This window comes from Hemibagrus wyckioides, linkage group LG01 (assembly GCF_019097595.1).
Source record: "Hemibagrus wyckioides isolate EC202008001 linkage group LG01, SWU_Hwy_1.0, whole genome shotgun sequence".
Classification (NCBI taxonomy): Eukaryota; Metazoa; Chordata; class Actinopteri; order Siluriformes; family Bagridae; genus Hemibagrus; species Hemibagrus wyckioides.
Window position 1 is genome coordinate 14,916,332 of NC_080710.1, and position 72,089 is coordinate 14,988,420.

The 72,089-nt window shown below is 37.1% G+C and overlaps 5 protein-coding genes and 1 pseudogene across 9 annotated transcripts in view; 3 read left to right on the forward strand and 3 right to left on the reverse strand.

The window, feature by feature from the left end:
- Window positions 1-238: 238 nt before the first annotated feature.
- lingo4b (leucine rich repeat and Ig domain containing 4b) lies at window positions 239-11,862 on the reverse strand. 2 transcript variants are annotated; one of them, XM_058400193.1, is made up of 2 exons: window positions 11,400-11,862; window positions 239-4,396 (listed from the first exon to the last, which is right to left on the reverse strand). In XM_058400193.1, the coding sequence occupies exon 2, from the start codon at window positions 4,382-4,384 to the stop codon at window positions 2,561-2,563; it is 1,824 nt and encodes a 607-aa protein (XP_058256176.1). In that variant the 5' UTR covers window positions 4,385-4,396; window positions 11,400-11,862; the 3' UTR covers window positions 239-2,560. The 2 variants fall into 2 exon arrangements, with proteins under 2 accessions (XP_058256176.1, XP_058256184.1); XM_058400201.1 differs by lacking the exon at window positions 11,400-11,862 and adding an exon at window positions 5,206-6,035.
- A 9,504-nt stretch (window positions 11,863-21,366) lies between these two features.
- ctsk (cathepsin K) lies at window positions 21,367-25,955 on the forward strand. The gene is made up of 8 exons (XM_058399093.1): window positions 21,367-21,525; window positions 21,944-22,077; window positions 22,905-23,027; window positions 23,979-24,128; window positions 24,321-24,539; window positions 25,085-25,250; window positions 25,357-25,465; window positions 25,598-25,955. The coding sequence occupies exons 2-8, from the start codon at window positions 21,949-21,951 to the stop codon at window positions 25,695-25,697; spliced, it is 996 nt and encodes a 331-aa protein (XP_058255076.1). The 5' UTR covers window positions 21,367-21,525; window positions 21,944-21,948; the 3' UTR covers window positions 25,698-25,955.
- Window positions 25,956-30,091: 4,136 nt separating this feature from the next.
- Window positions 30,092-35,339, forward strand: ctss2.1 (cathepsin S, ortholog2, tandem duplicate 1). Its single transcript, XM_058397541.1, has 8 exons — window positions 30,092-30,245; window positions 31,538-31,663; window positions 32,347-32,469; window positions 33,323-33,475; window positions 33,997-34,218; window positions 34,328-34,493; window positions 34,730-34,832; window positions 35,060-35,339. Exons 2-8 carry the CDS (start codon window positions 31,544-31,546, stop codon window positions 35,157-35,159), a joined length of 987 nt encoding a protein of 328 aa, XP_058253524.1. The 5' UTR covers window positions 30,092-30,245; window positions 31,538-31,543; the 3' UTR covers window positions 35,160-35,339.
- A 2,398-nt stretch (window positions 35,340-37,737) lies between these two features.
- Window positions 37,738-42,153, forward strand: LOC131351703 (cathepsin S-like; annotated as a pseudogene).
- onecutl (one cut domain, family member, like) lies at window positions 39,365-48,869 on the reverse strand. Its single transcript, XM_058397531.1, has 3 exons — window positions 48,305-48,869; window positions 46,754-48,017; window positions 39,365-43,108 (listed from the first exon to the last, which is right to left on the reverse strand). Exons 2-3 carry the CDS (start codon window positions 47,811-47,813, stop codon window positions 42,798-42,800), a joined length of 1,371 nt encoding a protein of 456 aa, XP_058253514.1. The 5' UTR covers window positions 47,814-48,017; window positions 48,305-48,869; the 3' UTR covers window positions 39,365-42,797.
- A 17,650-nt stretch (window positions 48,870-66,519) lies between these two features.
- Window positions 66,520-72,089, reverse strand: part of hormad1 (HORMA domain containing 1) — a 9,658-nt gene continuing 4,088 nt past the window's right edge. For 3 of the 4 annotated variants that reach the window (XM_058411651.1, XM_058411747.1, XM_058411836.1), the window contains exons 9-16: window positions 70,653-70,804; window positions 70,316-70,473; window positions 70,108-70,191; window positions 69,962-70,013; window positions 69,724-69,764; window positions 68,809-68,889; window positions 68,084-68,128; window positions 66,520-67,830 (exon numbers count right to left, since the gene is read on the reverse strand). In XM_058411651.1, coding sequence (XP_058267634.1) covers window positions 67,741-67,830; window positions 68,084-68,128; window positions 68,809-68,889; window positions 69,724-69,764; window positions 69,962-70,013; window positions 70,108-70,191; window positions 70,316-70,473; window positions 70,653-70,804 — 703 coding nt within the window. In that variant the 3' untranslated portion in view covers window positions 66,520-67,740. The remainder of the gene's footprint in view (window positions 67,831-68,083; window positions 68,129-68,808; window positions 68,890-69,723; window positions 69,765-69,961; window positions 70,014-70,107; window positions 70,192-70,315; window positions 70,474-70,652; window positions 70,805-72,089) is intronic. The other variant, XM_058411557.1, reaches the window with a different exon arrangement.

The window sequence follows — 72,089 nt, forward strand, 5'->3', positions numbered from 1 at the left end:
TGGCCACCAAACAAACAATTAAACAGATTGCATCTAACAAAAACATCAAAACATGTATGTTTTTTTAGGTTTTAGGGATTGATTTCTTTTTCTTATTTAATACATCAATTTGTATATTTACTTGAATTTTGTGTTTAATTCTGTTCTTTATGGAAATAAAAATACATAAAAACAATTACAGAGAGAAACAGAGAACAAAGGAATAAATAAAACATACATATTTGACATTTTAAAATAACTTTGTTTATTCATTAATTTATTGACTCACATATACAAACTGACCGGAACAGCATCAGTGCACTAGATTCTACAAGCCTCTGTTGTACTGGAGCAATAAATGAACATTCTTCCAAAAGATATTCCTTACTTAGTGTTTAGATGAGGATGATGGAGTGCACATTTGTCCAAAATTTCACATAATGTATTTAAAAAGTCTTCACACTTCTATATACCATCACCCCTGTGTGATCTAAAAAATTAATCAAAGGTAAATCATGTCTGATCTTTTTCCATCTTCGATGTGATTTAGCAACCAACAATATTCAGATGGATAACAAATAGAAACATTTTAGAAGAAAAAAAGAAAAGAAATTAACCTGATTGCACCCACCTTGCAGTTTCTGTAGGATTTTCTTTATATCTTCTTAGATACGTCCAATTGCTGAAGTTATGGTCACAAAGAGTTTACCAATCATGTACAGAATCATGTACAGAATATACAGTGTTGAAAGCTATCAATCAGCAGAGGGAGACAAAAGAATTTGAATCATATGATGTGCCATAAAACTCCATCATCAGCTGGAGAAATTGAGGTACCATAGTGGCATTGCCAAGAACAGGATGTCCCTCTACAATAGCCAAATGGGCAAGAAGAGAATTTAAATAAACCTGCGGGTGCATGGGGGTTCCAAATAACCTGTAATTTGGCACAAATTCAGCAGACCTCTGAAAAATTTCACTTTCTAGCATAACATCGACCCAAAGCCTAAATACAGGTCAACAAAGGAATAGCTTAAGAAGAAGAAGATCAATCTTTTGTAATGGTCCAGTCAGATCCCTGGTCCAAATCCTATTGAAAATCTGCCCAATGGAGGTCACCTTGCAATTTAATATATCTGGAGCATTTTTGCAACTACAATTGCATAATCAAGAAGTTGGTAGACTCATACCTCAAAAGACAAGAGTGCTGTGTTACAAGCAAAATATGCTTTCTGTTTTTTTTTTTTTATCCCTAAAAAGTTTTATTTTCCACTTCTGCTAGTTGCTAACACAAATTAAAAGTGGAAAAAGAGATGACATGATCCTGCTTTCATTTTGCACTTTCTACAGGGGTGTTTTGACTTTTTATATCCACTGTAGGTGTTCAAAGACCATAGAATATGATTCACACCATTTCCATACTCATCAAATTATATTGTCAAAGGGGATATTGTCATCACTAAAGAGACCAATCCCATCAGTATAGAAGTGTGTGTGTGTGTGTATACAGGCATGTTTCTTTTCTTTCCCTAGAGCACATCTGGTCCTCATGCCATTCTGTCCTCAAGACTGTCACTCCATCAGTATCTCCATGTATCTTGGTAGAGTGTTATTCACATACAGAATCATAACAATTGTTACAAAGTCATATCATGTTTCATTTACATGACAGTACTGTTGTACCCTTAGGATTAAAATTAAGATGTGTAAGAAAATATTTGCAATTAGATATTTATAAGTTCAAGACTATAGCTAGATAATTACAATGCAATCATTAAAGTACATAAAAAATCAAAAATCAAATAAAAATCAGAATTTATTATAAAAAAAGGTCAACAAAAAGATTCATGCAAAACAACGCCTAACAGACAGATGTGCATAGTACACAAATAGTATTCATGACAAAACATTACTATTTGTAACTCAGCTGAATGTGTAGCAGAAGTGTATAGTATGTACATTACATACATTATATTGCAAAGCATCTTATGTCACCTGATCACATCATACTTGTCTTATTTTTATATTTATACATTGGTGAGTCACATCTAAATATATATAATTTTTTTTTTTTTTAAATCACCAAGTTCAAAAACACATGCTTTCAAAGAATTCATAACAGGTACTACTTTTACAGCCCAGGAAAATATACCACAGCTGTCAATTTAACTGAAGTTTATTATATTTTGATCTAGATTGATTAATCTAAAAACCACAATGCAAATATGAAGGAGCAAATAATTTGTATTCTACAACACTACATTTTAAAATATACACATTACCTGATCAAAATACACATATTTTCTCTGGTGATGCTTGTTTTGGAATCAATGTCTCAAATTATTTCATATAGTTTTTAAATAGTAACACAAATTTTACTTTCTATATTTTTTCAAGATAAATAAGTAACCCTATGTTGCATCTTTTGCAAGTGGTACTGCCCCACAGAAAGTCAGCTAATGGCATTGCTGAATTGAAGGCAGTAACTGAGCAATCCCGCAGAATTTGCAGTTTACAGGAGCCACAATTCGGGAAACTGTTGCATACATTAGCTACACATAAATACCATCTATAAAAGACTTCATATGAGCTTCATTGTAAACCTCCCTGTGTCAGCACCATCTCCACCTCCTCCCATAGACGTACGTGGCACAAAGTCAATGGTTGCTGTGTGCTTAATCTGGCCCTTGCTCTGACTCCAGAGGAACATGAACACAAAACAAATGACCACAGAGCTTAGAAAAGAAAGGAACCCCATAGTAGTAGCAATGACAAGGGTCTTGGCATCAAAGGGGTAAGGACTTGATACTTGTGCTGAAGAGTTGGTGGAAGGAGGCAATGAAGTTTCAACCCAGCTCTCATCAAAGAAATTGGGAGTTGTATAGTTTCGAGGGGAGTTCCTTACCTGAAGTCTGGCAGAGATACTATCATTCCCTGCAGCATTAGCTGCAATACATAGGTATGTTCCAGTGTCTTGCATTTGGACATAACGCACTTCCAGAGTACCATTTGCATGCACTCGTATTCTCCCCATAGAGCTAAATGGAGTCTGCTGGGGTGATAACCAAGTTATAGTGGGTGGGGGATACCCATCTGCTTTGCATTCAAACTGCACATTGTTACCCTCATCCACCTTTGCTTCTTGCAGCTTACGTTCCATTATACATGCCTGTCTGCAGATGAACACTTTTGAGACCTCTGCCTCTGAAAAGTCACGAAACTCCCGTTTGCGTCCACGGTCAGGTGCCGAACATGTTGGCTGGCGACCGTCAAAGTTTAACCTCAAACGACGTCGCACCACCCACAATAAACGACAGTCACAAGTTAGAGGGTTCCTGTCTAACCGCAAGGTCTGTAAGTTTCCGACTGCATGGAAGGCACTCTCTTCTAGGGTTGTAAGTCGGTTTGAGGATACATTGAGCAGCTGAAAGTGAACCAGACACCTAAAGGCCCCTGGCTCAATGCGGAGCAGTTTTCCACCGACCAAGTGGAATTCCTGAAGTCTGAGCAATTCTCCTAGCATATTGCCCTCTATACATGTAATAGGGTTGTAGGACAGATCTAAATAGATCAGGTGTGTTAAATGGCGCAATGCAGCATATGGTATGGCACTCAGATTGCAGTTACTGATAACCAAGGTGGTAAGGTTAAGACCTACAAGGCTGTTGCTGTTTAAAGTCTCTAGTGAGGGCCACTGAAGTATCTGCAGTGTACGCAGCTGGTGCAGCCGGCGAAAGGCATTGTTGGGCAATACATTAATATTAAGTCTTCGTAGGCGCAGTTTGGTCAGACTTTGGAGCTGTGAAAACGCATCAGTAGGGATAGAGGTAAGGTTACTGCGGTCTACATTCAGCTCTTGCAAGCTCTGCAGACCAACAAAGGCCCTCTGTGAGATAAAAACCAGGTCATTTTCCCCTGCATTCATGTCCTGTAGGTTCACCATCTCCTGAAATGTGTAGTCTAGAAATACAAGTATCTCATTCCTGCTAATGTCCAGGCTGAGAAGGTTTGACAAACCAGAGAATACACCAACTGGGATGATCTTAAGTCTGTTATTTTTTATTTTTAATATTCGTAGGTTTTTCAGACCCTGAAATGCTTCCACTTCAATCATAGATATAATGTTCTCACTAAGGTCCAGCTCCTCTAGTTGGGTTAATCCATAGAACTGTCGCCGACTCAGTGTCTTCAAGCGGTTGCCAGAAAGGTTCAGCCGTTTGGAACTGATGTGCAATCCTTCTGGAACAACCGTTAAGTGTTTGGAAGAGCAATTGACCTCAAGAGTGTCCTGCTTACAAATACACTTTTGAGGACATGGCCATAGGAAATCGGATGCTGATAAGCGCAAACAGTAGAGTAGCAGGAGTGCCGTGACCCACTTCTTATGACACAACTCCACAAACATCTTACTTCCTACCTGTTGGAACCACAAAAAAATCACAGAAATAGTCACAGAAATAGCAGTGATTAATTGAGCAAATTGACATAAAATGAATGACATTATAACAACATTGCTTAATATTGCTAGGAGTGCAGTGTGATATACTGTGAAGGTATAAACAACATATAAACCAGCAAACCTTTTTGTTTAATTTTGCTTCCTACTCAGTTTGATCTATTTGGTGTTTATCCATGTTACCAATAGAAATAAAGTAATCCATATATTTTTTAACATACTATAAAATGCTAAACTTCTTTTGAACGTTCAAACTTGGATAAATATTGGACAAATGTACTAGAGTAATTTTTAAATTTCAAAAATATTTAAAATTAATTTTATTTGCAAACAAGCAACACATTCATGGTATGCAGTTTCACTCATGTACTCTTAATATAGTGTGTTATTTTTTTAAAAGCTTCCTCAATTTCAGTTAGTCACACACTTAATAAGGTATAGCCCACGTATTAATAAACAGTCACAATTTAGGTTTTATTCCAAATTTAGATTTTATAATCTGATAGTTCACCTTTAACCACAGCATTCAAGATCATGTGTTGGTTGTAGAAGCTAATATTCACTTTAATTGTGCCTCAATTAAATAAAATAAATTAATGAAAAATTAAAAAAAATAAATAAAATTATTTATCAATTAAATAAATACATTTCCATAGTTACATGAACAATCTGAGTAACATTAAATTTGGTGCATGCCAAAAAAAGATATATGAAAGCATATAAATCCCTTAAATAAATAACTATTTTACAAGACAGAGACCAACTCAAACCTGTGCAGCTCAAAGTCACACGCTGTTCTCCAGGACTGTCAATTTTTCTTTTTAATATCACTAAGCAGCAGGCACATGACAGAAGATACCAATTCAATCTGGTTTCAAGCTTAGTATTCCCACAAAGGGTCTTCTCCTTGTTATGTGGGTCTGGCAGCAAGAACGCTGGGGTGGGCTGTCCTATTCTAACAGCTGTGGGGTGGAGAACCCAGATTACAAAAAATGAAAGTGTTGATCCCTCTGTTAGAATTAGACAGGTGCACAAATTTGGGTAGAGCTTAAAGAATGACTCATTTTGTCATGTCTTCTATTGTTTCATTAATTTACTTAATATGTTCAATCCCTTCAATAGCTATATAAATGTTCGGTATGTGCCTGATTGTATGCCTCTAATGGTCTAAGACACGTATAATACATCAGACCTTTTGAATCTCTTCGTTTCATAGTAACTTGTATACATAACAACAAACCTCCCCCACCTAGGCATTTTCAATCAAATGTAATCAACAATGACAAGCAACAAAAAAACATGTTATTGCCAACCTGATCCCACTTCCTCTTAGCACATGTGTAGTCGGTGTTCTCCAATTTTATCAACAGATAAAACTCATCATGACTGGACAGCTTCATTAAGTTGCATAGACCAAGGTCAGATATGACTTTCTCACAGCACACAGCAGAGAAATCATAGTAACAATAAGACAGGGTGAATAGTACTGCTTACAAATGTACCTTTGTCTGAAAAGGTCAAAAGCATTGTTTTGGGCAGTCTGTCATCAAATAAAATATACAACAACATTCAAGAATTTATTCACTTCTTTTTAACCTTCTTTAAAATTCCATCTGTGCTGATGAAGCATTAAAGATAGAAGTGTTTTAAAGGCCACAGCCCTCTGTATCTAGCCTGACAGTTGAACTTAATGTGCAAAGCAGAAATGGGTAATGCTGACTATCTTGTCCCTTTTTTTACACACTGTGCTGCTATTCCTACCTTGCCTGTGTGAGAACTAACCCCAGCTGCTCACTAATCCCCAATTAGCATTCCACAGATAAAACAACAAAAGGTTGTGCATGTGAGACCGAGCTGTTTATTGCTCCAGCAACTGGTACCATTTCCACATGCTGCAGAATTCAGCAGGTCTGCACTCGTGAGTATTAAAAGCTCCTCCAGCACATAACAGGTGAAGGACTGAACGACAGAAGATGAATGAACTGAATGCCTGAGTGTTGTCCCCTTGAGCAAGAGTATAGATTTATATTTGGTGATGATTTCTTTTGTTTTATTCATATGATGAATGAATGGTGTGATTCTTATTTATTTGATGAAAATTCCTAAAATTACTACATATAAATGTGTATAAAGATATTATCATTCTATAATGGGCCTTAAAAATGACATTTGTTCATACAGCATACCAGGACCAAGCCTGGGACAAAATGGGAAATAATAATCTAAAACAAATAAAATAATAAATAAAAATAAAATAATAGTTAAAGGATCATGTATGTATATATGATTTATAATTAGCCATAGTGGAAAGTGTAGTGTATTTTTTCTTCCTTTTTTGTTTTTTCAAAGAATAATGTCTTTTATAAATCTGATTATTGTTAAGTTTTAATAGATCATTTTCTTTGCTGCTGTTTTTTTGTTTATTTGTTTATAATCTGTACTTACTTTATGCATTGTATAAAAACGATTGTTCTTGTACCCAAATAAACAGTGACAAGGAATACCTGGTCATTTTTGTAACAAATACACTGACTAACGTACAAAAAATATGAGTTATAAAACATATATGAAAGGTCTGTGGATTTCCTCAGTTTGTAAATTTGTGTATAATATAGATTTCCAGATTTATTCATAGTATATTCAGAATAGACTGCTTTCTATGCTTAGAACTAAAGGAGTGCATGAGAGCTATAAAGACAAAATGAGGTTTGTGTACAGAGGCTTCAGGCCCATAACAAACATGATTACATTAGTCATTGCTTCTATATACATCAATATCAATCCCGAGGCTGTTGCACATGCAGAGGTGGGGTATGAAAGCACACAGCTTTCTGTATTGTTTTATTAGTAAGACTTGATTTGTCTTTTTTTTTTTTGCAAGGCACTATGGGGAAAAAAGGTGTCCTAATTTGTTGCCTTTGTGATTAAGCAAGCAAAGGACACAGGATAACCTTGTTATTTTTTTCTTTTTGCTTACACTGACATGAGGCACTGTGATCACTTTTCTTGCCTACATTTTTAAAGGGCTAAAAAAGCTTAATCCAAAGTTTAAGAAGAACATATTCTTAAATTGAAGATTCTTGAAGATTATTATAACCACCTTGTACTGTACTCTATGGCTGACTAAAAAAGGATGGCGTTAGAGAAAGGGTACATGCACTGATGACATACATCTGTGATGGACTGTTGCTTAATGAAATGATCTAGACTTTCCTTTCTCTGTTTGATTGGCAGCACTAGCATGTAAACAAATCACTCGTATTAGGAGTATGGGTGACTCATGCAATACAATTGACTATGTATGCATTACTGTAATAAGGTAATTACATTTGTTCATAGCACTTAAAGGTCGAGCATTTTATTAAAGCAATGTGGGCCTCTACTGACTGCAGTGGATTAGACACCATATAACCAGTTCACAAACAAATATTTGCATAATCCCTTACAGAGAGGAGACAGCTGGCTTCTGTTTGACACACATGCTGGTTGGTTAGAGCTGATATAATTTGCAAAGGCCTGGTTTTAGTCTAGATTCCAGTCATAGGAATTAGCTGTTGTTGGGGGAGGAGTATAATTCAAGTCTGTTTCATGTGTATAACAGAATGAGGTTCCTGGTAAGCTTAGTATTAGATCATATATTTAGATAGGGGGTTGTATGGGTATATTCATCAAACTGTAGTTTCATTAAACTACATAACTGGTCAGTCCATCTGCTTCTCAGCATCAAGATTACAAACAAAAAGGTAAATAAAAATTTGGAGTAGACTACTGACTCAAGTCAAGCTGATCACTGCCAACAAACTTGACACACGCACCAAAAACTTTTAAAGCCTAAGCTGAATGTGTGGTTATTGGGATCCTATAGAGTTTATATGTTAATGGTATTACAAAATAAATATTTATATTAAGTAATTACTTAGTTCATATACAAAGAAAGGCCTTGTAAATGTTTGTCACATATAGTAAGTTGTAAAATACAAACTATAAAATGCCACAGACTTTCATTCACCTATAACTGGAGCTCTTAAATCACAAACTAATCCATTTGAAGCATAGGAAGCAATATTGACCGAGTGACTGAGCAAAACAAACCCAGTGATCAGATAAGTGATTGCCGGATTCCATCAGTGCAACCACTCCAGAAATTACAGGAGTCGGAAATAAATCAAGTAGGGACTGTGACACTGGCTATGTATTTAAAGTTAGCTGATTAAAATGCTCATTTGGATTTTCCCCAAGTCTCCTCACTTCAGCCTAAATGTAGAAATTCCCTCATTGCACACTACTGGTAGAACAGTCTGCTGTTTAATCTTCCATTACAAGGAACACTCCCTGTCCTCAGTCTGTACAAGTGCCCCAGACAGTGTATGTAATAAGTATATTCTATCCGGTCCCTAGGGGGAGGTGGAGCCATAAAAACATACATGCACACATGTCTGAAACTTGCAGTTAAGTTAAATGACTGCAATAAAGGAAGACTGAATTATTATGTTTGTTATTTTACCCATTTCTGAGGGTAAAATGGCAATGCGAAGTAAATCAGACCACTTAAATCAGGCAAATTTGTATGTGTATAGATACAATATAGTTTACATATTTGTGTAGATGTCGTATTTCTGTAATTTATTTTCGGCAATGCAAAACATGTTTTAAAAAACTCTGTTTTTTAGAGGCTTATATGACAAGGTCAACTGAGATGAGGATTTCGTATCTGGGAAGTTGTCAAGGTTTGTAATGACCCAAAAAAGGTAAAATTGTTCTTTGCATAGCACTATGAATTTCAGACAATGTAGATTTTTTAAAATTGTTAATTCTTTTCCTGTTATAAAAACATTTATCACTGAAAGTTAAAATCTATATGATGTATGTGAAGTGAAGCTGAAAGAAAGGTAAGAGAATCTGTGACATGTGAAAAGAATTATTTGGTCTTGATCTGAGATCTGTAGTCTTAAAACACATAATGTGACATGGTTAAGTTTTTGATTTAGTGCCATTGTGACCAAGGATGGTTGTCATCAAACTTACTGCTATATCCTAATTCATTTTATACCACTTCTCTAAAAGCCACCAGTAGGGGAACAGGACTGCCTGAAACCCGTGGAAAAGCTGCATATACAGTGGTTGCAGTGGTGAAACATGAAGAAACCATGCTAATTGCCAGGAAAAATATCCTTATTACCTCAAGCTCACAATGAAGAATGTTTAGGTGATCCTGTTTTGTGCTTGAGCCCAGATCACACTGATTGACTATGTAAGCAAAGGCAGTCATTTTCTTTAACAGCAAGTCTATTGTTAGACGATGTTAACAGTATCATCTGACATCTAACAGTATCATCTGACATGGACACCGTCGTTGTACAATCTGTTATAGAATTCAGCCAAGATTTTAATTGCACTCATCTTGTACAATGTGACAAGTAATAATCTTAAAAGACTGCTCTAATCGCAAAGCCTAGAATCAGCTTAAGTTAGTGAAATACTTAGTTATAAACGCCATTACAGTGCATCTTAAAGGACCATGTGTTTCTTGAGGAAACCACAAATCTAATGTGGCTAGATTGACTCAAACAACTGAACAGTGACTAGCTGTATTATTAAAACCATGTTAAAACTGCAGTCCTGTGTCTCCCTTGAACACAAAGCAAAGTTATGAATAACAACAGGGCAAGAGCAGTAAGTGTGGTATGGTGTGTGTGGGAGTTAAATGTTGATATATGGGATGGAAGGAACATTTTTTACTCCTTGAACTCTTGAGCACCAAAATGTGTGTGTACACGCCCATGGATTAATATCAATTTGACAGCCTTCGTTGGACAGGCGGGCCAAAAACTGAATCAGGAAACCTGAGCTCATCAGAATGTGGCAAGAATATAAAAAGGGGCCAGATTTACTTCTCTGCACCAGTAATTTGGCTCAGCGGCAAATGAGACTGGCTGTCAGAGGTTCTTTTTTAATTGGGACTCTTCCATTTTCACCTCCTTCTAGTTATCAGTAGTTGAAACCTTGCTCTTCACCATATTCCTTTCAAACCTGGAGAACTGCAGTGGTGAACTTCCCTGTCTTAAAAGCTAAGGGGTTCAAATAAACACTAAACACCTACCTCTTTACCAAACACTTGAATAAGCATTAATCAATGTTTTGTTTTGATCTCTTGACTTGTCTGTTTTTCTCATTATACTAACTTCTTTCTAATGTAATTTTAGCTTTAAGGTATTCCTTCCTTCAGCGTAGACCCTGTCTTATTCTTACTAGCATAACTTGATAGGGATTTCAAAGTATAAGGATATGCAAGCAAATGTAAAATGGGTTACAGTCATTCAGAATGCCTGTGTTATAATCTTGACAACATTTTGGTGTTTCCTGAAGTTTATTCCCCTTAGCTTACTACAATGATTCACTTCTGATAGGTCTTGATATCTCTAGGCGAATAAGTAAATATGAATGTATGAATAAGAATGCTCATTAAAAAAAAGTATTATACTGACTTACATGTTATTACTGGTGGAACTGGGGCAACTGCTTATTTTCTTAATGTTCATATTGTTTTATTGTTTTGTTTCATATTTTCATAAATATTTCCTTCACATTAGTCTTACTGCCCTTCAAATCTGTTCTCCATTTGGGTTTTAAGCATCAGTATGCTATAATTGAGAATCCTCACACCAGCAGGTACACTGATGTGATGCTGATCAAATCCATCATGACCTGTTACAGCAGGCTTCCCTACCAGTATAAACAGATAAAAAAAAAAAACACAAACAACGCGGCTAGCAAACCACGAGGGGTATATTCATAACGAACAGCCAAAAGGGAAGCAATGTGATCCTCGATGCGCACATGGAAACTTTACGCATTATTCATAACGTAAAACAGGAAGTCTGCGGTTCCCCCTTACATTCAGCCAAGCCACATTAAAAACGAACACGCGAGAGCGAGTTACGGGAAAGTTAACGTCAGGTCTTACCGGTGATGCAACGAAAAACTGGCGTAATTTTCCCAGTCGTTATCCGCATTTCTCTTCTCAGAAAGCCTCCTCCACTCTTCGTGTCCTCTATCGCGGTAATGAGCAAACCTGTCTGGAGACAGGGGTCGAGCGTTTTAATCGTTTCACTCCTTCACTAATTCCTTCTGTCTACGGCGCCTTGTCCCCTGGGTCTATAAAGATAATTGCGACCATAATTTAGGTCGACTCTCCTCAGCCCTCCCGCAACTTCGACGCACTTTGCCATCGCGCAAATGGAGCGAGAGATGAGATTAATTTGGGACAGATATAAAAACCCCTTTATGACGAATCTCATGTAAGAGGTGGAAAAAACGAGCTAACGGTATTCGCTCGAGACAAATAAAAGCACCCGCTGTGCGTAAGCCCTAACAGGGTTTAAAGAGTGTGCTCGTGAGCGGCGACTGTCCTGACAGGATTTTGTGTTGTATTAGACACACACACTCGCTGTTGGAGTTCATCCAGGACACACACACACACACACATTTATCTAACGTAGAAAGCCTCTGGATGCATTGCCTCTAAGCCCAATTTTAAGTAAATTTAAAGGAAACAATTAAGGCTTGTGCAGAGTAATAAAGTATCCCCAGTGTCAACCACTTCACTGGTTAAAAGTATAGAGTATTAATAAATCTAATTAACCAATTGGGATTTTAGTAAAATATATTGGCTGTTGCCATTAAAAAAAACAACCTACTCTCACTCTGTTTCTGGTGCATTTTCCCAGAGCATCTCATTAAATGAACTGCTGAATGACTTATTTTGTTTTTCAAACACACAAAAGGCTATCTGGCCCCCAACACTTGAGGGCATGTATAGCATTTGATGGCAAGGTTGAGTAACATTTCACTAGGATCCTGTAATAAACCATATGCCTATATCTCACATTTCCACATACATGCCAGCTGCTCCAGAGAAGAAAAAAAAAGGTTTTCTACAAAATCTCATTATCATTTAGAGCCCTTTCTACATAACCCAGTTTCCATTACATCCAAATTGTTACATCCCAAATTTAGGCTTATAATAATTGTGTTAAGCCATAATAGACTGGTTGCCTGGTTAACCTGAATACCAAATCCTAGGTCTACATGAGCTTGAGGTAAGATATTTTATTTCTTGAAGCTATATTCTTTTGACTTTTTCATTACAAATGAAAAAAAGAATCTTGTTTAAAATATAATATGATGTTCTTGTGTAATTTGTATGCTCACATTAACTGGCAGCTCGTCAAGCACCAGAATATACCTATTTTAGGTATAAAAAATTCATACCTTTAGGTATGAAAGAATTCAGACTTTATAGATAAAAAAAAGCCTGAGGGTAAAGAAAGTGAGGGTGTAAACACCCAGTAAAAGTGAGTATGAGTTAAAAGGTTTTATAGTGTACTATAAAAGAAGAAAGAACCAAGATTTCTTGGGTTAGGTCCAGGGTTTCCAGCTAGGTTCTGAGCTCATGTTACGGTCTGTATGGAGTTTCATATGATCTCCTCAAGTGAGCATGGGTTTCTTCCAAGTTCTCCAGTTTCATGCTGGTAGGTGGTGTAGCTATGCAAAATTGTCCCAAGATGTTAATGATTTTGTGAATGTGTGTATCTGTGGTGCCTTGCAATGGACCGATTTAAGCTGTGTTCACACCTCACAGGCCCTCATATGTCCCTGGGATAGGCACCAGATCCATTGTGACCCTGAGTAGGACAAAGGAGTTAATGAAGAGAAATAGATAGGGTTTTAGCTTTATTGTGAATTATAATAGTGATAATGAATTATAATTTATAGACTGATTTTATTAGGGAAGGCAATATAGTGTAATGTGATTACTATATAGTTTACAGTGGAAGTATTGGGTTAGTGTTGCCTCCAGGAGTCTAATTAAATATGGGCTCTAAAGGGAAATGAGGAGATGTATTGAGAATCATTATATCAGTAAACTATATTATAGTAATACATTAACATTAATTGTTAACTTTTTTTAACCTCAAAAGGCATTTTACGGCACAGCAAAAGATTTTTCTAGCCTTTCTTGGGCATTTAAACAACCAGACTCTTGTGATAGACATCTGGCACGTGGCCCTCTATAGGCCTGGATTGGTATTTAGAGACCATTTGTTTTTCTAAATTAATATCATTACTCTGGATCTGTGCTGGGTTTTCTCGTCACCCAACCAACAATAACAGAGACAGGCTTATGGAAGTAAATAAAAGACAGAGGACAGAATGCCTGCAATAAATGTAATAAAATTCTAAACACCAAATTATGGTTAGCCAATACATAGTACACTACAGGTTTCAGGTTAAAGATTGCTTTAATAGTATTCAGGAATATTTACAAACAAGAAATATATTTTATGCATAATTATATGAATTATAAAGAACAACACTGTGGAAGTGTTGAAAAGGAAATTAAAGTCACCAGCAGTGGTATACACTGCGTACTATTGTTTATACACCTGTTTCCAGTCGCATGTTTTTCTTGCCTCTCCATTGACCCAGACATGTAAGATTCCTGCTCTATAGATCCAGTGAAGCACAGTCTGTAAGACAAACCCCAGAGTTGGCCTAAATCCCATCAATCCCATGATCACATGCCAGATGGTATCATCTAAAAATTGTGAATGTGCAGAGGATGTAAATGTCCCCTGGTCCTAAGGGCAATGGATACTGTGTTGTCTGCACTGCTTTATAGTACATTTAATCCTCAGCAGGGTGACATCTGCACTTCATTGAAAGCAACACAACCTCTGTCAGCTTGGAGCTGTTATTTATGAAAAGATTCACTGTGTGTGTGTGTGTGTGTGTGTGTGTGTGCAGGTGCATTGTCACAGTGTGTTTTTTCCTGATGCTTTTCTTTAGACAGCTAAGAGCTGACCAGGGGAACAAACTCTCTACGAAGAAGTCCGTTAATGGTAAAAAGCACAATCATCAATGTCTCGAGGGGCAAACTGACCTGATAAGCTTTTTTGGTTTTGGAGACATTCCAGGATGTGAGCAAGTTTTGAAATGCTTACTCTAACATATTCACTGCTTTAGAAGCAGTTTACAGTTAACAAAAATCAGAATTTCACACAAATTCTATGGTCTGTAAAATCTGCCATGGGGATTAAATAAAAAACCTCAACCTTGACACAAGTGACACAAATATTATTGTTAAACATAAACAAAGATATGTTTAAAAAAAAAAAAAATCTATAGGTAAAAGCTTTTTTGATGGCACAAATTACCAACATTAGTACTTTGTTGCAATGTTGCAATTGCAGACATCTACAGTAGGAAGTAATTAGCTTTTTGGCAGCATTGCAGTTTCGGTTTGGCCCATTCCTCTTGGCAAACCGTCTTGAATTCAACAAGCTTCCTTCTGATTGCTTGCAATTTAAAAATTCTCCATAAAATTCAAATGGGATTGAAGTCAGAAGATTGCCAAGCAAGACATTTTCCTCAGATTAATTGTGCTGGCCAATGATTTTTGACGATGTCCCGGTTCTTATTTAATGCCCTTGCACTGTTTGCAGAGAAGCAGCCCCATATCATGATGCTTCCACCCACATGCTTCACTGTGGGTATGGTGTTCTTGGGATCATATATGCAACCTTTCTATCTATTGCTCTGAAATATTGCTAAGGAGTTTTTTTGTTCCAAGAGTTCTGATATGCCTATACAGTATGCTTTAAGGTGGTCATCTCTGTGATTTTATTTTATTTTTTCAGTTTTGTGTGGGGGTGCAGGAACAGAGATATCTGCAGTGAAATATGCTGCTTATTGTTCTCTGCTTACTTGATGCTCCTGCAGCTTGGGTTCTGATTGTAGGCTGTTTTTGTGCATTGTGAAATATTGCACCAGTATCTTTCCACTTATTATCAAATGCAAAATATTTTTTGCATTATTTATATCGAATTTATAATTTCAAAAATTACCAGACAAAGGTAGCAGACAGTAAGGTTTGGTGTTGTTTAGATTATAGATGAGTAGGGCTTTTTATTACATTTCAAATTACTGTATGTTTTAAATATTCTAAATCAATGTTAGTGTCAAATTTGTAATGCAGTTAATAAAATCAACAATCAATCTTGCTATAATGCTCCAAAAAACAAATCCCAACAAATCAGTGCCTAAGGTTTGAGCACATATATAACTAGATAGGTTTTGTCACTTTGTCACCACAAACTTTGATGTTGACTTGACAAAGCCGGCCCGAATGCTTGACATTGCACATCTGCAACATCTGACACAAAGAAAGATTGACAGACAGTCAGACAGACAGGTACTGGTAGAACAATAGATGACAAATAAATTGATAAAAGTGGATAGGTGGAGAGAGTGTGTTATTAGTAGAAAGGCAGAAGGAGTGAGAGAGTCATACCGGTAGTCTGATAGAAAGAAATATGAAGAGGGTGCGTGTGCTACTGGTAGAATGATAGTGAGATGGATGCGGAGAGTGTGTGGCATTGATAGAGAGATAGATGAATCGAGAGTTTCTGACAGTTGGATTTTAAATTATAAGCATTTTGAGCCAGGCTCTGAACATTCCACCAGTGCAAGTCTGTGGGAGCTTTGGGGAATTTTGCTTATCCAGTACAGGAAAACCGTAAGTCAGATCAGTTAAAAAATATTATACGTCAGAATAGCCCAAAGGGCTATGTTGAATTTGGTGAATGTAATATAAATGTGACAGCACACTACATCAAGCTGAAGGTCTACGGTGAGTTTGGTGCATGTAGCTTGAAAGGAGGAGAAGTAGCATTTAGAAATGTCAAGCCAACATTTCTCTATTTACGTTTCTCTATTTACCAAAATCTGTCATTAAAAACTGTGCTCTATTTTATAAAATCTACATACAAATAAACACACAAAGGAATCTGTTCTTGAGACAGATTGTACAGGGTTCCTTTTAAAATGTTTGATGGGTAAACAAGTATCTTCTTGTTCTTTATCATTCTGAATTGTGATAGTGAAAGTTGTAATATATATTACTAATGTTTCATTAGTAATACTAATGTTTCAGCTAGTGTAATGCTTCAAATAAGGAACATAACCAAAATCCACATGGAAATAAATGATCTGTCTAAATCTGGCATATTTGGATAGTGTACATAATGTACTAGAAAAAAGAGAGAAGTTAAGTTTCATTTCTCACAAACAACAGGCTGCAAAATCTAGGCCTTAAAAGTCTAGTGACAAGTCATGGGATCAGTCATGTGATCACACTGACGGATACACTGCTGGGTACGCTATCATGTTCCAGATTCATTCTAGTGGTATGCAAAATAATAGGAAACACATGTTGCCTTCTACAGCTCTATGTGAAGCAGGAAGAGAAACTCGTAATAGTGAGACTGAAACTGGATGAACAACATAACATAGACCTCAAGCTTTATTAATAAAAGTGCAGTTCTTCTACAGTGTAGACTATGTATTAGTGTTGAAACCCCTGTTTTGGAAACATCGTTGCCTTTAAATGTTTTCCTATTGTTCGCAGCATATCTTGAAGTCTCCAGCAAAAGTACTGTCAATCAATTTATTAATATAAATTTAGAACCACCGTTTATTTCATCCTTTTCAGAATGGTACCAAGCAAAATCTAAAATATTTGTGGCAGAATACTAAGTCATTCTTAGAGAAATACAGCATCTGGTTCCCTGAGGGATGAACCAGTTATGTTTTGCACCAGAGCTGTCTCTGAAGATTTGGTAAACTCATGGAATGTCCAAATGTGATTTTGACATGCATTTCTTTAAGGTTAATCTTAAACGTCTCTTAAAGCCTTAAATTATTACAGAGTTATTCAATTTATCAAAGCCGAGTTATTCAGTTATTACTATGAAATTGATCAGTGTCTAATTGAAATTAAAAAGTTAAATGTAGTATGTAGTTACGAGAATGACAAAGAGTGGCAAAAATTATCATATACCATGTTGCATGATATAGCAAATGCCAAATAATTAGTGATTTCAAGAATTTCCCTCATGGGATCAATAAAGTATATCTATCTATTTATCTACCTATGAGCAGTGATCACTCAGCAATTATGGTTTTGGCCTACTGTGAATCCTGATCCTGTTCATCTCACTTGCGTGTCAGTCAGATAAAAGGGTGGATAAAATATTTCACAACAGCAAATTGGCAGTCATAGACACAAATGCATCAAATGCCTTGACTATATATTACAGTAGTCTGTGACTCAAAAGAGATTCCTGCACATTATGGATCACTTTGGATCCACCAACTAAACCTTTAACAGCTGAGAATGCATTGTTGGTTTGCAGCATCCTATGGATTCTACTTGTGCTTGGATAGGTGAAATGAAAAGTAAGATACAACTTAACATTGCTTATTTTTTTTATAAATGCAGAGGTTTTGTGCTTGTTTCAGCAGGTTTGGTGGTCTATTACTTATTTACACTGCTTGCAGTTTCAAAATAGCAATCCTGCCATAAACATAGAAGTGATGGTTCAGTTGCATGAAATGTTAAATCTTGATATTTATCAACTACCTTGTCAGTAAACTTGTGACCATTGTTCCTCTTTATCTATGTTTGGCACATGAAGTCAGAGCAGGTTTTGGTATCACAGTGGTGTGAGGTTTTGTGTGAGAAACCTACAAAATTATTTGATCATTATGTTATACATACATTGCATTAATTGAAAGAAATGCTAACTTTATAAAAATTAACATCTTATTTTTCATGAAATAACAGACAGCTGTAAGTTTATAAATATATATATAAGAAAAGAGTATTAATCATATATTCATGACTCTCATACTCAAACGCTACTGAAAGTGTGTTTAACTGTCTGGATTGTGTTATGGTAAGTTAAAATTAGCCACATAAAAAATAAAGGCTGCAAAATATATTTTATCAAATGTTTTCGGGAGAATGAACCTAGTGGGAAACTAGATGTCATTTAACAAACAGCGTGCAAAATACACTCACTCAAACACACACACACACACACATTCGCATGTATGTGTGTGTGTGTGTGTGTGTGTGTGTGTACACTATATATATAGTACTGTGCAAAGGTAAATAAATTATATAAAATGTATATATAACAAAAAATACAAAAACATAACTCATAATTGTTTATAGTTACTTGCAGATTAATTGTAGTTTAATTACTTACCCACAGTACCAAAGCAGAATAGTATGTAAGTTATGTATAAAAATAAAAATAGATAAATAAATAAAATAAAAATAAATAAAATACCAGTTTTAATTGTATATTATAAATGTATATGTGCAAAAATAAATAATCTTTTAAATCCTGCTCTAAAACAAATGGTCACTGTTTTGTACCCACAACATTTGAAAGAAGATCACATAAGTGCTTTGGAAATCAGCCCATGGCATTCAAATCTCCATCTTTGACAGAAAGTAAAAGATGCTTATTTATTCAGTCTGGAAAGCAAAGGCTTTTCTACAATTTTTGCTGACCTATGTGACCTCTGCTTAACTGTTAAGCTGCCTGGTCTACTTCTAATGCATGGAGCTTTGGCCTTGTTTCATTACCCGGAGTGGTGATAGGATGAGAGTGTATTTTAACAAAAGCTGCACCATGTATTTTCGTACACTCAACCACAAACAAACTCGTACACAAATCTTCAATAACGATTGATTAAATGCATCACTGACAGGCATCCTGGTAGTATGAATTCATTTATGCCATTTCTGTATGGGTAAGAGAAACAATAGGCTTTTATCTTTGGTCATAATTATAGATAATTGCTGATTTTTTCACATACAGTCCACAAAAATCTCTAATCAAATGTATTAAATGCAAAAAATCTTATATCAAGATGTAAGTCTAGATTTTAGAGTCTTTTATTAAGCTGTAAAAAATATATTTATATATAAATATTTTTCTGTGTTACTGGTTTCCTAGCAGGCAGTGCTATTATTATCATGGATATTCATGGAATCTGGTATGTTTGTGACTAACGTACACATGGCATGCAGCTATACACGAAAAGGGAATTGCCCTGTAAACATGTAAAACCCATATTTCCCTCTTAGGGTGACAATTATAGTCATGGTCATCTGTATGTCTCTTAGAAACATCACGGGACAGTATTCAAATATACTTTACATGCTGAGTAAGAAATAGCCATGCTGTCTCATGGTGCTGACTAACAGTGGGAAGCTAGTTCAACTTATGTTATAGCTTATATATCTGTCTATATAATGTATTACACATGTAATAATATAAGAACAATGATCTAATTTAGGCACAGCACATAGCTTTCCCCTGTCACATCGAAAGATCTTGGTTCAATCCTGTGTCTGGGTTTCCTTCAGGTTACTGGCTTCCTCCCACCTCACAAAAACATGCCAATAGGTGGGTGGATTGGCTAAGCTAAATTGTCTACAGGGGTGTGTGAGTCAAGTGAGTGAAGATGAATGAATAATATAATATAATATAATATAATATAATATAATATAATATAATATAATATAATATAATATAATATAATATAATATAATATAATATAATATAATATAATATAATATAATAAAATAATAAAAGTTTAATCTAATCTAATAAAAGGTGTTTGTGAGATGGAGAGTGATATGTAGACCTATTCCTTTGAATTGTTTAATATTCTCTATGAAAAAATAAATATTAGTCAGTTATGAAGGCCTGTTGTCAGCTTAGCATCATTTTATATATAAAGTTGGGCTGTGTGGTTCAATCCAACAGACTACTGTTGGAGCAGCTACTGTTGCTCGAATTGCTAAAGAAGTTAATGCTGGTTCTGATAGAAAGGTGTCAGAATACACAGTGCATCACAGTTTGTTGTGTAAGGGGTTGCATAGCCACAGACCAGTCAGGGTGCCCATGCTGTCCCCTGTGCACCAACAATGGGCACGTGAGCATCACAACTGGACCACAGAGCAATGGAAAAAGGTGGCCTGGTCTGATGAATCACATTTTCTTTTACATCACCTGGATGGCCATGTGTGTGTGCGTTGCATCACCAGGATGCACTATGGGAAGAAGGCAAGCCGGCTGAGGCAGTGTCATGCTTTGGGCAATGTTCTGCTGGGAAACCTTGGGTCCTGCCATCCATGTGGCTGTTACTTTGACATGTACCACCTACCTAAGCATTGTGGCAGACCATGTACACCCTTTCATGGAAACGGTATTCCCTGATGGATGTGGCCTCTTTCAGGAGGATAATGCGCCATTCCACAAAGCAAAAATGGTTCAGGAATGGTTTGATGAGCACAAAAACGATTTTGAGTTGTTGACTTGGCCTCCAAATTCCCCAGACCTCAATCCAATCAAATATCTGTGGGATGTGCCGAACAAACAAGTCCGATCCATGGAAGCCCCACATCTTGGTGCCAGATACCCCAGCACACCTTCCGGAATATAGTGGAGTCTATGCCTTGATGGGTCAGGGGTATTTTGGCAGCAAACTTGAGACCAACACAATATTAGTCTGGTGGTCATAATGTTATGCCTGATCATTGATTGAGATTAGCTGTAAAAACCTGTTAACAAACCAATGTTTATAGTGTAATTTCTTTGTATATGAATGAACTCAACTTCAAGAAAAGAAGTGGTTAAGACAATGGATTACTTTATGTTTAATTTAAGAGAGTTTAATATCCAAAGCTGGTCATTACTGGTCAAAACAGTTGGAATTAAAGAGAAGAAGAAATAACATCAGAAATGAAAATATGGGGCTGTAATGTTTTACAGTGTATACATAATAGATTAAAAAACAATTTTGGTACTCAGAAATGGATAGAATTAAGTAAATTCAATTCAATTTTAACATGAGCTGAAACAAAGCAATAATTTCAAACAGTCACTAAAAAGTTCTACAGAGATTAAATATAGAGTTAGGTCTGCTATATCCCCTGGTCAGTTTCCTGATCCTGGAAGCTGCTGTAACTCGACACCTGACATCATCACCACTGGGCTGGAATTCCAGATGAGAAAACTGCCTTGAAATCTTCCCTCCTTTTTCTTTTGTAAAAGCAGTACTTCCTCAAAAGGGAAGGATATAAAGCTGTTGTCTGTTTATGAGTTTCAGACCGAGTTCGAAACCTTCCATGCTACAGCAGCGACTTTTCCCGACCTCACTTTAAGGTAGGACTTTACTTTAAGTTGAATGTCTTTTGCGGTCTTAAATCCGTTTCCTTTCCTGATACAAAAACGCTTTTTTTCCCTGAAAAAACAAAAAACCTTCATACACTTTGTTTTAGCTCGGTTATTTGTAAAGTTTGAAAGTTTTTGAGCTTGGTTAGGCCTATGGGATTTACACTGGGTTTTACATCACTTTCGCTTTCCTTTAAGGCAGGAAAATATACAAAGGTTTATTATTATTATTATTATTATTATTATTATTTTATCTAGAGAATAAATAACGAGGTATATATCTTATGATGAAATGTCAGAGTTGTTGTCTCCTGCGATCATTTATAAATGGACACAGTTTACGAAGTCAGTATGTCAGTGGTTTATCTGTGACTAAGCGATCTCGTGACTGTTTTCTTGTATCCTGCAGGCAATATGTTTAAATATGGGTTAGCGGTATTCCTGCTGCTGGGCTCTGCACTAAGTCAGCTTCTGGATTCCGTGTCTCTAGACGCATCATGGGAAAATTGGAAACGAACTTACAGGAAGGAATACAATGGCCTGGTAACTCATTCTTTTAACTGTTTAGTTTCTAAATATGCAAACGCTTATAGAACAGGAAGATATGCTTCTTTCTCTTCTTGTTTTTTTTCTTTTCTTCAAAGCACATGATTGCAAAGCAACGTGTTTATTCACTGTTAAAATATCAGTAAAGCTGTTACGCCAGATGTAGTACCATTGACCCAGTTATTTCCATTTTTTATACAGAACCATTTTATACCCTTGGTTTATTAGGATTTTGCCATTGCATCAAATATGGTAATATATTAATAATGTGTTGGTCACACTTTTGCTGCCAAAACAGCCCATCATGCACTGTGTATTCTGACACCTTTCTATTAGAACCAGCTTAACATTAACTTCTTCAGCAATTTGAGCAACAGTAGCTGTTGGATTGGAACACATGGGACAGCCTTTGCTCCCCATGTGCATCAATGAGACTTGGCCGCCCATGAGCCTGTCATCGGTTCACCACCGTTCCTTCCTTGGACCACTTTTGATATATACTGACCACTGCAGACCGGGAACACCCCACAAGAGCTGCAGTTTTGGAGATGCTCTGATCCAGTCATCTAGCCATCACAATTTGGCCCTTGTCATACTTGCTCAAACCCTTACGCTTGCCCATTTTTCTTGCTTCTAACACATCAATTTTTAGGACAGAATTTTCACGTCCAGCCTAATATATCCCACCCACTAACAGGGGCCATGATGAGGAGATAATCAGTGATATTCACTTCACCTGTCAGTGCTCATAATGTTATGCCTGATCAGTGTACAAATGGTAATCATGTACATATCTAATCACTTTGTATTTGTGCTCATGTTAGGGTGAAGAGGAAATTCGTAGGGCTGTCTGGGAGAAGAACATGAGGTTGATTGAGAGCCATAATCAAGAGTATGAGCTGGGCCTACACTCCTATGAACTAGGCATGAACCATCTTGGAGACATGGTAAATATAACTTTTCTAAAGCTTTTCTATCTATCTATCTATCTATCTATCTATCTATCTATCTATCTATCTATCTATCTATCTATCTATCTATCTATCTATCTATCTATCTATCTATCTATCTATCTAATTTCTTACTATTTTCTTAGTACTTTATTGTAGTCTGAAAGGGCACCTGTAAGCACCAGGAAGTGAGAGCAGGCTGAGGTCAGTTAAGAGGAACTCTTAGACCTTGGGAAAATGTTAATATGAATACCTCAGTTCATTAGAGACTCAAGATATAATTATTATAACTCCAAGATAACATCTCTACCTTAGTGTAAGTCTGCTCTTGTACTTCAGTGCTTAGGTAAAATAGGCACCATTAGATTTTGGAAGTGAATGGCTTCCAAAAGATTTAAAATTTTAAAGAACAGAATATTATGTTACCAGAGAAACATCACCTGTGACAGGACAAAAGAAGAAATACATATAACCACATATCATTAAAATGTAAACTAAGAATAAACCAATCCTTTTTTTCAATTTTTGATATGATACTTATTCCAGAGCTTCTAATAATACCTGATTCTGATTTAATTCTGACATCCTAAACTTAACCAGTTCGGCTGAAATTATTTTGTTATTAAGCAATGAGAAACATTCCAGATGTGATGGTAGCATATTTTAAATTGTATCTTATGTTCATGTGAAAAGGTATGTTATGTCAGTCAACATTACATGTGGTCATAGTATAAAACATGCTAGTGAATTATTGCAAATTCAGTCTCTCTCAGTACTCTAGTATTTCTAGGTGGTACTGATCCTAACATTGCATATCCTTACTGGTAAACCTTTTAACACTCAGGTTGCTGTTAGATCAGGTTGAGCATAACAATGTAATTGTACACTGTGTATATTTTGTACTCTGAACTCTTGAACAATGTTTAACCATCCATCTCTCCCTGTTAGACAACAGAGGAAGTAGCTGAGAAATTGCTGGGTCTCCAGGTTCCTATGGACAGTGATCCTATGAATACCTATACTGGTGACTCAGAGGGTAAACTGCCCAAATCCATTGATTACCGCAAACTTGGATATGTTACCCCTGTCAGGAACCAGGTGAGAGACCGAATACCTCTAACCTTGCTGACCTCTGACAGAAGCTTAGTAGATAGAATCTAAGTATCTTTAATTTTTGATTTGACTCCTGTTAACATATTAGTATAGTTTAACAGTTTAAGCTTCTATTGCTTTCACACAGAGATACGTGTGGATATGAAAAGCTTTGCTCTGCATTTTTTTCTTTTGAAGGGCTCCTGTGGCTCCTGTTGGGCCTTTAGCTCAGTTGGTGCTTTAGAGGGTCAGCTAATGAAGACCACAGGCAAACTGATAAACCTCAGCCCTCAGAACCTGGTGGACTGTGTGACTGAGAATGATGGCTGTGGTGGTGGATACATGACCAATGCTTTTAGTTATGTTAAAAACAACAGAGGTATTGATTCTGAGGAGGCTTACCCCTATGTGGGAGAGGTATGGCACTCTACTGCATATGAATATTTAAGGAATAAAACACAATGTTGTATGCTGTTATAGGAAAATTATGAACAAAGTGGTGGTGTGATGCATAGCATCAAGAATGAAGAAAAGCAGTACTACACACAAGCTGATTGTTTTCTTCTTTCTTATTTCAAAGTAATTTGCCAGTGATTTTTGATATTTACAGATTAAAAAAGTACAACATACCAATGTTTAGTACATTTAATATTATTAAAATACTACGGGATGCTCGTGAATGATTCTAACTGAAGATGATGATGACATACATACCTTCTGTGGTAAATTGGTCTATAAAGGCTTTTACATTCCAGTAATTCAAAATTCCAGTTTGATTTCATTTCAGTTTCATTTTCAGACAGTGGTTTTTTTTTTTTTCAGTTTATTCTCATTCTGGGATTTCCAGCATACAAACATAGATATTTGATGACAATATCAGATTATATAAGAAATGCACGTGTTCTCCAGTCTTTCTGTTTCTGCTTTGCTTCTCATGTTTGTGGGAACATTGCCCTCTGCAGGACCAACAGTGTGCGTATAATAAATCCGGGAAGGCAGCAGAGTGCAGAGGATTTAAGGAAGTGAAGAAAGGAAGCGAATATGCACTGGCATCTGCTATTGCTAAGGTCGGCCCAGTTTCTGTGGGTATTGATGCCATGCAGTCAACTTTTCAGTTTTACAAGAAAGGTGAGTGTCAAAAACAAAGCCGAATGTTACTCCTGTATTAACAAAGCCTTGTTAAAGACAGATGCAATACTTAGGTTCATGTTCATGTACATGTTCTTTCTTGCAGGAGTGTATTATGACCCCAGCTGTGACAAGGAAAACATAAACCATGCTGTACTGGCAGTGGGCTATGGTGCCACACCAAAGGGGAAAAAATACTGGATTGTCAAAAACAGGTGGGTCAAAAACATTTACTTTACAAAGTTTTACCATTGTTTGTACATTTTGAATAGTTTATTTATTTAATTACTTCTTACTTCCTGCTTACCTTCATACCATTTATATCTTTCATTTTGCTTCTTTTACAGTTGGGGTGAGGAGTGGGGAAATAAAGGTTATGTCCTGATGGCACGTAACCGCAATAATGCCTGTGGAATTGCCAACCTGGCCAGTTTCCCTGTCATGTAAATCTATTTAGGCCTGTTTAACTAAGCAAAAGAATCAACCACTGACACTAAGTATACACATGAGGGCAGAGCCACACACCTGCTTTTCGGTGCATAGGAAAACACAAATGGTATTTTTTTTTCAGTTCTTTGCGTCATTATAAACATTTCAATATACATAAACATTGAATGTTTGTGTGAACAGTTTATCTGTAGATGATTTATACAATATGTAGCTAGTTAAACATATCAGTGAATAAATAAACTCCTCTGGTAAGAATTTGATGTGGAATATTTTGTGTTCTAAGGTATAACAGGGAATTTGTTCACAAAATGAAATAAAGTTTCAGTTGTATATTTGACTATAACTTTTGTATCACTCACAAGGGATATAACCAAATACAAATACAATTTCTGAGTGAACAGATCATGTGTTCTAAATAGAGATAAATACAGATACAAGTAAACTAGCGGTGGTAGCTCAAGTGATAAAGGCTCTGGGTCATTGACCAGAAGATCGGGGTTCAAGCCCCAACATCGCCCAGCTGCCACCGTTGGGTCCTTGAGCAAGGCCCTTAACCCCACCTGCTCCAGGGGTGCTGCATCATGGCTGACCTTGCACTCTGACTACAATAAAGACAACTTAATTAAAAAAAATTTAACACAAATAGTTGCAGTACTATTTTTTGATTATGGAAAGTCTTCCAGAAAGGTTCACAGGGATTCTAGTTGAGACTAGTGGTATGCAATGGGACTGGGAACAGGTCATGTTTCATGCGTTGTGGCACAAACTTAAAGGGCACAAATCTAAAGCCCACAGGCCAAAAAACTCACTCGTTTCTTTGATTGCAAAATTTCATAAAAGATATATTCTTCTATCTATTGAATCACTGCACAATATAGCCCACAAGGACAACACGCTGTGCACAAGGCAGCGTATATCTGCTGGGGATTCTTAAGCATTCCATTAATGTAATTCATTTTAGAAATAATAACTGAGATCAATGTCATGTTTTTCTTAATTTTCAAATTAACATTCTCTATCATTATTAATATTTAGAATGAAATACTGCTTAAAGGACCCCATTTTGACTACCAGCAACATAGCATCCAAGCTTTAAAGTAAAGTTTGAAAGCATAACAAGGAAACATTGATCTTTCTGGAATGTAACTAAACCAAAAAACAAATAAAAACCAATAAGACTTTATTAGATGACATTGATGTCAAACATAAGCAACAGTTTCCTGATTTGGGAAATACATAATTATATAAATATAATTATATTAATATTAAAATCAAAGAAAACACACAGAATACAAAATACTTTGCAAAGTCCATGTTGCAAAGTAGGTAGTCACAGTACTTGATTATTAGATACTAATATATGGGCCTAGAACTGAACAAGGATGCAACCCAAGAGGGGGGAAGGCAAGTGAAATCACACACTCATACAAACCATCATTAACACAAATAGTAACAAACAAAAACAAGTAATTAAGTAAACAAACAAACAAACAAATTTTGGGTAGTAGACAATATAGTCAAATGTACTAAGGGGAATTGCTGCCACACAAGGGGGCGCTCAGTTCAAGCGCAACATAGAGGCAATACACAAGAGAAGAAAACGAGCAGCCTGGGAATAAACTGTTGTGCACTGCTTTATGCTGATTTAAGAGAAGTGCAAAGTTGAGTAAGAAATGAACACGCCAAATTGAAAAGGGGAACTATAACTCACAGCTCCACACACTGCTATACTCACCAAGTAAGAAGTTATAACTCAAACAGTTATATTCACAAGCATGGTGCTTATCCTGGATAATACAGAACAAAAATATAGCAAGGGAATAGAAGGAATAATATCAGACTTCAACACAACAAAGATAAAAACAAAAGTAAGCAAAAACTTTTTCTAGTTTCTGGGGCCCTACATTTTATATTTTTGTGTGTGTTGCATCTTGTAACTATATAAGTTGCTGTAACACAAGAATTTTTCTCACGGGATCAATAAAGTCTGTCTGTCTGTCTGTCTATCTATCTCGATAGGGACACACCTGGACAAGTAGCATAGCACACACAGGGCACAGCACTGGTGAAAAGGATGATATCAGGTGAAACAGCTGCAATGGGGCTGAAGCCCATGTACATTAATACATTTTTCTGTAATGTTCTCAGTCCAGCTACGTAATAATTACATTTCAGTTTGCATCCTACGCAATAAAAAAAATACATTGAGAGAGACTAGAAAACACTTGAGATGGTAGATATCTCTACATCTACTTTGTATCTATCATGGTTATAGACATTTTGTTAATGAGTACAGCAGATCATCTGTGTCACATAGACACCAAAATACATATGATTAAAAATTACAAAAGGCCTGAAACACTTTATGCCTCATATAAAATGTGTTGGGTATTTCGGCTAGGGGGATATTTCCCATTTTATAAAAATTGTTTTCACACAGTGACAGAAGCAGCATTGAATGCATCACATTCTGAGATTTGTATTGCGCAATTGTCAGCTTATCCAGTTTCTTCCCTTTCAAACATGACATGCACAAAAACGTTTCATTGACCATGTGGAGACTCTGCCTGTTGTAAGTGAGTGAGTGAGTGGTGTGAGTAGGTGTGAATGAGTTTGTTTATACTGAGGATGTATATTTTCGCATACACACACACACACACACACATCTGAAGTCACAAGAAGTGTCAAGACCAAAATGATTAATTGACATTCTTACCTAAAAAAGGCCACACCACACTTTCCAAACACATCTAAGCCTGCCAGAGTGTTCAGAGGCTAAAACTCATGACAGAAGTCAAACTTGCAGATTTCACTTCCTTTTGCACCTTCCCCTGGATCTTTTGACATGAATGTCTTCTCTGTTTACTCTTTTTTAAATGTACCTCTTTTTCTTTACATGGCTCCCTTTATACACAGCAGTAAAAAGACTAGCAGAAGATACGAAATTATGATAACTGCTTGTTGTCATGCAACAAAGTGTCTCTTATGTTTGTTGTTTCTTAGGCTTTCACTTTGAAAGTGAATAACATTGTACGAGTATATTTTATTAACATTTTCTATTCAACATCTCTTCAACAAATCAGCAAATTAGACTAAAGAGTAACAAGATAGTCTGTTTTGCAAAATTTACAAAAGCATTAGTTAGCTATCACAGATTTTCCTATCTTCAAGTACACGGTTTAGGTGAATCTCTAGTCTCAAATTCTTGTTCCTGATGGTCAAAGCATGGAATCTGATGTAGTGTTCTGCTGTTGTAGCCTCAAAATGTTTTTCTTTTCACTCTAGTTATAAAGAGTGGTTATTAGAGTTAACCTTCCTGAAACTTTGAAGCAATCTGGCCGTTCTCCTTTGGCCTCTCTCATCATCAATATTTCCAACTGTTGCTTACTCAGTGTTTTCTGTCTTTTGCACCATTCTACGTAAAATGTTGGGAGTTCAAATCCAAGCAAATCAGCACTTCTGTATCATTCACCCAGTCACGTTACTGAAGATCACGTTTTATCCTTTCTGATGTGAAAATGAATTGTAGCTCATGACCTGTATCTGCATGATTTTAGGGACTGGGCTGCTGTCACATGTCAAAATTAATTACATGAATGTGCAGGTATCCAGGTGTTCCTAATAAAGTGGACTGTGTAGATTTTGGCTTTTTTTGTAGAAAAAGCAGTTTTGTAATGGTCTTCTCTGCTAAAATGCCTTGAAGAAATTCAATTAGAAGGCTTACTAATACATTCCAGCATATACTTGGATAGGCTCCAGATCCTCTGTGACCCTGGCCAGGATAAAAAGCATACTGAAAATGAACTGATAGAGGAATGGATGGTTAGATGAATGGATGGATGGATGGGCATGTCTTTCTATAAATTCCAGTATGAGGTATAGGTTTATGATTTCAATTCAGAATGGTTTGCATTGAAGTATGAACAGATTAAGAGTGGCAGTTACAGCAGTTTGTCTCGCTGACTCAGTTCTTTACTGATGTGTCTTACCAAAATATGCTTGTTGGCTGTTAAAAATGCAGCTACATTAAAAAAAAAAACAGAGCAAATGAATGAATAAACAAACAAACAAACAAATAAATAAAATAAAATAAAATAAAATAAAATAAAATAAAATAAAATAAAATAAAAAAAGAAACGTTAAAAAGTTTACCTTCGAGGCTTACACTGTGACTGTGACACGACCTTAAAAAGGGTAAAAATAAAAATAACATTTATTATTTGCCTAGTACTAGGCATGCTTGGTCAAAACCGTCTGCAATCAGAAACTACTTCCGTTAGTCTTTGGGGTCTTTCCGACATTAGAACTTGAAACAAAGAATATATATATATATATATATATGTACATATATTTATATATGACTGCATGTGTCGATATTGCGAAATTAGGTGGCTGTTATACCTATCTGTAGCAAAAAAAAGGAGAAATGGTCTCATGATCTCATTTGGCACGTGATACCCATTTTATAAGCTGAAACCGACTCAGGCAGATTCAGTCAGGTTTTTGCTTCCTCCTGGTTTATCGCCATCTCAGAGGCGCACAGAGGTAAGGACTCTTTCACACAAAAAAATACACGGTGTATATGTCTGAGACAGTTTTATATCTGTGTCAGTTTTATTTCATTATTTCGAGAATTCTACAGAAAGCCTACAGCTGGGGAAGATTTTACTTTCGATTTTAGCGTGCTGTTTTTAAACTGGATTGTGTTTGTGTTGTTCTGTGAATAAAAACGTGTTTGGGGAGTTGTTTTAGAGTTTAATATCGGCTTTTGTGTCTTCAGTTTGTTTTCACTTGGTTTATTATAGGGCAAGAAGAGAAAAGGGAAACTTGTAATGACTTGTGTGAAGTTATTTGACACTTTAGCACTGTGGTACATTCAAGGGAAATGAGTTGTGAAATCCCTGTTTGTTCTCTAGAATATTGCTTTACATATTCCCATGTGATACTTCTATAAGGAATGTGTAAACTCTGTAAATGTAGTTTTTTTGTTGTTTTTTTTTAACAACAACAAAAAAAAAAATTCTGGTGAACTATCTTGGGTCAACCATTTGTGGGTGTGTTTTTTTTTTTTCCAGTGAACATCAGATTATTACTTAACTTCCGCATTCTGCCACTTTTGTCCTCATCTAAACCATAATGTTCATAATAAAATGACCAAGGCGACTGAGAAGAGTGTAGAAGTGGAGGGATGAAATGATTGTGTAGATGCGTTGAGGAAGTTGGTTGAAAGTCAGGCTTTGCTGTATTTCTTCTTCTTTTCTTTCTTTTCGTTAACTTGTTCATCCCCAATTTAGTCCAGCAGGTGGCAGTATTTGTCAGAAAAGAACAGGTGGAATTTCTGAGTGATCATTGAAACTCAGAATGTACTCTTGAAAATACAATATTTCTGTGGATATTCACAAGGGTATCTCTTAACAGGGAAGTTTATGTCTTCTTTTGGATAACACTGAAGATTTGTATAAGAGAGGGTGAGAAGAGCAAAAATGTTTGTGAGGTTTGTACGTATGTAAAATGCCCTGGTTGTTGTATTACAAACATTTTACAGAAAAATAGGCTACAGTTTCTGGATCAGCTGTGACACTGTCAAGATCTGTTTCTATCAAGAGACTTCTCCCAGTCTTCAGAAATAGGTTTTTGGTCATAAGACTAGTTGCATAATTACTATCTTTAACTTCCCTTATGTTTTCTGTTCTGTGTAAGGCTTGCAGCTGGCCAGTGAATTTTACTTCCATAACAGAGAGAAAAAAAAAAAACCTGTATGGTTATATTTCCTTACTATTTGTTGTCCCATGTATAACCAGTTTTGTTAAGCTAATTATTTGTCTGATTTTGAGCAGGTAAAAATGTTGAGGAGTTTGGTGTTCACATTGATCTGTGGGGCAGTAGTGGCCCTTAAAGATCCAAGCTTGGACATGCACTGGACGTTGTGGAAGAAAAATCACAGTAAAATCTACACCAATGAGGTGAGAATAACTTCTAAGACTGGCATGAAATTCTATAGCAGACCTATCACTTATATTAATGTTAGATTTCAGAAACAAAAGCTACTTGGAATCTTAACTTGTTTGTTGAATTTGGGTCAAGCTTTATCCAAGGATAGAGTTGCACTAGATTAGGAATTTTACAGTATGAGTGTCTACATGGTCTACATATTAAAGTAGCCCTTAAAGTTATTTATATCTCACCATTTTTCATGGGTAGTTGTCTGCTATTCTGTGTATATGTGGCACTGTAATTTCCAACAACTCCAAAGAGTTCTAGGTTTCTTAAAACTGATGATTTTGCAGTAAATTATCTCCGATAGAACTCTTCAGTTACCATGATGTTTTACTGGGGCTCCACCCTCGGGCAAAAGTCAGACAGAATCTCTAGACTTACAGTCATAAAATGATTAAATTCAATACATGGTAATGCTCTACTTGGATCAAAACGTAATTTATACATACACAATTTTAGCTTTTAGTTGTACACAGAATTGTTAAGTTGAACAGCTCTGAATAAACATTTGCTATTTTACTATTAAAGATGGTATAGCTGGGATAATTTCTAATTCTGTATAACTTTATTACAAACTAATGTTTCCTGGCAATACTCTAAGTCCGTAATATTTAAAAAATACCAATACTTTATAAATGTGTGGTGGCAGTTAGAGGAGATGGGTCGGAGAGAAATCTGGGAGAGGAACCTTCGCTTGATCACCCTGCACAACCTGGAGGCCTCTTTGGGAATGCACACATATGAATTGGGCATGAATCATATGGGAGACATGGTAAGAATTTCTAATGACAAAAATCATAAGAACTCCAAAGTCACCTAAAAGTACCAGCAGGTGTATGTTTCTTATATACACTACCAGTCAAAAGTTTGGACACACCTTTTAATTCAATGTTTTTTGTTTAGGGATTTATTTTCTACATTCTAGAACAATACTGGAGATTTCAAAACTATGAAATAACACACATGGACTTAAGTAATCCATATGTAATGACAACAAAAACCAGTCAGTTGTTATTTTAAGACACGAAGGTCAGGTGTTCTGGAATAGTTCTTGCAAGAACAGTATTGTCAAGTGCATTTGCAAAACCCATCAGGCACCATGATGAAACTGGCTCACATGAAGACCATCCCAGGAAAGCAAGACCAAAACTTACCTCTGCTGCAGAGGAGAAGTTCATTTAGAGTTACCAGCCTCAGAAATCACCAATTAACAGCACCTCAGATTAGAGCCGTTATGAAGGCTTTACAGAGCATCAGTAGCAGACATATCTCAATATCAACTGTTCAAAGGACATTACTGTGTATTTCGGCCGCCTTCAGCATTGTTTAGAAAGAAATAAACATCAGGAAAAACCATGGAATTAGAAGGTGTGTCCAAACTTTTGATTGGTAGTGTGTATATATATGTATATGTATGTTGTAAATATTTGTCATCATTAGCTTATTTCAGTCTCTTCTATCCCTAATATCACCTTTTAATTATCTTAATGGAAACGTAGCACAGAGAAACATTGGTTCAGTGGAGTAGAGCTTTTCTATATTCAGTCTGACATTCTATAAACTAAAAGTGGTCTTAAAGCCAGTAAATGTTCCTGACTGTAACAATTTCTGTAAATGAATGTCAGACTAGAGAGGAGATCCTGCAGATGTTTGCTGGGATCCGAATACCTTCTAACCTGACCAGGAGGACTTCTACCTTTGTTGCCACTGCTGGAATTTCAGTACCAGATACAGTTGACTGGAGGGATCAGGGATACGTAACAGAGGTCAAAAACCAGGTACTACTTTTTTGTATTTAGTTTTAACATGCTGTATTACTGACAGCCTGTATGCAGTCAGACTTTCAGATCTTAATGATTTTTTGATTGCCAAGATCAGATTTTTTGCCCGCAGTCAGATTAAAACAAATCCTAGAACCCCCAGAGTTGGTATTCCATATATTGCATCCTTATTCCAATAGCAACCACAACGTTGGGTGTAAGCTAGTGCCTGTGATCCTAATTTAGCTGTAACAATGTAACAATGTTTTTTATGAGTGAGAATCTGCCACTGTGTTCTGTCCTTCTGAAGACACCTACACCCAAAGCATGACTTTAATAAGAGTTGGATAGACATCCATCTATATATTATAGACTAATTCAAGTGCTTGTATCTGAATAAATATGACTGTTTAACTTCAGTTTGTCCTGTACTGACTTCAAGGCAGTTAGACTGGGAAATGTATGTGTAATTGACTGAAGGAAATGGTTCAGAAACTGTGCTCCAATTTCTTATTCATAATGTTATTTCTTCCTGTCAGGGTTCATGTGGTTCTTGCTGGGCATTCAGTGCTGCTGGTGCACTAGAGGCTCAACTAAAGAAGAAAACGGGTCGGCTACTTTCACTTAGTCCTCAGAACTTGGTGGACTGCTCTTCTCAGTATGGAAATAAGGGTTGCAATGGAGGTTACATGAGTGCTGCCTTTCAGTATGTCATTAATAATGGCATAGCTTCGGAAGAAGTCTATCCTTACATTGGAGTGGTACAGTAGCTCTTTAAATGGCATATTAAAATGGTGTAAAATTATGTCTTATGTATACTATGTGAAAATCCATATATTAGTCCTCACTATTTTTTAAATTATTTTCTAGGATGGACAGTGCAGGTATGACCAATCACAACGTGTTGCCAACTGCTCCAGTTACAGTTATGTTTCTGAAGGTGATGAGGAGGCACTTAAGCAAGCTGTGGCCACCATTGGACCCATCTCTGTGGCTATTGATGCTACTCGTCCATCATTTATCCTTTACCGCAGTGGTATGTTTTAATTTAGTAACTACAAATGGCCTCAAAATAATATAAATAGTTGATGACATTTATATTTAGTATTTTTACATACAAGTCTTTGCATTTGAACAAATAAATTTTAAACACATTTATGTGCTCTTAGGAGGCATGTCTTTACTGGCATTTTAATGCATATGAATTTAAAAATGCTGGTTTCTGCAGCATGGACTATGTTTAGTCTATACTTTTTGTACTTTTCTTAACAGGTATCTACAATGACCCCTCCTGCTCCCATAATGTAAACCATGGAGTGCTGGCTATAGGGTATGGCAGCTTGAATGGAGAGGACTACTGGCTAGTGAAAAACAGGTACAAGTTAGTTTTAATCATTATATAAGACAACAGGGTGATTTTTCTATAGCATTTCAAACCATCTCACCAAAACTGTAGACTGTTTTTCTACATTTTGGCTTTCATTTAATTGTCCACTTGCATCTGAGAAGCTGAAATATTTAAGAATTTCAATAACATGCCATTATATGTCTCAAGAATGCAGACCATAGTGTTTCTGTAATGTGCGTGTCTTTCTGTGACAGCTGGGGCACTAGATTTGGAGATGGAGGCTACATCCGCATGGCCCGCAACAAAGGAAATATGTGTGGAATAGCAAGTTATCCTTGCTACCCAATCATGTAACAGATAAGCAGAAGCATATTTAGATACTTTTATCACCTTTATTTTCAGATATTTTTAAATCAGCTGTTTTATGCGTATTTTAAAATGTTATTGGATATCTAAATAAAATGATTTTATACTTGTGCACTTTTTTTGTACAGAAATGGAAACTGTGGCATTAAAACATGATTCTACCCCCAATGAATTTAGAAGTGGCTTTTTATTAGTGCAACAAAAAAAGTGGTACACAACATCCAGTTATGACTGACACACAGACTGTGATAATTCAGATCCATGGCTTGATTAGCAACATGCATATGCTGACTGATAATTGTCCTAAATAAAAACACAAACATGAACAAGAATGATTTTAAAGCTTTTTGGGTCCTGTAACCTTTTAGAGATTACAAGATTGAACACACCTTTTTAAAAAGGAAATCAGATACCAACTTTTGTTCTAAAGTGTCTGTCAGTTCTACAAGCTGAAAGGTCAGTTGTGTATATTCAAAAACAAATGTATGACAGAATTTATCGATATTCTAAAATTGCGCAAAAAGGAGAAAAATGAACTCATGATCTGGCACATGATCGCTTGGAAAATGTCTCGTTTTCCATAGAAAATAGATTTTTCGGTGTTTTTTAGCTAGGTTGTTTGTTCTGTAAATAAAATGTGTTTTGGGGAAATCATTGTAGAACTTCGTTGTAGAACGTCTGCACTTGGATTATTAGGGAGCATGAAGAGAAAAGGAGAACATGACATTATGACACATTATGGTGCATTAAAGTGAAATCCCTGTCTGTGGTTTCCGTTTTTCCAGTCATAGCTTAACTTCCGTGTGTTGCAAGTTTTCTTGCTACTAAACCACACTGAGTATGTTCATCAGATGAATAATTCACTGAGAGAGAGAAAAGGGTTGAAAGGGGTCAAAAGTTTGTGTGCTCGAGTATTATATGTTTTTTTCTTTTCCTCTCAAGATTTTAGGTTAGACTTTAGTAGGTTTAGTTAGTTCATTCCAAAATCACTCCAAAAGGTGGCAGTATTTATACACAGTTTGTGAGAAAAGAACAGGTGGTCTGTCTGCGAGAGCTCTGTGACTTACTGCTAGTGAACCACAAGTACTCATTCGGTGTCCTCAGACAGATGATGGAAATGTCTGGGTATCTCTCAGTAGTGAATTTTATATCTTATGAAATTTTACAGAAAATTTACACCAGTTCTATAGAAGAACTGTCACTTAATCACGTTAGATTTCAAAAACAAATTCTGCCTGGAAAAACTTGACTTACTTGAGATGGGTTTGGGCCAAGCATTTTGATGTACAAATGATTCATGACAGCTTTATTCAAGGACAGATTTATACTAGACTAGTAATTTTGGGAAAGGCACAATTGTGGGCAAAACTGTCTTAAACGGCTACATGAAAAAGTGCACAAACACCCATCAGTCATAATGATGGCTAGATGACTGGATCAGAGCATCTTCAAAACTGCAGCTCTTGTGAGGGTGTTCCCGGTCTGCAGTGGTCAGTATCTATCAAAAGTGGTTCAAGGAACGAACAGAGGTGAACCAGCGACAGGGTGCGCATAGGGAGTGAAGGCTGGCCCGTGTGGTCCGATCCAACAGACGAACTACTGTTGCTCAAATTGCTGAAGAAGTTAATGCTGATTCCCCAGATCTCAATCCAATCGATCATCTGTGGGATGTGCTGGACAAACAAGACCAATCCATGGAGGCCTCACCTCACAACTTACAGGACTTAAAGGATCAGCTGTTAACATTTTGGTGCCAGATACCACAGCACACCTTCAGGGATGTAGTGGAGTCCATGCCTCGATGGGTCAGGGCTGTTTGGGCCCAACACAATATTAGACAGGTGGTCATAATGTTATGGTTGATCAGTATTTAGCTGTTCACTGAAGACATTGACTGAGTATTTAAAACATTTGCCTCTCTCTGTAAAGTCTTTAATTAGGGAACCAAGCTCCATATGTCCATAGGAAACCTATAGTGATTGCATGCTTTCATATCATATTGATTTTTAACTTTGATATTTATATAGCAAAAAATGCAATTGAGATACAGGTTGATACTCTACTTGCATCACAATACAAAACTGTACTGCAGAATTCTAGTAAAAACTCAAATTCAGTTTATTTGTTCAAAATAATGATAAAGCAAACAAATCAGAAAAACCTTTGCCATTTTGCAATGTTATAGTAAGTTGACAAAATTCACTTAGGAGACACAATTTCACAATATTAATATAAATAATCATATTTACTACCAGTACTATAAAATTTTCTATTTACAAAAATCTTGACAGCTTCACCTAATTGGACCTAAAGGCAAATGCTAAAATACTAAAAGGAGTATATTTCTTATGTATATTTGTGGTAAAATATTTTGGTCATCAGTCAAGAAACACAGTCCTTGTCATTAGCTTCTTTCAGTCTCTTTTTATCCCTAATGTCACTTTTAATTATCTTAATAAAATCTCAGCATGATAGATTTAGTAGAAAAACATTGGTTCAGTGGAGTTGTGGTTTTCTATATTCAGTCTGACAGTCTATAAACTAAAAGTGGTCTTAAAGCCAGTAAATGTTCCTGACTGTAACAATTTCTGTAAATGAATGTCAGACTAGAGAGGAGATCCTGCAGATGTTTGCTGGGATCCGAGTACCTCCTAACCTAATGAGTAGGTCTTCTACTTTTGTTGCCTCTGCTGGAATTTAAGTACCAGATACAGTTGACTGGAGGGATCAGGGCTACATTACAGAGGTTAAGAACCAGGTACATATTTTATATATTCTTTCTTTTAAAACCACCAAATCACCATGATGACACTAAGGTGATATTCCATGTACTGTGTACTTATTACAGCCCAATAAGAACCCCAAATTTAAGTCTAAACTGGTGCCTGCACTAGAGGGTTAACAAAAGAGGACTGTTCGTCAGGTTAAGTCTTCAGAACTTGCTGGACTGCTCTTCCAAGAATGGAAACAAGGGTTGCCATGGAGGTTTCATGACCCAGGCCTGCTGGTAATTTCATTTAATATGGCTTTGTTTCAGAGGAACTCTACCCTTACTCTGTAGTGGTATAGTAGCTCTTTAAACGTCCTATTAGAAAGCAATGGAAATAATTTTTCTCACTGGTTTCTTGATTGTTTCCCAGGCTGGACAGTGCAAATATGACCAATCACATGCTGCCAACTGCTCTAGTTGTAGATATGTTTCTGAGGGTGATGAGGAGGCACTTAAGCATTCTGTGGGCACCATTGGACCCATCTATTTGGCTATTGATGCTATTTGCTTATCCACAGTGGTATGATTTACTTTAGCAACTACAAATGGTCTCAAAACAAATAGCTGAAGGATGTGTTGATTACCATAACAGTAAGTCAAGTTTGCATTGTAATGAATGAATTTTAACCATATAATATTATTGCTGTCTGCCAAATGGCAGTACACAAAGCATTATTGTGAGGCATGTCTTTGCTGCCACATTTAAAAATGCTATGGTTTCTGCAGCATGGTCTGTGTTTGGTCTATTCTTTGTGTACTTTTCTTAACAGGTGTCTAACATGCCTCATCCTGCTCCCAGGATGTAAACCACAGAGTGCTGGCTGTAGGGTACACCAGTCTGAATGGAGAGGACTACTGGCTAGTGAGAAACAGGTACGTTACATTATTAATCATAGTATAAGACAACAGGCCGATTTCTATATACGGGTTAAAATAAAACCCTCTGACTAAACAAAATGTACTGTTTTGCAAAAATTCTACATTTGGCTTTCATTTAACTGTAAACTTGCATTAGAGAAGCTGAAATGTTTATGAATTTTAATAACATGTTATTATATGTCTCAAAAATGCTGACCACAGTGTTTCTGTAATGTGGTCGTCTTTCTGTGACAGAAAGAGACAATAGATTTGGAGACCGAGGCTATTTCTGCATTGCCCCTAACAAAGGAAATATGTGTGGAATAGCAAATTATTATCACTACCCAATCATATAACACAGATAAGCAGAAGTATATTCTTAGATACTTTATCACCTTTATGTCCATATGTTTTTAAATCAGTTGTTTTATGATTTCATCTTTATATGATTTTATCTTTATCTTAAATGTTATTGTTTTACTAAATAAATTGATTTCATGCTTGAACGGATTTTGAAACTGTGGCATGAAAACATGATTCTAGCCCACTGAATTTACAAGTGACTTTTTATTAGTGCAACATCACCACAAACAATTTCACATGAGGTATCAAAGGATTTTCAAAATTGGTACACAACATCCAGTTATGATTGACACGTAGACTGTCATGATTCAAAACCTTTGGTTGGTTAGCAACATTCATAGGTTAACATGAGGAGAGAATGGCACAATGACTTACTGACAAATGTCCCAAATAAAAACCGACACAAACACGATGAATGGCAATGACTTTAAAGCTTTTTGGTACCTGTAACCTTTATATGTTTTAGAGATCACAATATCGAACACCTTTTAAACAAGAAAATCAGATGCCAACTTTTGTTCTAAAGTGTCTTTCAGTTCTACAAGCTGAAAGGTCAGTGTATATACTTCAAAAGTTCTCTAGCAATGTAACATTGTCTTCTAAAATTAGATTCTATTTAGACAAATTACAAAAGGTGTCCAGTGGCTGTAACTATATTATGAACAGACACTTTACAGTTTTAGTCAAGTTTGGCTCTTAAGTCATCTATATTCAACTGTCAACTATTCTTTTTTTATTTTATTTTTTAACTGGTTACACTCTTGTGGGAAGAATAAACAATCAAAAATACAGCAAGACCACCCTTTCCTGCTTCGATTGTCCCATTTGGTATCTGCATCGATGATTTTTATTTCCCTGTCAACACACAGACATCTAATATGTTCTCCTTCTGTATGTATGTTTTATCTTTGTCTGTAGATAAAACTGTGATTAGCGCTTTCAGATTGATTCCAGCACATTTGGTTAGAAAAGATGAGACACAAACTCTCCCTGAATGCATGGGATCTTTGGTACAGTTACATATCAGCTACACCACACACAATTGAGGTAGATGAATTCTTTGTAGTAGTGAATGGGGTGAATGGCAAAAATGAAGTCATGTGTACAGTCGTAGCCAGAAAATATGGGCCAGCCACTGTCCAGGATTCAAATGGGTATGCGAATGCTTCCATACAGTAGTGTACACATATATGCTCAAGGAGAAATGAGAGACATTAACAAGAGTGTATGTTTACAGCATGTACATGCCAAAACATCCCTAGCACAGTGCAGTCCAGTTTTTACAGACCAATTCCTACAGCTCCTTCACACCCCTTTGGCCTGTATTTGTGTCTGGCCCATCCTCTAAAAAATTCAGCCATTTTCTTTTAAGAGACAGCAAAAACCTTTAACCACTAGGGGCTCCCTAAGATTGCTACTTTCACTGAATCTTTATAGATCCATGGTTGTTTTAGGTTCAGAGATGCAGCATGCAAATCTGAAATAAAAAGTATGCTGTATCTATAAGGCTCCTTTGGCCATACTAGGAGAACTGCTGCACTCGGACAACTGCTGAGTGTTAACACATGCGTTGATGCAGACGTCCTTGTTCTGCTCGCAGCACGCTTACAATTGTCACTCATTAAAGTTTAATTTGCACTCTCCAACACTCCCTCCCTGCTCACTATCCCTTGGTTTGGTAATGCAGCCCTTCTCTGATCTGCCCTCCCCTCTGAATGCCCTAAGCCCATGGGTCTGGCTGAGTGAGCGGCGAGCTTCGGCCCCAGCCTCCAACAGGACACACATAAAAAGAGCCTCTTTCATGTCAGCAAAAGTCGATGGCCTCTTTCATGGTCCCTCTTTCAAGTGCATGCTGTGAAGGGGGCCTCACTTCACACCCTGCGAAGGTTAAAGACGGAGTGACACGCGAAAACAGCCAAAACGGCACTGCAACTTTGTCTTGTACCGCTGAACCCTACGTAACACTGTGCTGCACATCCCAAAAGACACAGGGCCTGTGTATGTATAGAGCACAATGCATTTAAACTGAAGGGATCACATCGATCCATTACGACTAATTTGAGTCTAGTGAAAATGGCAAACGCATTTAGGAACTTGGATGCCTCTGACCTAGTCAAAAAGCATCTATAGCCAAGCTGAACTTTCAGACTGAATTCCCAGCTACAGTAGCTCTATGTGAGTCTTTTAGCTGGTGCAGTTTCTAGATTTGTTCAGTGTGTCAGAGGTGCTCTCACTTTGAGAATGCATTGCATGTGATTTTTTTTTTCCAAATGGACTTTTAGAACACTAGCTTCGTTACAGAAACAAACAACAGCAGAGCCTACATTCAGGGAGGACAAACCTTCATCTTTGGTATCATGATGGGATTCCCATCAGAAACAAGTTAATAGACAAACAACATGTGATGAAATAAATACTTACAATATTTAGCAAATAAATAATCAGGAAATAAATACATAAATACATAAATAACCGCATAATAATAATAATAATAATAATAATAATAATAATAATAAAAACTAGTAGTACATTTCAGTTCATTGAGTTCAGATTTTGAGTGACAAATGATATCCATTTTTTTTGTGTATGATAAACGATATGCCTTTGAGAGTGAATAGCAGGCATTAAGTAATCCACCATGGCTTGTGTGCTTGATATTTGTAGAAAACCATTATCTGGTGATAAATTTCTCCATTGTCCAGTATGAGCACCAAGGAAAATCTTGCAATGGATCTACAGGAGTTTTCTCTACTGGTCATTTTCAGATCAGTGGATGGAAATTACAAATGCTAATAGCCGGTGCTCACTGTACATCTACAGAGGATTCCTCTTTGTACCTTTGTCTGTATTTCTCTGCAGCAGCTCCCACGAGATTCACCAATCAATCGATCAGTGCTCTTGAGGGTACGCTTTAAAAACGCATCCTCTGCCCCTCCTCCCTCTCCTTCAGGATCCATTTTCATCCCTATAGGATTCAGGCTCATTGTTTAGTTTGAGAGGATGCTAGTCAGTTCTGCTCACAGGCTCAGGCTCTCCACACAGAACCTTGGGCAGCAGGATCAGCGGGTGAGCTGTAGCTTTTGTTAGAATTTATCCAAGATGAAATAAACCCCTAAAAATCCACACAAAGTTACTTGCAAGCATTTCTCAAAGAAGGAGAAAACATCATTCCACATTCTTTTGGCATTTCTCTTTGGTCATAACGTTCTTTACATATTGTATCAAGGGAACTTAAAGCACTCAAGTTGTTTAGGAAAAAAATTGTCCAAGTGATGTGTCTTGATGTTTAAAATACTGATTCTGTTTTCTGTATTAAACAAAAGTTTACCAAAAATGACTGCTCACTAAACTACTGCAGCATTCTTGGTCAATCACCTTTTACTGAAATTAAGACATGATTTCTTCTATTGAAAAGAAAATCAGTTGTTCTATTCCCAAATTAAAGATGAACTACCAGTTAAACACTGATAACTATGCTGAGAAATCTATCTCTTCTGTGGGGTTTTATCTTTGGTTTCAATTGTACTTTAATTCCTGTGTAAAACATCTCCGAAAATAAAAAAAAGAAAAAACCTCTGTCAGCATCAGAGATGTCAGATCTTTCACATGCTGCGGAGCTCTGGCCTCTTCTCGCATCACGCTGTAGTGCAGGAGACAGTAGGGGAGGAGGTGCTGGACCCTGAGGACCCAGTGGAGGATGGGCGTCCCTCCTCGATCCAGCGGTTGAGGTTTCTGCGGCGAGCGTTCATGAAGAAGTTGCTGACGGTGGAAAGCTCGAGGCCCAGTTGCTGTGCAATGGTCACCTGCAGCTCTTTGGCAGGCCGCTGGTTCTCTCGGAAGATCGCCATCAGTGTACGTCGCTGCAAGTCTGTGAAGACCAGACGAGTACGCTTTGGTCCCTGGTTCCTCTCCTGCTTAGACTGTTCCTGCTCCTTCCGCTTACATGCTGGGGGACAAAGACAGAGAGAGAAAAGGAAAGCAAAGGAGTCAGTTACACATAATTAATGAAGTGTAATAATAATAATAATAATAATCTATATTTAAAAAACTTGTTTCAGGCCTAAATTTTAATTATTAAAAGGGCTATGTAAAAGAATAATATTGCTGACAAACATTTCAGTCTGTGTGTTGGAGTGGAATAAATATTCTTATGAGTAATGGGAAAATACTTTACAAGAGCAAAAATTACTGAATGTAACTGCTGTGGCATAATTACTGCAGTTTTCTTTCAAATCTATTTTGTCTATAATTATGTTTTTTTATTTGTTGGCTGGAGCTGTGGCATCATTTTTCACAAAAATTTCCAAAGAGAAACAATTAACAAGGAGCAAATTGCATGCTGCAAAAAATAAAAAAGTGCTATTAATTGAGTCATTTATTTATTTAGTTAGTTAGTTAGTTAGTTAGTTAGTATCGTTATCAATAATTACCAAAGAAAGACTGTAGTGTGTAAATGAGCAGCTCAGATCTTATTGAAGTAAAATTAACAGTTTGTACTGGTTTACTGGTCAGCACTAGTACAGATAGATATAGTATATATAGATATACTAAGTACATTTTGACTTCCTGTTCAATTCCACTGTTTATTAATAAAGAAAATATCACTAAAATGCATCACTGTTTACTTTACATGTACATGTTACAGAGTGTGTAGAGTGTAGCATCTCCCTCCTTGCCGACACTTGCCAATGTAGCACCAAGCATTAACTAAATGCTTCCTCGTGTTGTAATCATGTGTAAAAGGCTGGGAATTACCATGCAATAAATCCAAAGCACTGCACCTCTTTCACAGGCATAAACATCCCCCCATAGAGTTCTTATGATCGTGAGAGCAGACCTTAATCATGATGTATGCCTCTTGTCTCATGTTGCCGAAACGTGATCGAAAGCACCCCTGTTCTTCATCCACCCCCCCACCATCCCTCACTACACTACCTCACTGCCCCCTCTCAACCTCTCTCTCTTCTGACCCACCCCCTGCTGATTTCTTGGGCCATGGGCTGATAGAAATTATTGATTAAATCTATGCTGCTCAGACTCCTCGACCTACAGAGCCTGGTTAACCCTTTCAGCACTGCTATGGCTTCCACTGAACAAATACACAGTTTATTTTAAGGCTCTGCAAGCAAAACAATCATGCCTCAATCTTAACCGTGTCAATTTGAATTGTAGACAGGCGTGTGCTCTTCCATGCCTGTTTTGCCCATCAACAGAGTTGCTAAATGACTCTCAAACTCGCTGATGGTGCAGAGACACTGAGAGCTACTCAAGCCTTTTTTTTTATAACGCATTTATTCATTTAGACTTTAAGACAAGGGCTTCAGGCTCCAGTGCTCGTGTGTGAAATCCCTGCACTGCCAGGGAACTGAGGGATAGAGTAATGATCTCCATCCTGCTCTGTTACTGAGCCACTCACTCTGTCTCGCTCTCTCTCGATCTTCTTTTTCGATTATAAGCAGTGCATCCTGCATACACCTACACTCAGCTCAAACCACACAAAAGAGCCAAAGAAAAGATCAGTAAGATTATCACACTAATCTTTTTTATATTATCAATATTAATATAATACTATAGTGTATAGTGTAGTCAACAGATGTGTCAACAAATAAAAACCTAATTCCTATAAACAGTACAATTAATACACATATTGCAGCCTATGTACAATGCATAAAAAAACAAATAGCATACAAATTAGCTAAATCCTAATAATTGCCATACCATGACTTATTGGAACCTAGTATCATATTTTTTGCAGTTCTGCAATTACTTATTAATTACGATACATTTCTAAATGGTAGATTTTCTAAACAAAGCCATACAGAGACACAGCAGCTTTACAATTTAAGAGAATTGTATGTTGTTATAGAATACTGAGTTTGCAGTTTTTAATCTAGTGTAATTCAGATTTGTAGTACTGCAGCATTTTTTTTCACTTTGTTCTATGACAGCCCTGAGATGTTTGGAAATTACGAATTACACATAGTGATCTGTCTGCCAAAATCGTGATCAAGAGTGCGAGTCATTACAAACAAAAATCTTAATATTAATATAGAAAATACATAGGAAACAATGTTACATAATTGCTGCCATGATGTTTGGTTCAGATGCATTTTTCTGCATTAATCTGGGTCATATTTCTCCCAGTCCATGTTCTGCATTAAGTCTCCTGCTCTCTGAAAGGAGGCGTGGGGCTGCGTGCATTCTAATTCCAGCCTGCGCTTGCTTATTCACAGGAGCTGTGAGCTGGCGGCCTGTGCTCTGCTTTCCCAAGGAAATCAATACCAGCTGATAATTAAACAAAAGGCTTGGCAAGAAACGCCAACCCTTGTGGAAAGTAGGTTATATAGAAAGGCACAGAGGTGTCCACCTTGTGCCTTTGCCAGGGCTAAAAAGACTGTGTATGAGTGTGTGTGTCTATTTGTGAGTGTGTATTGGACAGACAATTGGAAAGAAACGTATGATTAATCAGATGATACCAAACATTAACATACTTGTTGTCTTAATCTACTGCAGGAATATTTTTAGGACCCATCAATCTAAAATTAATCAAAATTTTATGTTTCAATGTTTAATGACATGTTTAAGACGTTTCCAAATTTTCTTTCCATTTACCGAGCAAGTGGTCAAGTTAAAATAATAATATTGCTCCTCAGGACAACACATATTTGACTGCAGTTACCAAGCTACTTGCATTAGTGTATTCAGGAAGTGGCACACAAACAACAGCAAGATGCAGTACCATGCGGGCAAACAGGGCATTGATTTATTTTGTGTATTTCCGCGCTACGAACACTCCTATGACTGAAAGCACATTGTTCACCAATCAATATCTGTGGTGGTAATGCAAGCAGAATAATTCATTCTGAAACACATTTCAAGCTTTGGTGATTGATCGCTTGGGATTTGGACAGACTTTGGCAAGGCGGCATTCACGTTCGTCTTCGGCAGCTAGCTATCAGAGAGCGCTGTCCGACATTTTGAGAGCCATTCTCATGTTACTGTTTTTCTGTGGAGCTCTTTGTGCGCCATGTGCATCAACTGGATATTCAGCCCTATTCTTGTCACAACACTGCAACACTATAACAAGCACTGGATTTCAAAGCAAATCTCTGAAGAATATTATGTGGCAGCCCACAAAGGGCATCACTTCTCAATATCTTGTACAAAATGAGATTAGTGCAATTGCTGCAAAATGAAACCATACTTTTTTCCCTTTCTTTTCTTTTGAGCATTGTGTAATTTTAGACAAATATATCAGGGAATTAACAGGGCTATACATTCTTCCAGCACAAATAGCTAATGAAATTAAATACAAGACACAACTGAATAGACATGTCTTTGTGTGTAACTATATTGTTTTATCTGTTGTCTTCTAGACTAAGACAAAATGTGCAAAGAAAAGCTTGTGCCCAAAGTTTTGTCTGTTTTTTTAGAAAAAGAATAAACAAAACTAAACTTCTATCATTTTGAAATCCACAATAAATGCTTTCTGAAATATAGTGAGCTGTGAATTCACATTAAAACTAGATCAGTGTATTGTCTTGCTTTGTCTGCCTGATATATGCAAATAAAACATGCTAAAGTATTTTACCTTCTAGTCGCAATGATGCCATCCTCTGAAATTCTGGCTCTTGTAACCAGCGGGACATTCTCTTGAAGGTCTCGCGGCCAGACTTGAGCTTGCTCCAGGGCTTTGGGTTTCGTAGCAGATCGGACAGGGTGCCCTGAGAGCGGCACAGCACCCTCTCCGCAAAGATGGCCTGCGGGATGCTGTACCTCTTCAGCTCTGTGATGATCCGCTGGGCCACGTCTTTGGTGTTGATCTCCTCGCTCGCGCTGCTACTCTGGGAACCAGCCAACATACCCTCCCTGGTGAGAGCAGAACTTGAAGAGGAGGAGGAGGAGGGGGAAGAAACAGAAAGCTCGCCTAGCTTTGAGGCCTGCTGGCTGGGGTGATGATGCTGGTAGCTCTGGGTATAAATATGGGGGTGGTAGCTAGGAATGTGCTGGTGGTGACTGTCCATCTTGTTCAGATGGTGGCTGACCCCATGGTCACTGCCTAGAGAGGGAGGTGACATTTCCCTTCCAAAGTCTGCCACTGTTCGGCAGAATAGGTTACCCCCATTGCCGCCCATATGGACCTCATGGCTTCCTGCTAACATCTGGCCACTGTGTCCATTCTGGGTCCCTAAAGAGCTGTAGCTGTGCATGGCTGGTTCCAGACCTGAGCTGCCCAGAGGTGGCGATAGAGTTTGTGCCATGCCCAAGTCTTTGCTGTAGGGGTTATAGAAGTTGCCTCCGAGGCCTCTGTCTTCCCGCATGAGTGTAAAGCTACCGATTACATTGCTGACAGGCAAACAGGGATGGTGGTGATGATGGTGAAACTTGTCGTCAAACGGCTGCAGTGGGGTGAGAGTGGTGTAGGTGCTGCCACAGTTTGCAGGGCTCTCCCTGCCATAGCCCAGTGTTGACATACTGTGCTCGTAACCAGGGCTTCTGTGCTCATGTTCCAGGCCCATGTGGGGGCTTCCCAAAGCGGGACGCGAGAAGGCAGCAGAGACGTCTCGAGAGTGCAGCATCACTCGACTGTCTTGACTGTGAGCAAGCTCCACATGACTGTGAACCGACACCTCTCCCATATTCCCATCCATTTCTACAAAATATGTCTTAAAATATCTTACTTTCAGATATCTCTTAGTAAGTGTAAATGTTTGCAAAGTGATAGGCCTGTACGTCCACTGAAGTCCGTGAATATTTTGGGGGGATTTCGGCCCGATTTCAAAGGCGGATACAGGAGTTCATTTTCCGTATTTTATGTGCTCCTTAAACGCACCTTGTCCTTGACCGTGGAAAGCCTGTGGAAGAGATACAGTAGGCCGTGATCACTTGATTGCTTATTGATCAGTTGTTCATGAAACCTCGTCGCATATTGATCACGTACAATTCCTGGCCAACCACCGACAAGTTTAGCAACAACAGCGTAACAATTACTCTAATTCTCCGTGGTAATTACACAGGCGCAAATCATTCTGTGTGCCATTTTATAAACTTAACTTCTCGCCTTATTTTTGTTCGCTCTGTTTTTCGAAAGCTCTAAATATTAAAGGTAATTTTTAGTCATCTTAGTGTTTGATGTTCTTACCTCCACGCAGCACAGGCGATGCTGGAGCAGATGACCGACGCACAGCCGCGGAGGGAAAACAAGAATCCCGACAATGTACAATGTTTTCCTATCGGATGAGATCGATAATCCAAAAACAAACTGCTATCGAGCTGAGCTACTTTTGTAAACCATCGACATGATTCTTGGTTTGAAAAGGCGGCGGTCCGTCTCCACAGTTTAGTTCACTTTCGGGCGAATCGTTACGGAGTCAAATACGAGCGGGATGCAATAAGACGCCTCTTCTTCTGAATCTTGTAGGCGCTTTGCTCTGCTCTATACTGCCAAACGCTCTGTGTATGTCTCCAACCCCAGCTCCCTTTCTGTCATTATCTCTGTGCATCCCCCTCCTTCCCTTTCCTCTGTCTCTATCGATCTCAGCCCCGTTTTTCTCTCCTCCTCCCTCTCTCACCCTCTGAACGTCACACACTTAAAAATCTGACAGATGTGGCATGAATTTCTAACTCGGATTAACTCTTTCGTTCCCGCAACATACGCTAGTCACTTGTATTAAGAGGTAGGGATCTTTAGGAAAATTGCGAGATGAGGACCATCATAACTGAATTGATCAGATTTTGCATTTTTCTGTATAATCTGTTTATTCTCTTCTGCAGAGAAAATCCTTAAATATGTTGATTGACTTCACGTATACCGATTAAATACCAATATAAAAAATTATAAATAAAAACAATTAAAAATAAAGCAACTTCATTGGCTTTTCTTCTCTTTTTTTCTTCGTTTTTCTTTCTTTCTTTCTTTCTTTCTTTCTTTCTTTCTTTCTTTCTTTCTTTCTTTCTCCTATATTAGTGGCCTATCCTTCCTTGGTTATATACAGTAGTAATATATTTCCATCAGCTTGTCTTGTTAGTAACAGCGTGTCAGTGATTCGGGCACATATGTAGGCCTATACGTTACTTATGGTAGACTTATAAGACTCTATTCGGTTATTCACTTCATTTAGTACCAATTTTTATTTTTTTGTTTAAAAAATGTCAGCTTTCAAAACAATCACTTGCAATGATTTTAAGACCCATAAATTGATTTAAGCTGTCTGTATTGCGTAATTATCTTCTCTCTCTCTCTCTCTCTCTCTCTCTCTGTGTGTGTGTGTGTGTGTGTGTTGATATAATGGATATAGCCTAATAATTTCAAACTGGCATATTAATTCTCATCAACAGAATGCCTTAAACATTGTGGATGTGGTGTAGGAGCCGCTGTGTTGCGGCAGCAGATGCTACGATATCGACACACACACACACACACACACACAGAGAGAGAGAGAGAGAGAGACAGAGAGAGAGAGAGAGAGGGAGACACACACGCACGGGTTCTTGAAGAGCTGCAGGGAGAACATTCAGCGCCTTTCCATCCCAGAAAACAGGGAGAGAGCCTTTAGAGGGGAAAGTTCACTCTCGAATGCAGACAAAACACTCGCCCGAGAATCATCAGACCAAGACAAGTCGATAACACTCAATCTTTTTCAAAATACTTGACTCTTCAAGTATTATTAGGGGTAGTGTTAATGGTGACATTTTATTTGATTTCAGGCAAATGTTATCTTTTTTTGTTATTTAACAAATAGGGCCAACATGGCAGTATGAAGGAGCAGGCAAGTCCACTGCCAGAAAGCCCACTAACACTATACATATATAATAATAATAATAATAATAATAATAATAATAATAATAATAATAATAATAATAATTTAGACTTGGCACTTTATTTAAAGAACAGCAAAAAAGTTAATTAATTTCCTGTAACAACGAATGTTTAATGGGCGTAGTAGGCTAATGTAAATAAAAATAAGTATTAAATAAGAAAAAGAATCGTTATTAGAAACAGTTACTGCAGCACCTAAGTAATTAAGTACAACAACAGCAATAATAATAATAATAATAATAATAATAATAATAATAATAATAATAATAATTATTATTATTATTATTATTATTATTATTATTATTATTATTATTGTTATTATTATTATTATTATTATTATTATTATTAGTAGTAGTAGTAGTAGTAGTAGTAGTAGTATTTTTAGTATTGTTGTTGTTGTTGTTGTAGTAGTACTTAATCACTGAACTGCAGTGTCTTCTTTTCCAGTATATAATCGTGATATTATACAATCGGACCAGTTGCAAAGGCCCGCGTTTAGAAACTAACAGGTGAAGGCAGATATTGTGCGCTGCTGAAATGTCCCTATGTGATCGAACACTGATCATGGCTCTCAAATCAAAGCTGTCGGGCTGCTAAATTATTTAAACGTGTCTCTGTGAACATATGGTGCGGTCACCCGCTGCTGCGTGCTTTACAGGTCCACAGATACTGTATTGTGAACTTTGGGCCGCTTGCATCAGTCTAAAAAGGTTTCCGCCGTGATGATCCGTCTTCATCCCGTCGTTTGGGTTCATATTCATTATCACCATTTTTTCAATATTTTTTCAGCAATATTTTTTTGCATGTTTATATTTGATTTTTTTTTTATATTTAATTCACTGATTTCTCTCCTGAAAATTGACACCCTTTATGAAGTGGTTTATTTCCAAATAAAAATGGAAAAAAGAAGCAAAAAATACTTCAGGAACAGCACTGGAACAATAGTTAAATTCAACCCGTGAATTGTGAGCAAATGTGCACATAAAGAAACAGCCTGTTTATGGGTGATCGATCGATTGCAAATCACAAAATATGCAGGGGGGTTGGGGGTGAAAGACACTGGGAAAAGCTTTATTTCATCCAAGAGGGAGCAGAAATACAGAAAAAGGGTTATTAATTAATTAACTGCTCAAATCTGTAAAATATACTTCAATGTTATATATCTATAATGTACTACACTATATTTTCCTATATCAAAATGAACAAAATGACAAGATAAAGAACTAAACTTTTGGAGATGTGTACACTAAAAGTCATAACCTATCTGCATCTGAGACAAGCTCCACATTCATATGCACTACAGAACATAACTCAGACTTTACCACGCACACAGACTGACTGAAATGCGCACCGTAAAATATTTTATAAGATTATAATTGTTGAAAAGTATTTAAATATTAGATTCTGGTTTTAACAAAGTGTAGTGACAAAATTTTAGTGTTTTCATTTTAAAGCGAGCACTGTAAAAGAAATTAAATCCACCGAATGAATTTATTAATAGTCTATTTTATGTAAGGTGCTTTATGTTAAAGTTTTGGCAAAGAAAGCCACTGTACAAAAACATGTTGTTTTTTTGTTTGTTTTGTTTGATTGGTTTTTATTTTGTTTTGTTTTTGTTTTTTGTTTTTTTTAGACTCGCCCTAAAACCTGCAAATCCCTCAACAAATTACATGTCTGCTACTAAATTAAATAACTAATACATATGATATTTGAACATATATAATCTTAACATTTAAACGTGTTTTCATACTACATTTAGGAATATTACACATTCTACTACTATATTTCCACTTAGAAAGACTCAAAATATGTGTAGCCTTCAGAAAGCTAAATGGCAGATAGAAATCGACCGAAGCCTGAAGTCAAGAATTCAATTAACGTGATCGAGTTTCTCAGACATCACTATTAACAAAAAAGTAGCATTACAAAGACCAATATAAAATCCTAACGAGGGAATCTCTGTTATAACACGAAATTAAACCATGTGCTCTATAGTAAAATGTGTCAAATATTTCTTTTTATTTAATTTCCCTTAAATAAATCATCAGTAATTTCTCAGCAGTCGCGTATCAGGTGGATTAGGCCTAAGAGTCTCCCATTAATCAATACTGTCTTTATATAAGATTCTATAAAGTGGCAAGTGAAATGTGACATAATTTGTTTGGATTACATTTTGGCGTAATGTGACTAAATTAAATTCACTGGAACTTCATCTAATTTTATTTTACGCCATTTTCTGTTGAACAAAAAATTAAAGTTGCACGAATTTAAAAGAAATTACGATTTTGTATATTACCTGCTTTTTTTGTCTTAATATTGATATTTCTGTCTACCTTCCATGCCTTGTTTGGTTTAATAACAGCATATATCTACAAATAAATTAATTAAAATGGAATTAATATATACTAAACACACTAAACACATAAACTATTAGATTCCATATGAAAATTATATATATATATATATATATATAATTATAAAATATATAATAATAATAGGTTTTTGGTGTTTCTCCTATTGCTTGACTATGGTCTATGTTCTAAGACCAAAGTAAGCAATCAGAGGATTTTTCCCGCCCTGAAAATACTCTTTAATTTATCAGTCCTGAATTGTGCAACTTTTGAGGTTTTTTAGTTGTCTGGCCCGGATTTTTAGGCTTATTATTGCACGAAAATGCAAAAATTACAGGGCGATGATGTGTGTGGATGAGAGAGAAGGCGCACATCATTCTACTATCGGGTATCTGAATATACACTCAGCTAAGCAAGTCTCTTTTTACGCTTAACCAATAAACACTGTCATCTTAAAAATCAGCATTAACAATAATAGCCACTTAAATAATGTTTCAGCTATGGACCAGCAGAAGTTGTCATCTAGACCTATATTTCACATGGCCGTCTCCCCCTCCGCCATCTGAGCGCCTGTGGCCTATATCGATTAGGGAAGAGGGAACATACTGTAATTACCACACGCAATGTATAAGCCTATCGAACTATGTGTTGGACTATGTGTAAACTATGGCCTGTTATACATATGCACACAAAATACATATTATTTATAATGCACTAACAGTATTGTTGGCATGCAGAACTGAGCCTCAGTAAAAACAAACGAGGCACGTGTGAGATGAATATATTAATATTTAAAAATCAAGTTACTTATATTCAACGAAAAACTAATTTTTGAAATGCAAAATGGTAGACCTATGACAAAAAGCAATTATATAATATGAAAAGGCCAATAAATAAATAACAATGACACTGGTCTTCAAATAAGCTTAATTCTCCCGTATCTGGTAGGTTAACAGTTGGAGATTTTATGTGTATTTTATTTTTATATATAGAGCTAAAGGTCTAATCAATTTCATAAATGCCAATGCCACCTAAGCAGAATTCAGGAGCATCATTAAACATGGTACTTTCAAATCCAAATTCAAAATCCAGAAGCAAAATCAGTTTGGAGCATTTAATGCTAGCTTTTTGATGGTGCTGATTGTACGTATTCCTACTTGGGTAATGCAGAAACCTTATTTACATCCACACTCACATATTGCACTTCACTGCCAAGCACAACACAACACAAGAACATCAAGCAAGAGCTATCTGCTACAGTTTGCAATAGTAAAATCCTCCCATATTACAACATCAGCAATACAGACAGATGGCTGACATGCATTATTGGATTGCAAACATTAATAGATAACATTTCTATCTGTGAATAAATATTATGGTGAATGAAAGACATGTGAGTGGATGTGTGTGTGTGTGTGTGTGTGTGTGTGTGGTTTCCCCAAGAATGAATCCAGTAAACTCCCTGGCTGGGTGGGAGAGGAAGTCGCAGTGCAGCCAATGTGCATCTTCTCTCTCTCCCTTTATAGCCCTCTCTCTGGTCCTCTCCAAGGTTAAGGTCAGCAATTTGAATCCATTTCCTCCTGTTCTGAAATTTTATTTGCTCCACCAGCTGGTATTCTCTACATTCGCTCTTCTCTCCATTGCATATATCCTGTGTCTTCTCTCAGTGCTGTGATGCTTATGCCTCAGCGCTCACTGTGTGTGTCTGCTCAGTGTTTCTGCCCTGCTCTTTTTAATCAGCATGTTAATAAGAAAGGTAACTAATCAATACGTTCAATGGCCTGGCCCTACGATTGATACCATCTAGTCCTCCCTCCCATCCCTCCACCAGACACACACACACACACATACACACACACTTGCTCTCTCTCACAGTCTTGAGTAAGATCATAATGTAATTGAAGCATATTATTTTAATCTGACCAGTGTTTCACATCAACTCTGCTCTACATAAGGTACTAATTATTTCACAAGTTTTGCTTTCTTAATTTTCAGTATTTCCAGTCACAAAATACCCAACACCTAGATCTCCATCCACTTGAAAATTCTATACATAGATACCAGGATCTTAAATGCCAGTGTTTCTCTACATGAGATAATATATAATTCTTTAAGAAGGGAAGAAATTTCAGTCTGCACTATTCCATAAAAAGCTAAGGGCTCTAAATGCACAAAGAGAATATTTTTTTCTTAACCCAAAAGACAGAGTAGTTCTCCACACATATACCCCCATGATAAAAATACCTCTGAAAGCTGAAAGAGTGTGTGTTTTTCCCACCCCAGGGTAAGGTCTCCCACAACAAATGTCTGTGCATCAAGCAGGCCAACTAGAGAGTGATGGCAAAGGATGAAGAGAATTCCCTCACAGAAGAAAGTGTCAAGGAAAAAAAGCTGAAAAACAAAACACACACAAGCAAACACAAAGTGGCCCTTATAGCTGCCATCACAAGGCTATTGTTCAGAGTGCAATGTTGTCTCTGCCTAGCGGTAGGGTCTCCGCAGTGTGAATATGGCAGAGCTTCTGTCATAAGAGCGGTTGATTCTAGCATCTCATCTTCATTGTCTGAAGAAACATTGTTTTAGTTGGCTTCTGCTAACACTGACTGAAAAAAACGCTGATTTTACTGAATAAATTGAAGACATTTTAATGGAGAAATTTAAGGCAAAGCAAATATCACATTTTTCCAAGTATACACCTAGTTAGATGAAGTAGGTGACTAATGATGAATGACAGTGTTATTAATATAATGTTACAGTGCATTAAAAAAAGCATGGATACACGTCCATCTTTGATTTCCACGGTTCTTTCAGGAATCTGCAGCACTGAAGTATATATCAAAGGGGAATATCAAATATCAGAGCCCATTTGTATCAGAGTAAGAAGGCTAAATTAGGCTCAGGTTTCCACTGTTCATAGTAATCATGTGCAAATATATGGAAGATAAAAACATATCACCGTGTTACAAGAAGATATAGAAATATAGAGGCCCAAATTCTAATCATTAAGACAGACTGGGCACCTTACTATAATGGTCTGTGATATTTTGGCTTGCGCATACAAGTGTCCCATGGGAGTTTGAGTGACCACTGCCTCTCTGAACCCCCTTTAGGCTGACATTCCCATCACCCACACCTTCATCAGAGATGCTGCAGTCACCTAGCAACACAGATCTAAGGTCAGGGGTCAAAGACCACGGGCTATTTCAAATATTATATACGTGTACATGTACATGCACACACAAAAACACCTTCACAAACTTATTGATCATTGCTTGTCGGAGTTGAAACTGAAATACATAAAGTTAATTATAATTATAGATCATGATTTGTGGCTTATTACAAAATATTCCACAAAAGGTTAAACTAAAGGAAGAAGTGTGGATAAGAGACAAAGAGTGCATAATTCTGCACACCTGATACCAAATATGCACTTAACTTAATACATACTTATAGTCAATTTTTGCTGTTTAGAATGTGTTTTAACAAAAATCAAAATAAAATGGGCCATCTAATGGGACTTTAATCAACTAGTAATAATTTCACATCTTACTCTTTTTTTATTGGCGAAGTAATTTTTTATTCTTTGTCATTTTGTTTATGTGTAGTGAGAATCTCTTTGTTTTGCTGCAAATCCTGGATGACCATTTCACTCTCTCCTCATACAATCAGCCTGGGGTCATTGACCTTAGCTGACCATGCAAGGAGGATGGGCACGATCCAATCACCTTAAACAGTTGGAGGCAGAAGGATGGACAGAGCAATGAAAAGGTGGGGGAGGATAGGTGATGGTGGATAGCTGTGGTACTAATCTCTGCCTTGATCAGGTCTCAAGCACCCTGAAAGAAGGATGAAGTAAAAAGAATGGATAAATGAAGATCCACCTCTTCTCCATCTGTGCTGGCCATTTGTTTTTTGATTTGCAGATTGTGAAGTGTGATGAAATCTGCTCAGTCTTCAGTCTAAGGCGTTTACAATCTTTCACTATGTATGCTTTCAGGGACAGGGTAGTATATTATATAAATCTACTCATATACTGGAATTTGTAGAGTATGTAATTATTATTATTATTAATAGTGTGAGAGTATGTAATTATTATCATTATAAGTATGATTTATACTGTATAATAAAATTAGAATATGTATTTCTTAGCCAGTGTTGTTCTGATGAAATGAAAAGAAAGTAGTTTCTGTGAATCTCTAAAAAAAACCAAATAATTTCTTGTAAGCATTAATGTAAGAATTAGCTAAAACTGCTTGGTGGCTATATAGGATGCAGCATGCCTGCTGTTACAGGCCAGCTGTGCTGTCACCAAAGAGCTTGAGCACTGGGCAACTGTCACTTTATTCCACACACACACACACACACACACACACACTCATCCACCCCCACCTACTCATACACAGATGGCTGGTCAGCACGTGCCCGGAGGAGGGCAGAACAGTGACCCCCCAGCTGGACATTGTGGACAGGTCAGTGATACTCAATCCCCTCTTTTAGGCCAGCTGCTGCTAATGGAGCTCCTGCTAACACACACACACACAAACACATACAAAACACACGTACAAAGGCCAAACCCTCAGGCCCCCACAATACCCCACAATACTGACCAGTAAAAGTCCCATGTTGGGGAAAAGGGAGGGGAGGGCAGCTGGACATTTACCATTCTGAGCTTCATTGGGCAGAGTGATTGTGTGCACGTGCATGTGTGCGTGTGTTTGGAGAAAGGCTGGGAGTGGCTAAAAGCCACAAAGGTGACACATAAGGGCAAGTCCGAGCCAGAAGATGCCTTTAACATTTCAGCTAACAGAGGGTCACTTCAAAAGGACAGGATGACCATTTGGTTTTTAGTCAAACCTTTTTGTTTTATGATCTCCAACATTATGCTCTTTACCTCCTGTAATACCGCCACATGCTTATAGAGAAGGCAGTTGCATAGAAATATGAACTGTAAAAATGCAGCTGCTGATTATAATTACTCAAATGTTTATATTTAAAGCACATCTGAATACCTCAAGTGTAATTTAACGCTCAAAGTCAATATGGCTATAAACCTGAGAACAATGGGAGGAGAGTACTAGTATTAATGCTAGTATATCAAGATGAAATGAGTACAAGTGATGTAGAAGAACTAGTAAGCTCTGTATCTTTCAGGTAATGTGAATTGTCTATGAACAATTTGACTAAACTCTCCAGTAGGGTTTAGAAGTATTTTGTATTGACTGTGTTGTTTTGCTGTGTGTTGAGAAGCATGTAGTAGGTTGCAGCTGGGTAAGTAGAAGTCCAGTGTGCTGCAGCTCCAGGCTAACCCAGTATGGAAGAGGGTCCTGGGCCAAGCTGAGCCAAGCAGTTGATAAATCAATAAGACATGCGCGCACACACACACACACACACGCGTCACTGCAGGCCTGAGAGGCCATATGAAACTACCATTGATCGGAGGGGGTAGGGAGTAGACTGATTTTTTGCCGTGTGTGTATATGAGAGGAGCTACACAGTCTGCCTCCATTCCTGACTAGGAAGTAGTAGGTAGCCACAAAGTGACCGAACAAAGCCGTCAAACACACATATACCGACAAGCTGTTTGCATGCTGAGGAGCGAGAAGTGTGTCTGTCAATACGTCTCTGTCACAGCTCACAAGACAGGCTCAGTGAACTAAATCTCCTTCCATTCCTCCCTCCCTCCCTCACTCAGAATGCCTAGAATCACCCAGTGCCTATTAATAGTGCTCCGCAAGAGGTTCTCAGACTCCACTGTTTTTTAATACACACAAACTCTTTCATGAGCTTTCTTAGCGAAAACAGCAGAGAGTGGATTTCTACAGAACGAGGTGGTTAATATACCTTGTGTTCAGCTCCAATTTTACCAACAGTTCATCTACCCTTTAGCTGGATCAAGAGCTGTACTTAAACAGCTTTGTCTCAATAACATAATGAACAGGGGCATACTCTGCAATGAGTACTTAACAGCTAAGTGCCACTTGAGTCACAATATGTATCCACACAAAATGTATTGTCGGTGGTGTATAGTGTTGCGGTGCTTGACTTTTTGTTGTCCTGTTTCACTAGGTCCTTTTTTTTCAGGGCTCTCTCTTATTACCCCATCGTGTGCGAACAGGCGCAGCACTGTTCATGTTTACTTGACCTGCAAATTGGGGTCAACTCAAAGCAAAGACCTGTGCACTTGTGCAAAGATCCTTCCACTTTGCACAGATGAAAGAAAGGACAAATGTGGTAAAGAAAAGGATGTGCTGAAACAGAAATACTGCATGTACAAGTATAAATCTGTTAACATCACAAATATCCTACAGAGAGTGGGTGAAAAGTAGAATTCATGTTTAATTCACCGATCCATTGCAAGGTTACATTGCAACATAAAATATGGCAGGGCATGTCTGATAAACTGGTCTGCACATCATCTTCATTCATTTGTTCCACTGTTCTGAGACCTGCAGCAAAAGCTGTGAGAGGGTAGACAGGTGTAAATAAACGGCGGGGCTCTGTCCTTGTTCGGTGAGTTGCCATGGCAACGGCTGATAGAGTATCCTATCGATCGCGGTGTCCAGTTGGAATTGTGCAGCCCCTGAACCCAGGTTTTTTCTCTGCCGTGATGGGCGTGGATCAATAGGCTGATATTGTATGCCTCTTTTGCCTTGTGTCTCCCACTGCCTCAATAATAGTGATAATGATAGTGAGAAGGAAGAGGAACCAAAAAGAAGAGAAACAATAGCTAAATGTCAGATGGATCTTTTCATGTAAAAAGAAAAATATAGTGGAAAAAATCGTCCTCTTTATTAACTGAGATGCCCCGTTTTCAAATAATGGATTGCCATCTTTTCAGAACTGGGATTGATCCCACTCCTAAGTGATATGACGCCATTCTAGACCTGAAAAAAAAGTCTAGATTTGTCCTGCTTTGTCCTATAGTAGCTGCAGTGGACTCCAGATGGAACTCCATTGGCCAGACATAGCATCTGTCACATTTAATTCAAATGTCCTCAATTCCCTCTCTACATATACAAACAGCCAGGCAGCATTTACCCAAAGTGGAACCATTTACTCTCTAGCCACCTTTTTAGTCATCATGCAAATATGTGCGACAGCAAGCCTGGACCAAGGTGCTGCAGTAAGTGCAGAGAGGGAAGGAGAGGCACTGTGGAGGACCTAAGGGAGCTCGTTTAAATCTGGCCTGAGGGATCCCTCCAGCTAGGGGTCATGGATGGAGTCACAGCACGCTGGATTTAAAGGTGGGCCTCCTTAAGGTGCTTCTTTTGCCTGGAGGCACGGCCATCACAATTCCTGCAGTGCTGGAAATGAAAGTAAGGCCAGGACAAAGGCTCTTCCTTTGCTTATGGCCACTGCTGAGAAACATTACCCAAATGATTGAGATGTCTGTTACATCTTTCTTTTTACCTCCACACACTACATCAAAGCAGTGGCTTCTGAGTTATTTCTTTCTCATATAGGCAACCGTGTAATTGTACTTTGCAGCCTGGTCAGTAACCTGGCTCACAATTCACTGTGTCTTCCATCTGGCAAATTTTCAACTTTTCTACTACATTTAGCCAGCGGTTTGCTGTATGGTCTTGGATTCTTGCCAAGAACCAGGCCCACAAATAGACAAGGACATGGACTAAAATACAGCACAAATTAGTTCGGGTGTCATTTAGATGTGTGGATGTATCCCAAAATCCCAAATGGCATCTTTGTATGAAATAATGGTGTCTGCTCTCTTGTACCGCAATACATGTTCAAATGGAAGCATCTGAGAATCTGGGATTCTTTCAGGGCGACTGGTGCAGTTGAACTGCTTTCTATAGAGTTCTGTAACCATCTGTGTCCTGTACTCTCCAGGAAACTGTGCCGCTACCGGAAATGGCACCTAGCCTGGGGCGGAAATGGAAATGGCAGCGCGCTGTAGTGTGAGGCTGAGCGGAGCGGACGCCCTCCCGAACCCGCTGAGATGAAAACCCGTCCTGCGGGCCAGAAGTCAGCCGCCTTGTGAGATAGAAGGAATGAGGGAGAGAAAGTGTTCTCCGCCTCCAGCTCTCTCTCTGTGTATGTGTGTATGTGTGTGTGTGTGTGGCTGCACACACTACAGAAGTTTCTGGAACAGCTACATGCATGCTAATGTAAACTGTGCTTTTTAGTACTTTCTAATGTGAGCAGTTCATGCTAATCTATATGCTAATAAAGGGCAGACCTACTCAAGAACATTTAGTCCTCTCAAGAAATGTATAGTTTTCCCAAAGCGTATAGTTATCCCAAAACATTTGCTCTGATCAGGAAGACATTCAGAAGTGGAAATAAGGATAATGTTCATGATAGAAATAGATTTTCTATCTATTTTTTTTTAGAAGGCTTTATAGCTTATACTTTACATAAATGCTTAAACTTATTAAAATGTGCATTTATTAAGAGTTTTAGTTAATGAAGTCATTGTTGTTTCTGCCATTTGAGTGTTTTTTTATTACTCGAGGAAAAATTTATATTAGAGTTCTTGTCACAGTAAAGATATATTTCTTCCATTTTTTTTTATACATTCCAGAAAACCCAAATTACTTTTACTTATGATCATAGCTTTGTTTATGCTGTACTTTTATTATTATCTATGCTTGCTCAAGGATCAATTTCTCCTTTGATAAAACTTCCATCTAGTAGATACTAACAGTAAATTTGAGTACATTATTAGTACATCATAACTTATTTATTAATAAATTAATAAATTAACCTCTGTTGTGGGTGAAAAACATTAATTAATTAATTAATTCATCTTCATTCGCCACTTTATTCTTTTATTTTCAAGAATAAGGAGAATTCACCACGGGTGAGACACCAATGCAGGTCAGTATGCACACACACACACATACACACGCACATATACACACACACACAGTGTATTTTGACTGTGTAAGGATACCAGAAATGCACACACACACACACACACACACCCCCACACACACAGAGTGTATTTTGACTGTGTAAGGATACCAAAAATGCGCGCACACACACACACACACACAGAGTGTATTTTGACTGTGTAAGGATACCAGAAATGCATACACACACACACAAGCCTGCAAAGTGCCACGAAGACAGTAACCCAAGCTCAGGATAGATCATGTGAAGCAGTAACTTTTAAGAAAAATGACGTTTCCACATTTCATATGGTATCCTCTGTTTCCCCATTAATTTAATATAGGGATAAATAAAGGATTTAAAATTTAGGTTCAATAACATATCATTGAAAAAAACACACCATAAGGTTAAAAAACTATAAATGAGATAACTTTAAAGAAAGTGGTACAGAAATATGCCTTTTATCATAGCCACAGGGTAAGGAAGAGATTAATAATGCATAAGATATTCCCAGGCCTAAAACAATTGCTTGAAAATGAAAACAATGATCAGTAAAGCTTCAACTTTGTTACTAGTTAAGATTTCATTAATAGTTACAGTATGCTTAACACAAACACAAAATACTTTCAGAAATCTTTCATTTGGAGTGCTTATTTGTTTCTTCATATATTGTATATAGAGAGTAAAAACAAACTGTGGTAAACTTGCTAACCAACTTATCCTAGAGGAAATTAGCTTATGACAGTATCATGATTTTTTTTTTATAGTAGTACAGGAACACTGATCATGGATCAGAACTTTTAAGCCATGTATTTGTTTTGCTCCTGCTTTTTCCGAACTCTTCTGTCCAGTAGCAGCATTCATAAAGCAGTCAATACTAATATATCATCTCCTATATTAACAATTTCAGCCTGTCAATATGAGGTCTAGGGCCAAAATTAGTCAGTGCCAAGCCCGTGGCTGTAGTTCAAGGTCATACACAGACATACACAATCCACAGTGACAGGACTGATGCTTTTCTGTGTAATGGCATATACATTGAGCCCAAGGTCATGTACTGCACAGCTAATTTAAACTAATACACACACAAAGCACTCAGTGTAAGGGTCAGTGATCGAAGGCTAGGGACGAATTTGCTTGCAATATTTTCTTATACCTGAACATTAAGCAATGTACACTCACTGAGCACTTTATTAGGAACTCCTGTATAACTACTTATTCATGCAATCGGCTAATTGTGTAGTAGCATAAAATTCATGAAGATATGGGCCAGCAGCTTTGAGTAATGTTCACATCTCCATCAGAATGTGGGAGGAAAAATATTATCAGTGATTTTTACTGTGGCATGATTGTTGGTGCCAGATAGGTTGGATGAAGTATTTCTAACTGCTGATCTCCGGGGAAGCCAACAGACTTTAAAATTTACTCAGAAATGTGTACTTTAAAAAACCATTCAGTGAATAGTAGTTCTGCGGATGGAAACATCTTCTTGATGAGAGAGGTCAGAGGTGACTGGCCAGACTGGTTCAAGTTGACTGCAAGGCTACAGTAGCTCAGATAACCGGTCTGTAAAATTATGGTGAGCAGAAAACCATCTCTGAATGAATAACATGTCAGAACTTGAGGAGGATAGGCTTCAACTGCAGAAGATCACATTGGGTCACTTCTGTCAGCCAAAAATAGAAAGCTGAGGCTGTACTGGCCACATACTCACCTAAACCGGATAGGTGAAGACTGAAAAAATGTAGCCTGGTCTGATGAATCATGATTTCTGATGATACACACAAATGGTAGGGCTAGAATTTTCTTTCTCAATATCAAAAAACCAAGACATTTGTAGTGGACTTTAGGAGACAGGACAGGTAGCACACCCTCGAAAGGACACAACTGGATTATGACACCACCTTCACTCACCAATTCAGTGGTGAAGAAAGCTCACAGCACCACTTCCGCCTAAGACAGCTGAGGAAGTTGAGAATGAGCCCCAACATCCTCAAACCATTCTACATCTGCACCATGGAGAGCATCCTGACTGGCTGCATTACCGCCTGGTATGGGAACAACACCGCCCTCAACAGCAAAGCTCTACAGAGAGTGGTGCAGACAGCCCAACACATCATTTGAGATGAGCTTCCTACCCTCCAGGACATCTACACCAGGCAGTGTGTGAGAAAAGCACGGAGGATCATCGGAGACGCCAGCCACCTGAGCCATGGACTGATCTCGCTGCTACCATCAGGCAGACGGTATCAGATCCGGCAACAGCAAGCAGGACAGCTTCTTCTTGCAGGTCATCAGACTGTTGAACTCTAACCAAGAACACCGCCACAAGCACAACCCACTCTATCCTCCCTTCATAGCACTTTATCATTTATCATTTACATTCACACTGGACTGTGTGATGGAGAGAACTGATATCAGACTCTGACTGTCCTTGTACTGTATGTGTAATATATGTCAATTTTTGACTCCATACAATCTTTAATGTTTAAAGAATATTACTGTTTTTACCTGCTTAGAACACATTAATAATTTGGAGTACTGTATGTGCAATACTGACTGCATTGTTTACAGTGTACTATAATTTTTACTTGCTTAGAGCACATTAATAATTTGGAGTACTGTATGTGCAATACTGACTGCATTGTTTACAGTGTACTATAATTTTTACTTGCTTAGAACACATTAATAATTTGGAGTACTGTATGTGCAATACTGACTGCATTGTTTACGGTGTACTATAATTTTTACTTGCTTAGAGCACATTAATAATCTTGCATAGTCTTGTTTGTTCAGTGTTTACAGCTGGTTTATATGTGGAGGTGCTGTAATGGTGTGGGGAATGTTTTCTCTTCACACACTGGGCATGTTAATACCAATTAGTTGTCATTGTTGGAATGCCACAGACTATTTGAATATTGTCGCAGACCATGTGTATCCCTTCATGGCCACAATTCATTCACCATATCACAAAGCAAAAGTCGTCTAAACGTGTTATTTTATGAACATGACAATGTTCTCTTTTATTTCCAGTGTTCAGTGATCTTCAGTGGCCTTCCCAGTAACCAGATCTGAATCAAAAAAACATTGGGAAGTGGTAGAACAACAGGAGATTCACAGTCAATGTTGAATATGAAATATTCAAGATATTGAACATTTCATTTCTTTGTATTAAATATTTTAAAATAATAAAACTGTCTCTTTATTCCCAATGTTAAATAATAAAACAAACAGATTTTAAATGTGGTCTCACAATTTTTATCTGCATTGTATATATATATATATATATATATATATATATATATATATATATATATATATATACTGTACTTACAACAGTAAATACATAAGTAAAACGTTTTAACTTTTAATTTGTGGCACTATACATTTCTTCTTCAGTAACTGATTAATCCTGGGTGGCAATGGATCCAGCACCTATTTTAACAACACAGCTAAATTCCATCACAGGGATAAATGCACACACATTCACACCTGGGGCAATTTAGCATAGCCTCTCCACCTACTGGTATATTTATGTGTGTCACAATCACTCCTTCTCCAATATCAGATGGCTTCCCACTAGATAAGAGATTACTAATGATGCTGCGTTTGAAGAGATTATCACCAAAATGCAGTTGCTTTACTCACTCGTTTTTTTGGCTTAAAATATATTTGTGCATGTGTACAACTGCATGGTGAGGTTTGCAAATATATTATGAAGGAATGACATCCCCTGACTTCAGGTTCAGTTCACTGGACTGAAACGAAACTTTTTTTTTCTTTTAAAGTGTAGCTTCAAAGTGAAAACAAAATTCAAGTACACAATATATTTTCCTATCTTAGCCAAAAAAAACTGTTACGCCTGTAGGGAGGCTTAAAGCAAATTTAACCAACAGAGTAGCTATGTAGTAGTATAAATGTAATTAATGCATGCATGACAATTGTAGGTAAAAAACATTGTCTAGCAAGCAAGTTAATACAACTGGATTACTGGCAATATTAATTCAGCAAATTCTAATTGGAGGCTGATGCAGTTGAAAACTAACAAACTGTGAACATATTATACTGTAAGGTGGTAAAAAGGGCAAGCAAGTTGTGATTAAAATAGGTTTAACTCTGACTCCTTTAAAAAAGGACTTGGTCAGGGATTCGTTTCGATCTTGGGCTGTTCATGTGCATGTTTCCCCCACATTCTCCAGTTTCCTTCTACCACCCAAAAACATAGCTGCAGACGGGTCATCTATTTCAGAATGCCTGTAGGTGTGAATGAGGGTGTGTGTGGTGCTGTGATGAACTGGTGTGTAAGTTCCAGGATGTATTCCTGCTTGTTGCCCAAATGAAGCAGCCAAAATGTCACTGCAGCCAAAAAGCCTAATGGCTGAGTAACTGACTGAATGAATGAATGAATGAATGAATGGAATATAGTATTGAGTATGACCTTATTTGAGGACCTGATTATGATATAAAAATGACAACTATATCTAGTGAATATTACTTTAAAGTAATGAATTGGCATTTGGTTTGACCTTTGGCATTTTTTTTGCCCTTGCATTATTATTTACACAAATCAGTCACAATCCTTAGATAGTGAAGAAAAGCCCATGGTCTCTTTTTCAATCGAAGCATGCTAAGGGGATAGGGGATAGGCAAGCTACTGCACTGAAGAATTACTAATCAGCAGCAAAACATTTGCTGCCCTTCTGGCAAGGTCAGGGGATCAGGGTCCCCTGCTAAATGTCCAGAGCTCCTTTTGCTCTCCTAGCATAGAAGCCCTGAGGGGGAATAACACTCTGCCTCCCCCTCACGGCCTGACAGCAGCTCAGATCTCTGAACACGCTCAGGGCTCTCCCTGTCTCTAATCAGCCTGACAGCTCTGAGTGTTAGTCTCGAGCTCAACAGCCACACCAAACAGGTCTTGCATGAACAGCTAGACTTTTGGTATGCTCATGAAGTATCCCCTAAAATTTGGCATTTGTCATGACATAACTTAATTGACTGAGCGCTCTCAGCTGAATCCAGAATTCCCCTGTGCTCTCAGCGGTTTTCAAGGAAAATGGCTGCGCTTTGCATTATTTTTGAAGTTATTCTGAGCTGCTAGTGGTTTTATCACATGAACAGAAACTAAACAAATATCTTACGATCTACATGCATTTCCTCACACATTGCCCCTCATTCACAAAAATGAATATCGTCTTTGGCTAAAGCAGGAATGTTACACATTCAACAATACACTATTATAAATAATATCAAATAATACCATGTCTTCTTCTTAGCTGGCTATTCTAACTGGGCATCACAACACAATATTTCAGCATGTCTGTTTATGGATTATTTAATGAACTCTGCTTCTCACCCTCACTCTATGGGTCTGTGTGTGTATAAGTGACTAATTTGCAGTAGTATTGATCAGTGCTAGACAGGTGTAGTGCAGCTGGGCATATCTAAACACGCAGAAGCAAACAGAAGGGCAATTATTAAAGAAGATACAGTTTAAGGTGTAGTATGGAAGCAAGTATTTCACAGTTACAACAGCCATAAACAGATAAAGCTGTGGGTATTGCTTCGGCAAAATTATCTTAATGTGCATTCTTAGACTGTTTTTTCATCAACATATTTGATATATCTTTACTGTTTTAACATGCCCTTGTCTCGCATTAATTTATCAATCCAAGTAAACCCCTTAAAGGGCCATTAAGCTGATATAATATTGCAATCTGATGCAATTTTCTCCGTAAAACAGTGATAAAACAGAATTGTGGATTAGGCTATAAACCAATACAATCCAATACTTAGTACTTAAAAAAAAGACATTTGATCTTCTACATGGTTTTATATACCCAACTGGTTAATCTATACATGACAGCTTATGCAATTGTCGTCTTGTTTTGCTAGCTAGTTAGTACAGCTCTGTATGCAGTTTAAATGTATTTGCTGGCCTTATCACTAAGGAAATTGTGGATAAAAGGTGTACTACCCTCAGGAAAATCCACTCCTGTGCTTCAAGGAGATGGCCTAGATGATCCACACCTCTGAGTCATGATAAAGCAAACAAAGCCATATTGAACGCAGTATTTAAATAAGATCTATGTCTCATTTAATGTTTGCTTTAGTCCTCTGGAAAAATGCTACTGGTGCCATCTAGTGGACTATTATTATCTATCCCTAATGGAATTTAGGATAAATCCTAAAATTGCACCAACTCACTCTTGCTGATCTGCTCACAGAAATATTTTTTTATTTTCAAAAGTTTAAACTATATAAATATTAAAATAAACACATATGCATTTATAATTCAAATAAAACATGCTGGATATAGGTATCACTCAATATAGGGTAAAATCAAATAAACAAACAAACTCAACAATTTCTATTTGTATGCTTGAAAACAGGTTTGATTTAAAAACAAACACATCATTCCTGAAATACAAGTACCTTTAATTACTATTACAATGGATCGTTTAACATCTGGAATTCAAGCTATGAAGTTAATGCTATATGCACCTATGATGCCCTAGCTGTCCTGGGAACGTTACAATGTTTTCTGGCAAAGCGTTAGTGGTTTTCTTTAGGGACACTGAACTTGCGCCTCTTTGGAGCAGCAGGCAAAAGGTCTTGACTAAGTGGAAACTGAAACTGAGAAACCTACAAAGAGAGCAGGTATTAGATGCAATGCTACAAGATACAATTAACAGTTTTGATCATATTGGCACCAAAATTGATTGGTAAGAGTAATAATGAAGAAAAAATTCTTTTTTAGAGGTTATAGATTAAAATACTCAATACAGCAAATTATTGTAAAACAACACAGCTAATGCATGAAATACAATACATGCATTATGTGCATGTCTGCAGTTTTCCATAGCAGGGCTGGGTTAACATAAGTTTTTAAGCTTACTGGTTTCTTTTCCGTAGCTCGAGAAACTGTACCATCTTTCTTGTCCTATAATCCCAAAATAAACAAATTATTTCAATATGAGGTAAAAAATTCAGCATTATGAATAAAGAATTATGAAAAAATAATAGTAACAATAACAACAATAATAATAATAATTATCGTTAAATGTTGTTGTTTACACCACAGCAAGTTGGATGCTCTGATTTCTGATATACAGTGCTCAAATCTGTATAACAGTTTGGCTCGAACAGTAGTTCCAGCTGTAACATTAACAATTATTTAACATTTATTATCAGTTAAATAACAGTCATGGTTGTATGTGCTTTATGACAATCAAAGATTCCCAGCATAGGAAATTTTTTAGACCAGACGAGTTCATGCCCTTTGACAGGCTACGTTTTGAGAGTCAGAAAGAGAGAGAGAGAGAGAGAGAGAGAGAGAAGAGAGAATAATATAGGTGTGAACAGGAACAAATTTTCTCTCAAAAATTCCACAATGTCAATTCTTACTATAAACCAGTAAAATGCCATTCATCAATAAATTAAACATTGTAATCGATAGCAAAATCGCTGTGGTATAAGTGTAATAATGCACTCCAGACTGTCCTGTTATATGTAAATAATGCACTTTACACCCCCTGGCCCTCAATATTTTCATCTAACAGCACAAGTTGTTGTGGGTTTTTCTTTACATGAATAAATATATAGGAATATTGCGCTTCTTACAGAGTAATTGAAGACTCGGCCGCTCCTTGTTCTCCTGGCAGCCACACTGAGATCAGTTGTCTTCTTTACAAGACTGTCTGCCTGTATAACATAAACACACTTGAATCACAGTTTCCACTAAGAAGCCTAAGGGTATAACAAATAAGAAATATATCAATTGTATTTTTTTTTTTTAAATAAAATGCATCATTCACTTTTACAGTCTAAATGAATTATAGCAGATAATCAAATGAGATTTTTAGAGTAGAATGTTTTTGTGGTTCCTATTGCCCGGTTCTTCTTACACAATCTTACACAACAGCTATTGCAGGTAAATATAGTCTTAACCATTCTGAGAATTATTGTTCTTGTTCTTTCTTGCGCCTGTTGTGGGACCATGAGACTATTTGTAGTGTGATTTAATGTACCAGTCTACAGTTTGTATATTTTTAACTGCCATAAATGCACAGTGATAAAGCAAAATTTACAAAGTGAAATCAATGACCATGTATATGATAATTTCTGAAATAAGGTTTTAATAATCAGGGTTTAAACCAAGGTTTAACTTAATTGCCTCATGAAACAAATAGTTCTGTCATGAAGCTGGTTTAGAAGATGGCAAAAGAAAAAGCTTTATCAGGAATACTGTTAAAAATTCCTGTTAAGAATAAAAATTGCTTAACACCATTCTTAATTACGGTATAATTCCTTTTGTATTCTTCTTCTCATTATTATTATTAAATAATAATAATACAAATGCAAAAACCCATCTATAATCTGTACTATCCACACTTTTGACTGGTAAGGTACACTAGCATCAACAGCCTGTTCCTGTGTTTAAACTAGATTGTCGCAACTGAGAAAAAAAAAATCACTGGCTTTTAGAATTAACCCAGGCTCTGTTTTAAATATATTTACTATTCTTAATATAGCTACCATGAACTGTGAATTCTCCAGCATCTCCTCTTTGCTCAGATCTGTCGATGTGAAAACAGAAGGTACACACAATATTAAAATGCACATTTTCTTATATTTGTTTTGTGTATATTAATACTAGTATTACAAAATGTGATATCAGGATTATGTTGAATGCACTGTACTAATCTGTAGAACAAAGTAAAAAGAAATTAAATTAGAAATTGATGATTGTCTTAAACTATCCGAGAAAGCTTACCTGAGTTCTCAATACCAGTGTCAATAACAACATTTTCTTTAGATACAATCTCCTATTTAAAGAAAAAAAAATACAATAACTGCAACTTTAAGTGAAATTTATTGGAAAGTTACATCTTAGTACTATATTTAAAAAGCTGCCCTTACATGCTGAACCTTTGACACACAAACCATTTCATCTTCGTTTATTTTCCATCTATCCCGAGCACATACTGGTTCCTCATTGTCTACCTGCAAACGTTTAACAGGGTCACAGAGTTTACATTTAATTTTAAACTAAATTATATAACAAAATAAATTATAACAAAAATCAAAATCTAGATTTAACCATGTGTCCATAAAGTTCACATAGCACCTGTTCCAGTCTCTCCCTCTCAGTGGTCACATCCACTTTTAGGGTGTGGAAAGGCGTAACAACTTCTCCCATGGTCAGATTCACCGGCTCTTTCTGAAAGACCAGCGAGCTGTTTTCTCCTTCTTTAAAGCCCGGTGGCTGGTAGTCATGTGGAGTCACTGTTCAGCATGTAAATAGATATAATACATGAAAAAGTGCTGCGGAAAACTCTCTCAGATCTCAGTTGATGTGAATGTGCACTGAAGCTCTTGACTTGTATGGGCATAATTTGATGCATTGTGCTGCAGAATGTGCTGTAGATTTGCATGAATGAGCAGGTGTACAAGCTGTGATTTACCGTCATCATAGTAGAAGAGCTTCATGTTGAGGCACACGCTATCAGGGAGCGGGCCGAGGTTTTGCATCAGCATGTACAGTTTACGCACCAGCAGAATGCTGGATTTCTTTATGTCACTGCAGTCCATCTTAGTCATATTCTTCTGGTTTTTGCTGACAATTTTAGACAGAACATTTTCAAGCAAGATCATTTCCTCTTTCAAGGATCATAGGCTCTTTTTTTAGGATCAACTCAAAAAATATGGTACAGGTTTTAAGGTGCTGACATGTGTGAGTATTTTTGTGCTTAGTACTTTTGACTATCAGGGCAGATGACAGCCTGCTGAAGAGCCATGTCATTAGAACTAATACATTACCAAAAAGTAGGTTAGTTTCTCATCCCCTTTAAAAAGGAATGGCTCAGCATGACTCATCTGATCTCTTCTCATCATGATACAATTATATTTTACATAACATTCTGTTCTCACACAAAAATAATGGCATAGATGACAACTTACAGCTGACTAAAAAAATGCTAAAATGATTTAAAAAGAATTTAATAATTCATTTTTACATAAATTGAGCTTTTATTTTTTTAAAGAAATATAGTATGTTTTAGTGAGGATCCGGAAGAATCTCATTTTCTGGAAACTTGAAAAACCCAACAGCCTTCATTATGTTTTTTTTGTTTTTCATCTGAAATAAATTCCAAAATAATGTTTCTTTATACTGTCATAAGTATACAATTATTCTATCGAAATTGGCCTTCCATGGACCATAGCCAGAAAACACAGACTTTCTTTTGATGGATCCAATCAGTCGAATTCATCTGAAAAATATATATATAAACAAAAATATTTGACCTGTAAATTCAGTTGACTTCTTCTCTATAAAAAGCATGGCTCTGACTTAGTGTTTTGCCAGCATGTCAACCTCTATAAATGTTATTTTTGGAACTCCTGTACATCAATTTTTCATTATCAGCTGGGCCAAATAAAACCTCCCACCTCCTAAAAGCTGACTGTAAATGGACTGGCTGTTATATGTTATATGTGAGAGTGCATGAGTGTTTGTGTGTATATATATATATATATATATATATATATATATATATATATATATATATATATATATATATATATAATAAAAATATATAAATATAAATAATATTTTAATAATTTTAATAATCGCCCCATGGTCCATTGAACAGTGAACAGGGGTCAGTATGGGCCCTCTGCCTGGTCTGCAGCTGCGCAGCCCAGTATGCAGTAATCTCTGATGCTCTGGTGTTCTGACATTTTTCTATCAAAGCCAGCATTGACATTGCTCTAGCTAGACTAGCCTTCACTCTCTACACGCATCAATATGCCTTCAGCACCCATGACTCTGGCGCAAGTTCACTGGCTGTCTTTCTTAGACCATTTACACCTGCTGTTTTAGAGATGCGCTGAGCCAGTCA

Bases quoted from the DNA above. Each gene is read 5' to 3' on its own strand.
- lingo4b (XM_058400193.1), bottom strand. From the start codon at position 4,384: ATGTTTGTGGAGTTGTGTCATAAGAAGTGGGTCACGGCACTCCTGCTA.
- ctsk (XM_058399093.1), top strand. From the start codon at position 21,949: ATGTTTAAATATGGGTTAGCGGTATTCCTGCTGCTGGGCTCTGCACTA. The intron at 22,078-22,904 runs GTAACTCATTCT...TGCTCATGTTAG, and splicing joins GGAAGGAATACAATGGCCTG to GGTGAAGAGGAAATTCGTAG. The intron at 25,466-25,597 runs GTGGGTCAAAAA...CTTCTTTTACAG, and splicing joins TACTGGATTGTCAAAAACAG to TTGGGGTGAGGAGTGGGGAA.
- ctss2.1 (XM_058397541.1), top strand. From the start codon at position 31,544: ATGTTGAGGAGTTTGGTGTTCACATTGATCTGTGGGGCAGTAGTGGCC. The intron at 33,476-33,996 runs GTACTACTTTTT...TCTTCCTGTCAG, and splicing joins TAACAGAGGTCAAAAACCAG to GGTTCATGTGGTTCTTGCTG. The intron at 34,494-34,729 runs GTATGTTTTAAT...TTTTCTTAACAG, and splicing joins ATTTATCCTTTACCGCAGTG to GTATCTACAATGACCCCTCC.
- onecutl (XM_058397531.1), bottom strand. From the start codon at position 47,813: ATGGATGGGAATATGGGAGAGGTGTCGGTTCACAGTCATGTGGAGCTT. The intron at 43,109-46,753 runs GTAAAATACTTT...TTTGTCCCCCAG, and splicing joins GGCATCATTGCGACTAGAAG to CATGTAAGCGGAAGGAGCAG.